The sequence below is a fragment of the Zea mays genome, chromosome 9, assembly GCF_902167145.1.
Source record: "Zea mays cultivar B73 chromosome 9, Zm-B73-REFERENCE-NAM-5.0, whole genome shotgun sequence".
Lineage (NCBI taxonomy): Eukaryota > Viridiplantae > Streptophyta > Magnoliopsida > Poales > Poaceae > Zea > Zea mays.
Window position 1 is genome coordinate 94,098,390 of NC_050104.1, and position 71,620 is coordinate 94,170,009.

The following is a 71,620-nucleotide window of genomic DNA, read 5'->3' on the forward strand; positions in this document are numbered from 1 at the left end:
ACCGAGAAATGATTTTTAGTATAGAAATAGGTATAGAAAACTTAGGAAATTCATATCTTCTACGTTTTAGTTTTGATTTTAGTAGTTCTCGAACCTGCGATCTCGTCTCAACGCATAGAATATTATTGTGTGGTTTGTTCCTATCTTTGATGTAATGTTATTTTTACCTATTCTTTGTCTATCTATATGTTGTTATGAATAGAAGCAAGGTAACGAGGGACCTGAAGCCCAAACTTGGAGAAGTACCTAGAATTGCAGGTAAAGACAAGTTGTGTCCTTGATCATTTTCTTTGACCTAATAATTTTGTTGTTTCTAATAATCACCATGACATGCTTAGTTTAAGTTGATGAGACCTAATAAGTTACCTAGTGTTGTTTACTCTACACCTTGCATATAAATGAATTATTGGGTAGTTTTGCTAGGCTCTACCTAGTTTTGGGATTAATATTATCTCTAAATTATGATCATGTTTTATCATTATTGTTGGATTAATTATTGTTCATGATAAGATTATTTTTGTTAATATGGAACATGGAGAACCACCCGAGCAAACAGTGCTACCACAAGGGTGTAGGGTTTAGGACACCGGCTAGAGCAGGGTGAACAGACGTTTTTAACTAAAATCAAAGACACGAGAGAAATTTAATCAATGCGACAAGAAATATAAATTCTCTAGCTATGATAGGTAAACATATGATGAACAATTATGGCAATACTAGAAATGATCGACCATACACAAATTACTAACTACTTGCAAAGCAATAAGTAAAGAGTGAAGAGAATGACATTCCGTTTTATCCACGTTGAGGTAGACTTCAAGCTCTCCTTGCTCCTCTATCAAGACGCGGCTTGATCTTTGAGCCAAATGAACAAAAAATCACTCAATACCTCAATTCCACTAGCGTCGCCTTTGTCACTCCAGCGAGGTAGGCGTGAACCCCTCACAATCAACACCACGACTCCTCCACAACCTTCACGGAGAGCTCGACGGAGACAACACCCGAGTCATCTAGGAGACAGCAACCTCTAAGAGTAACAAACCAACGACGCTTCCTCGGTGTACCACCTAGTGCCTCAAAGATCACCAATGGATGCAAATGCACTAGGAGCTCTTAATCACTCACTAGAATGCAATCTCAAGCAGAGAGTGTGAGAGAATGAGTTAGAGGATCACAAATGAGGTCAATGTACGTTTGGAATGGCTAAGAGAACCCTCACACACGAGCTCCACTTCTATTTATAGCCTACCTCTCAATTCTAGCTGTTATGTGCTTGAAGCCTACATTCTGCGCACACGTGGACGCTACGCGCTAAGGCCGAACGACCCATCGTACAAGTAACGACTATAATTCCCGTTTGAAGCCTATCAGTGTTGTCAGAAAAAGTCAAGCCAGACGGTCCGGGACCTGACAACTTAAAACACCAGAGCACCGACCAAGTTGATTTACATGCGCGTACTGTCCACCCTTAGGGAGTTAGTACTGTCCGGGCTAAAGCCACAAACGGTCTGTAGTTCGAATGCCCAAAAACACACAGTCCCTACCCAAATCCAATTTGGCACCTGCGGACGGTCTGCTGACCCTAGCCAAACGGTCCGCACAAGGAAACAGAGACATGTGCAACTTCGGATCCCTCTGGATGGATCAGAGACGGTTCGGCCTCGTGGCCCGGACAGTCCACCGACCCCAAGACTTAGTCACTTTCCAAACATGCTTTAGATAAGATTTTAACTCTCGAAATCTGAAGCGCTGTCAGTTCTCATGCAATGTAACTACTAGATGCTCTATGAGGCACTAAGTTTATACAGACCAAAGTCATTGACCCCTTTTTATAGTATGGCTATCTAGCGTACTAATCTGGTCAATTTCTTCTTTAAACTCCTAATGGTCGGCAAAAACAAAACCTATGTTATACCTTTTCCTTCACATGATCCACAACCAATACTTATAAGTCTCCAAGACTTTTCTATTCTCCATGGTCCAACCTACATTCTTATTTCTCCAAGAATTGTTAGTCCACAAATGGTTGTCGTTAATTACCAAAACATCACTAAGGGCCCTAGATGATTCACAAAGGGTGGAATGGGACGCCATTGGCCAACTAATTAGAAAAGCTAGGGAGAGATTACCTTACCCGAAAGAGGCAAGCGAGGAGTGAATCGTTGTATTGTATAGGAAGGTTCTCGGGTCGAATTGTGTGTGATATCTTTTCTGACAAGGGATTCCTATGCTTCCTTTTGCCTGAAACCGTAGTGGGTTTTCTCAAACTAGTGGAACTTTGAAAATGCCTCGTAGTGCTACCTTGCATCGTCTCCTTGGTAGAGATGAATGGGAGTCATGATCCCTTGGCAAATGGGTAACATGGCTTGTGAGTAAAGATGCACAACATCTGCAATGTAAAACTGGTATACCAGTCATGCTCACGGACATGAGCGGCTCGAACCCTCACATGAGTAATTTATGGAATTAAATTTTAACCTGTCATGCATTGCATTGTGGGGTTTATTCATGATTGTGATCAATTATTTAATTGGGTTGGTATTCACTTATACTTAGTAATTGAGCATAAAATTTTGACCAGCTTATTAAAAACAATGCTCAGTCTTAAGCATTTTCCTTGGTAAGCCTTACACTACACAGGAGCCCCACCGTAAGTGAGCTCATACACATTATTCCCCACACTTGTTGACCAATGACTGTATGGAAGCTCACCATTGCTATAATCACACCACATCAAGAACAGGTACCACTAGAGGAACATGAAGGATGTTGTGATGAGTTCGGAGAGGTCTATGTCGTCGTCTCTCAGTCAACTATAGTTGCGGATGATCGTTGTCGTCATATGATGTATTTATTTAGTTATTTTGTACATAACCTCTATTATATAATAAAGATGTGACATTGATTTTTGTACCATGAGTCATCATATGTGTGAGACTTGATCCTAACACACATTTGAGATGCATTTGAATTTATTCTTAAATCCGGGTGTGACATCGTAACATTAGATACCGCTGTTGTTGAAGTCAAATCCGGGTGTGACATTATTTTGTGAACTTGTAATGGATTTACTTGTAGTTGAAAAACCAATACTGGCCATTCTAATGAACTCTGATAATCAAATGATAATTATCAAATTTTAAAGGACAACATAAAATCTTCAAGGCATGTGAAAAGGTGTCCATGTATCATTTTGCACGAGATGATTATTAAGAATTGGTGTGGAGGAGCATAAGATGTGGACAACTACGAGGTAGTGAAGTCCTCCATTACAAGACCAACCATCACTCCGGAAGTGCCCACGAGCTTTGCAGACATCCTTCAACATGAAGCCACCATCTATGCTAGTTATATCAATGATCAGCTCCAAAATAATTTAATGGGGCATATATGAGATCTCCACAATGACAATTAAATTTTATTTATAAATTATGTAATTCTTATTTGCTTAACTATGCAATCAGATATATTTTTATTTTAATAAAACAATGTACTTTATCATAACTAAAAGTCTATAAAACAAGTTGATGTGGTGTTGAGTTTATTATAGATTGAGAATAAAGGCAGGGTCGGATTTGGTAGAGGGCCACTAAGGTGGCAGCCTTAGGCTGTGTCCAACAAGGGATGCTATAACGTCATGTATGGTAAATATAGCGCTCGCAGCTAAACCCTACGTGCCCAGCAAGGAACTCTAAACGATACTCTAAAATTTAGAGGATGTCGCACGCATGCTAGATGTGGAGACTTCTGAGATTCTGCTATCCAGGTGAGGGATCAGGCTCTTGCCGTGGTGAAGTTTCCGCATGCTCGGTTCCCCCTTCCTTGACGACTTCAATCCTGGTCGGCGAGGCGACCTCGCGGCACGAGTCGTTGTTGGAGGCCCCAAAGCTAGGCTCCAAGAGGCCGTGGGTGGGCATGTCCGATGGCGAACGACTATCAGCAGCTGGAAGCAAGGAGGTGAGCGGTGTGGAGAGCCAGATCCAGGAGTTTGGTGGCAGCGGCACCGTCCTCTACGTTGAATCGCCGTCGCAAAAAGGCTAAGACAGCCAACGACGCCGAAGAAGGTTGGTGCGGAGAAACACAAGCCCAGCTCGTCGCCCCCATCGTCATCGTCGTCCATTCGCTCCACTGCTCCAAATTTGAAGAGAACAAGGTAAAACCCTAAACCCTAAAACCTTAGTTTCTAGTTGTGGATCCTTAGGGTTATCAGGATTTCATACTTCATTTGTTGCAAATCATCTAGATCTAGACTGCTGATTAGGGTTTTCATTCCAATGTAGTCGTCAAATGAGGTTACACCTTCGTTACCAAGAGTTGTTGAAATTAAAAAGCACTAATCTTTGTGTACATGAACATGTTTCGGTTTGGTGAATCACTGATTGCAAAGACAATTCAACAACTCTCTGTTGGAAAGTACACCTTCTGTAGTTGCTACAATATCGTAGGCCATAGGTTTGTGTTTGTTCATGGTAAGAACTATACACGTAAACATAATCTGATTCATTGTTGCCTTGGTTTTGGTTACAGTTATTGATGATTGTGTTAAATTATGAAGGTTAGGGGTTTTGAGAGCTTTTCGTTAGTCCTCTTTTTATGTTGATGACTAGCTGGTTCGGACCCTGTTAGGTGTTTAGATTTTACCAACTAGGAGTTGGTAACTAACTCAACAATCTGTTTTATGTAAACCATGGATTCAGAGAACGAAAATCTCCGAAAAGCACTCGCACATTTAATCAGAGTTGTGGAGCAGCGTTGTGCCAACATCGTCGATGTCGTCCATGGTTGTCATACCCGGATTTAAGGGATAAAGTCGGGTGCGTCTCATATGTGCACAAAAGAAGAACAACACATACAATGACCAAGTGTATAGACATAAATGTCATAAATATCATTATTACATGGCGGAAGAGTCTTACATAAATAAATGATAGCAATAAAATGGACTAAAAATTATTCCTTGGCACCATAAAGCTGACTGGGAGACGCCACCTAGATAAGCTTATACTCTTCGCCGTAGACCTCCTCTTGCGCCACATGTTCTTCTCCTGTAGGGGGGGGTTTATATATCGCAAGGGTGAGCTCACAAAAGATCATAGCTCAACAAGTTGTGGGGAATAATGTGCATGAACTCACCGAAGGTGGGAGTTCATGTGAAGTGTAAGGCTGATCAACGAATAATGGTTAAAGCTGAGCATTGCTTTTAATAAGTTGGTCAGAATTTATTAGCAGTTACTAAATGTAAGTATATACCAAATTAGAGTAATAATAGATCATAATTAATAATAAACCACAATGCGATGCAAATGACCAAAAATTTAATTCTATACCATGTGAGGGTCTGAGCCGCTCATGACCGTGAGCACAGCTGATATACCAGTTTTACACTCTGCAGAGGTTGCACATCTTTACCCACAAGTCATTTTACCCATATGCCAAGGGGTCATGAATCGCATACACCTCTACCAAGGAAGCGAGGCAGGGTAACACTGCGAGGCCTTTACAAAGTTCCACTAACTTTAGAAAACCCGCTATAGTTTCTAGAGAGCGCAGCATAGGAATCCCCCATCTGAAAAGCCATCACAGCAAAATCAACCCGAGAGGCCGAGAACCTCCCTATACCGACCACTCCCCTGCTGCCCTTGCCCCTTTTGGCTAAGGTAGTCCTCCAATATCTTTCCTAATTAGTCAGCCAAGGGCGTCCCATACCACCCTTGTGGTAGCACTATTTTCCCAGGTAGTCGCTCTATGTTCTAATTAACATAATGATCTTGTCATGAACGGTAAATAACAAATCGATAATAAAAGCATGATCATGAATAATGTGTATATTAGCACCCAAAACCACATAAAGCAATAACAGGTACTACCAAAAAGTTCAGTGGTAAACAAGGTATAAAGATAGCCAAACTGGGGTGACCTATTGGGTCCCATAAAAATTAACCTATGCAGATCATAATGATTAATAGAAATATTATTGGGTAAATAGATGTGATCAAGGGCACAACTTGCCTTCAACGAGCTCCTCCTCAGTCACTTGCCCGTCTACTCGCAACAATACAAGCAAACATGGTACAAGGAAAATTAACATCATACCAAACATGAGAATATATTGCATAATAATATTATATGCATCATAACAAGATCGTAAGTTCGGGAATCACTAAATTCGGAGTTATGGTTAAAGAGTTATGATTTTCTGAAGTTATTAAGTGCCTAGTATACAATAAGTTAAGTGGATAATTTTAATACATGTTTCATGACAAAACAGAGTTACCAAGTGATAAACAATATTAATACAAAATTAATGCGACTGGAATGGATAAAAAAAGAGTTAAAATGGATTTTCTATGAATTAAACAAGTTCTAGAATTATTTTTATACTAGAAAAGCATTTTCTATATGAATTTACCTATTTTCTTAGATTTCTGGACTGCGCGCATCAATTCTGAGAAATGCAGGGTTCATTTTTTTAAATCCTGGGTCCATTTGTAATTTCTTTCTAACTGGGTTGGACGAGGGGTTGATAAGCTAAATCTTAATTCGGCGCTTTGGATTTTAATACCCAATATCATCCCTCGCCCGCACGATCTGGATCGGACGGCACCCGCGGCATCCTCCTGAAGAGGTATCCCGCATCTAATCGTGTCCGTTACACTCTCGATCAACGATCACCGCGTTCTCTCCCCATACCAACTGCGCACGGGCGGTGGCGCCCGCAGACACGGCGGTGGCCATGGCCGTGGATGGCCAACTCGACACCTCAGGCCGCAAACTCTAATCTAAGATGTGCTACGAGATAAGTAGACGAAGGTGATCTTCATGGGTTCAGTACTCACCAAACACAAAGTCACGCACGGGCTGTTCACGGTGGGGCGCGAGCGCGATGGAAATCCCAACTCCGGCGAAGGATTCCCATGGACTTAGCTAGGTCCCTTTCGATTACTCTCTCCCACGGCTTCTATGCAATCAGCCTGAGACTCGGGTGGCCACGATGGGGGCCGAACCCCACTGCAGATGGCTATCCGTGACGGCGGTGATTTGTCTCCTCGTGGGATGCGGCGACGCAATGGGTGGTGTGGAGTAGCGGCGGCGGAAAAAGGGCACGAGTGGACGAGGCCGAAGGATGCGCTATTTGTAGGCGAGACGGGTATGGGGGCAGCTCGCAAGCTCCAGCGAGGATCTCGGTGTGGTCGGTACTCGCCTGGGACCGAACTGCTGAGAAGACCAACTGCACCCAGGGGCCCACCTGGCAGCGAGATTGGAACACGCTTAATGGGATAGCGGCTAGTCAGTGGGTCCACTGAGTTAGCGACAGCGACCAAGGCGCGCACGACGGCACATGGTGCCCGTCCCCACATGACAGTGGTCTGTTTCTTGCGCGACACCACGAAGGCTGACAAGCGGTCCCACCTGTCGGCGCGCTTCACGGAATGGGCTAGGGTGCGAAGGGAACTGGGCCGACCAAGCCGGAATCGGCCCACTGCGCCATTTTCTTTTTCTTTTCTTTTTCCTTTTTCATTTCTTTTTTTAAAATTTTTAAATCTCCAATTTGAATTCAAATTTTTGTTGTGAATTTCACTTAAAGTAAATGTACAAGTCAAATTCCCAGCATGAAGAGATATCCTTATTTATATATATTCTTTTTCATATTGTATATTCTTTTCCTTTTCCTCTCTTCTCTTTCTATGTCATTCTCAATTTCCAGATTTCAAATTAGGTGAAACCCTAATCTCCTATTAATATATATGTCGGGGACCATAATTAGGGGTACCCTCAAGGCTCCTAATTCTCAGCTGGTAACCCCCATCAGCATAAAGCTGCAAAGGCCTGATGGGTGCGATTAAGTCAGGGATCAGTCCATTCGGGGGACTCGATCACGCCACGCCCGAGCCTAGCCTCGGACAAGGGCAGCCGACCCCGGAGGATTTCCGTCTCGCCCGAGGCCCCCCTTCAGCGGCGAACATATTTCCGGCTCGCCCGAGGCCCTGTCTTCACCAAGAAGCAACCCTGACCAAATCGCCGCACCGACCGACCAAACCGCAGGAGCATTTAATGCAAAGGTGGCCTGGCACCTTTATCTTGACGCGCGCCCCCCAGCCGGCAGAGCCGAAGTGACCGTCGTCACTTCGCCGCTCCACTGACCAGCCTGACAGAAGGACAGCGCCGCCTGCGCCACTCCGACTGCGGTGCCACTTGACAGAGTGAGACTGACAGGCAGTCAGGCCCGGCCGAAGGCACCATAGGAAGCTCCGCTCCGCCCGACCCAGGGCTCGGACTCGGGCTAAGTCCCGGAAGACGGCGAACTCCGCTCCGCCCGACCTAGGGCTCGGACTCGGGCTAAGTCCCGGAAGACGGCGAACTCCGCTCCGCCCGACCCAGGGCTCGGACTCGGGCTAAGTCCCGGAAGACGGTGAACTCCGCTCCGCCCGACCCAGGGCTCGAACTCAGGCTAAGTCCCGGAAGACGGCGAACTCCGCTCCGTCCGACCCAGGGCTCGGACTCGGGCTAAGTCCCGGAAGACGGCGAACTCCGCTCCGCCCAACCCTAGGGCTTGGACTTGGGCTCAGCCCCAGAAGATGGCGAACTCCGCTCCGCCCAACCCCAGGGCTCGGACTCCGCCCTGGCCTCAGCCGGCGGCCTCCGCCTCGCCCGACCTAGGGGCTCGGACTCGACCTCGGCTTCGGAGGAGCTTCCACATCGCCCAACCTAGGGCGCAGACCAGCCACATCAACAGGAGGTGCCATCATCACCCTACCCCGAGCTGACTCGGGCCGCAGGGAACAAGACCGGCGTCCCATCTGGCTCGCTCCGCCAGATAGGCAATGATGGCGCCTCGCATACTCTGTGACGACGGCGGCTCTCAGCCCCCTTACGGAAGCAAGAGGACGTCAGCAAGGACTCAACCGCTCCGACAGCTGTCCCTCCGCCAGGCTCCATCGCTCCTCCGACGGCCACGACATCACACCAGCTGGGCGCCAAAATCTCTCCGGCTGCCACAACGGCATGTACTTAGGGCGCTAGCTCTCCTCCGCTAGACACGTAGCACTCTGCTACACCCCCCATTGTACACCTAGATCCTCTCCTTACGCCTATAAAAGGAAGGACAAGGGCCCTCTTAGAGAGGGTTGGCCGCGCGGGGACGAGGACGAGACAGGCGCTCGCTTGAAGCCGCTCGCTCCCTCTCCCGCGTGGACGCTTGTAACCCCCTACTGCAAGCGCACCCGACCTGGGCGCGGGACGAACACGAAGGCCGCGGGATTCCCACCTCTCTCACGCCGGTCTCCAGCCGCCTCGCTTTCCCCCCTTCGCGCTCGCCCTCGCACTCGACCCATCTGGGCTAGGGCACGCGGCGACATTCACTCGTCGGCTCAGGGACCCCCCCGGTCTCAGAACGCCGACAGTTGGCGCGCCAGGTAGGGGCCTGCTGCGTGTTGACGAATAGCTTCCCGTCAAGCTCCAGATGGGCAGACTCCAGCAACCTCTCCAACCCAGGACGGTGCTCCGTTTCGGGAGTCTTGAGTTCATGTCCCTCGACGGCAGCTACGACATGATACTCCTTCCACCGCCGCGCGACAACGACAATGGCGACCGACAGCCCGCCCGCCGGCGGCGGAATCGACGACGTCTTCCCCGCGTGGTGGAAGAACAACCTTTGAGCTCATCCCGCCCTCCTCCCCGCCGACGGAGGGGAAGGCAGGGCAACCAAGGCCAAGCAGGAGGCAGCGCCTCGTCGGCTGTCGAGCGAGTCGACAGCACCGGCACCCCAACGGGGGGCGCACTAGGTATCGACTTCGCGCTTGAGACGAAGACGAGCGCCGTCTCCCCGCGACACGCCAATCCCGGGCAAGCGGACGACGCCAGCACGCTCGCGAAAAGCTTGCTGGACGTCACCCTCGTACCTGAGACGACGGTGCAGTCAGTCCCCGACATGACTTCATCGCCGCTCGTCGACCAAGAGGTACCGACCGATTCCCATCCCACGTCATTTGGATTCAGCCTCAACCCGCCTAGCGACTTCGCTTTGGTGGGCGCCCTCGTAGAGGCAAGTCCAAACCCTCTGGGGTTTCGTATGCGGTCACCTTGGGACCGGCTGACGGACGTCTCGACCTACGGGCCCTCTGGGTCCGAGGAAGACGACGAGCCCAGCATCTGTTGGGATTTCTCTGGACTTGGCAACCCCAGTGCCATGCGGGACTTCATGACCGCATGTGACTACTGCCTCTCCGACTGTTCTGATCAATTATTTAATCGGCGACGAGGACTGCGGCCCAAGCCGCGAATGTTTCCATGTCGATCTAGGGGGTCCCTCCGAAGGCAACCATCTCGGCATGCCGGAGGACGGTGATCTCCCTTGGCCGGTGCCTCGCGTTGACATCCCACGGGAGCTAGCTGTGGTCCCCGTTCAGGCGGGGGGCCATGACCCACAGCTCGAGCAAATCCGCGGGGTGCAGGCCAGGCTCGACGTGGGAGCAGGAGCGCTTGAGCCGATCCGTCGGGACGTCGGGCAGGCATGGGCGGGCCAACCCCCGGCCGGAGAAATACGTCATCTACCCCAGGGCTTCCAGCACCGCGTCGCCGACGACGTCAGGGTCAGGCCACCACCCGCATCTAGTGGGGTCGGCCAGAACCTGGCTGCAGCAGCAATGCTCCTCCGCGCGATGCCGGAGCCATCAACCACCGAGGGGCGGCGAATCCAGGGAGAGCTCAAGAATCTCCTGGAAGGCGCCGCGGTCCGACGGGCCGAGAGCTCTGCCTCCCGAAGGCAGGGGTACCCCTCGGAACCTCATGCCGCGATTTTCCGATTCGTGCGGGAAGCCTCGGTCTACACCGGGCGCACGCGCAACACAGCGCCTGCGGCCCCGGGTCGCCTTGGCAACGAGCACCATCACCGCGACCGTCGGGCCCACCTCAACGAGAGGGTGCGCCGAGGCTACCACCCCAGGTGTGGGGGACGCTACGACAGCGGGGAGGATCAGAGTCCCTCGCCCGATCCACCCGGTCCGTAGGCCTTCAGCCGGGCCATACGACGGGCGCCGTTCTCGACCCGGTTCCGACCCCCGACTACTATCACAAAGTACTCGGGGGAGACGAGACCGGAACTGTGGCTCGCGGACTACCGTCTGGCCTGCCAACTGGGTGGAACGGACGATGACAACCTCATCATCCGCAACCTCCCACTGTTCCTCTCTGACACCGCTCGCGCCTGGCTGTAGCACCTGCCTCCGGGGCAGATCTCCAACTGGGACGATCTGGTCCAAGCTTTCGCCGGCAATTTCCAGGGCACGTACGTGCGCCCCAGGAATTCCTGGGACCTCCGAAGCTACCGACAGCAGCCGGGAAAGTCTCTCTGAGACTACATCCGACGATTCTCGAAGCAGCGCACCGAGCTGCCCAACATCACCGACTCGGATGTCATCGGCGCGTTCCTCGCCGGCACCACCTGCCGCGATCTGGTGAGCAAGCTGGGTCGCAAGACCCCCACCAGGGCGAGCGAGCTGATGGACATCGCCACCAAGTTCGCCTCTGGCCAGGAGGCGGTCGAGGCTATCTTTCGAAAGGACAAGCAGCCCCAGGGCCGCCCATCGGAAGATGCTCCCGAGGAGTCAACTCAGCGCGCGCCAGGAAGAAGGGCAAGAAGAAGTCGCAAGCGAAACGCGACGCTGCCGACACGGACCTTGTCGCCGCCGCCGAGTACAAGAACCCTCGGAAACCCCCCGGAGGTGCCAACCTCTTCGACGAGATGCTCAAGGAGTCGTGCCCCTATCACCAGGGGCCCGTCAAGCACACCCTTGAGGAGTGCGTCATGCTTCGGCGCCACTTCCACAGGGCCGGGCCACCCGCGGAGGGTGGCAGGGCCCGCGACGACGATAAGAAGGAAGATCACCAAGCAGGAGAGTTCCCCGAGGTCCGCGACTGCTTCATGATCTACGGTGGGCAAGCGGTGAATGCCTCGGCTCGGCACCGCAAGCAAGAGAGCCGGGAGGTCTGCTCGGTGAAGGCGGCGGCGCCAGTCTATCTAGACTGGTCCGACAAGCTCATCACCTTCGACCGAGCCGATCACCCCGACCATGTGCTGAGCCTGGGGAAACACCCGCTCGTCGTCGACCTCGTCATCGGCGACGTCAGGCTCACCAAGGTCCTCATGGACGGAGGCAGCAACCTCAACATCATCTACGCCGAGACCCTCGGGCTCCTGCGTGTCGATCTGTCCTCCGTCCGAGCAGGCGCTGCGCCCTTCCATGGGATCATTCCCGGGAAGCGCGTCCAGCCCCTCGGACAACTCGACCTTCCCGTCTGCTTCGGAACACCCTCCAACTTCCGAAGGGAGACCCTGACGTTCGAGGTGGTCGGGTTCCGAGGAACCTACCACGCGGTACTGGGAAGACCATGCTACGCGAAGTTCATGGCCGTCCCCAACTACACCTACCTGAAGCTCAAGATGCCGGGCCCCAACGGGATCATCACCGTCGGCCCCACGTACAAACACGCGTTCGAATGCGACGTGGAGTGCGTGGAGTACGCCGAGGCCCTCGCCGAGTCCGAGGCCCTCATCGCTGACCTGGAGAGCCTCTCGAAGGAGGTGCCAGACGTGAAGCGTCATGTCGGCAACTTTGAGCCAGCGGAGACGGTTAAGTCCGTCCCCCTCGACCCCAGCGGCGACGCCTCCAAGCAGATCCGGATCGTCTCCGGGCTCGATCCCAAATAGGAAGCAGTGCTCGTCGACTTTCTCCGCGCGAATGCCGACGTCTTCGCGTGGAGTCCCTCGGACATGCCCGGCATACCGAGGGATGTCGCCGAGCACTCGCTGGACATCCGAGCCGGAGCCCGACCCGTCAAGCAGCCTCTGCGCCGATTCGACGAGGAGAAGCGCAGAGCCATAGGCGAGGAGATCCACAAGCTAATGGCGGCAGGGTTCATCAAAGAGGTATTCCATCCCGAATGGCTTGCCAACCCTGTGCTTGTGAGAAAGAAACGGGGGAAATGGCGGATGTGTGTAGACTACACTGGTCTCAACAAAGCATGTCCGAAGGTTCCCTACCCTCTGCCTCGCATCGATCAAATCGTGGATTCCACTGCTGGGTGCGAAACCCTGTCTTTCCTCGATGCCTACTTAGGGTATCATCAAATCAGGATGAAAGAGTTCGACCAGCTCGCGACTTCTTTCATCACACCCTTCGGCATGTACTGCTATGTCACCATGCCGTTCGGCTTGAGGAATGCGGGCGCGACGTACCAGCGGTGCATGAACCATGTGTTCGGCGAACACATTGGCTGCACGGTCGAGGCCTATGTCGATGACATCGTAGTCAAGACGAGGAAAGCCTTCGACCTCCTTTCCGACCTTGAAGTGACATTTCGATGTCTCAAGGCGAAAGGCGTCAAGCTCAATCCCGAGAAGTGTGTCTTCGGGGTGCCCCGAGGCATGCTCTTGGGGTTCATCGTCTCCGAGCGGGGCATCGAAGCCAACCTAGAGAAGATCGCAGCCATCACCAGCATGGGGCCCATCAAGGACTTGAAAGGCGTACAGAGGGTCATGGGATGTCTCGCGGCTCTGAGCCGCTTCATCTCACGCCTCGGCGAAAGAGGTCTACCTCTGTACCGCCTCTTGAGGAAGGCCGAGTGCTTCACTTGGACCCCTGAGGCCGAGGAAGCCCTCGGGAACCTGAAGGCGCTCCTCACAAAGGCGCCTATCTTGGTGCCCCCAGCTGCCGGAGAAGCCCTCTTGGTCTACGTCGCCGCGACCACTCAGGTGGTTAGCGCCGCGATTGTGGTCGAGAGGAAAGAAGAGGGGCATGCATTGCCCGTTCAGAGGCCAGTTTACTTCATCAGCGAGGTACTTTCCGAAACCAAGATCCGCTACCCACAAGTTCAGAAGTTGCTGTATGCGGTGATCCTGACACGGCGGAAGTTGTGACACTACTTCGAGTCTCATCCGGTAACTATGGTGTCATCCTTCCCCCTGGGGGAGATCATCCAGTGCCGAGAGGCCTCGGGTAGGATTGCAAAGTGGGCGCTGGAAATCATGGGCGAGACAATCTCGTTCGCCCCTCGGAAGGCCATCAAGTCCCAGGTCTTGGCGGACTTCATGGCCGAATGGGTCGACACCCAGCTACCGACGGCTCCGATCCAACCGGAGCTCTGGACCATGTTTTTCGACGGGTCGTTGATGAAGACGGGAGCCGACGCAGGCCTACTCTTCATCTCGCCCCTCGGGAAGCACATACGCTATGTGCTACGCCTCCATTTCCCGGCATCCAACAATGTGGCTGAGTACGAAGCTCTGGTCAATGGATTGCGGATCGCCATCGAGCTAGGGGTCCGACGCCTCGACGCTCGCGGTGACTCGCAGCTCGTCATCGACCAAGTCATGAAGAACTCCCACTGCCGCGACCCGAAGATGGAGGCCTACTGCGATGAGGTTCGGCGCCTGGAAGACAAGTTCTACGGGCTCGAGCTCAACCACATCGCTCGGCGCTACAACGAGACTACGGACGAGCTGGCTAAAATAGCCTCGGGGCGAACAACGGTTCCCCCGGACGTCTTCTCCCGAGATCTGCATCAACCCTCCGTCAAGATCGACGACACGCCCGAGCCTGAGGCACCCTCGGCACAGCCCGAGGCACCCTCGGTTCAGCCCGAGGTAGCCTCGGCCCCCGAGGGCGAGACGCTGCACGTCGAGGGGGAGCAAAGCGAGGTCACGCCTGATCAAAACTGGCAGACCCCGTACCTGCAATATCTCCACCGAGGAGAGCTACCCCTCGACCGAGCCAAGGCTCGGCGGGTGGCGTGGCGCGCCAAGTCGTTCGTTTTGCTAGGTGATGAGAAGGAGCTCTACCACCGCAGCCCCTCTGGCATCCTCCAGCGGTGCATCTCCATCGCCGAAGGTCAGGAACTCTTGTGAGAGATACACTCGGGGGGCTTGCGGCCATCACGCAGCGCCTCGAGCCCTTGTCGGGAATGCTTTCCGACAAGGCTTCTACTGGCCTACGGCGGTGGCCGACGCTACCAGAATTGTCCGCACCTGCGAAGGGTGTCAATTCTACGCGAGGCAGACCCACCTGCCCGCTCAGGCTCTACAGACGATACCCAACACCTGGCCTTTTGCTGTGTGGGGTCTAGATCTCGTCGGCCCCTTGCAGAAGGCACCCGGGGGCTACACGCACCTGCTGGTCGCCATCGACAAATTCTCCAAGTGGATCGAGGTCCGACCCCTGAACAGCATCAGGTCCGAGCAGGCGGTGGCGTTCTTCACCAACATCATCCATCGCTTCGGGGTCCCGAACTCCATCATCACCGACAACGGCCCCCAGTTCACCGGCAGAAAGTTCCTGGACTTCTGCGAGGATCACCACATCCGGGTGGACTGGGCCGCCGTGGCTCATCCCATGACGAATGGGCAGGTAGAGCGTGCCAACGGCATGATTCTACAAGGGCTCAAGCCTCGGATCTACAACGACCTCAACAAGTTCGGCAAGCGGTGGATGAAGGAACTCCCCTCGGTGGTCTGGAGTCTGAGGACAACGCCGAGCCGAGCCACGTGCTTCACGCCGTTCTTTCTAGTCTATGGGGCCGAAGCCATCTTGCCCACAGACTTAGAATATGGTTCCCCGAGGACGAGGGCCTACACCGACCAAAGCAACCAAGCTAGCCGAGAAGACTCGCTGGACCAGCTGGAGGAGGCTCGGGACAAGGCCTTACTACACTCGGCGCGGTACCAGCAGTCCCTACGACGGTACCACGCCCGAGGGGTCCGGCCCCGAGACCTCCAGGTGGGCGACCTGGTACTTCAGCTGCGACAAGACACCCGAGGGCGGCACAAGCTCACGCCCCCCTGGGAGGGGCCGTTCGTCATCGCCAAAGTTCTGAAGCCCGGAACGTACAAGCTGGCCAACAGTCAAGGCGAGGTCTACGACAACGCTTGGAACATCCAACAGCTACGTTGCTTCTACCCTTAAGATGTTTTCAGGTTGATCATATACCTCGCACCCACGCAAAGTTTAGTCATCAAGGAAGGGTCGGCCTCGCCTCGGCAAAGCCCGACCCTCCCTCGGGGGCTAAAAGGGGGGGAACCCCCTCTGCGTCGAAATTTTCCTCGAAAAAAAGATCTTTTCTGCCAGAATGTCTTTCGTGCTTTTTGACTACTTCGAAAGTGGATCCTGAAAACGACGGAGTACACGTAAGCAGCCAAGGCTGACCGAGCCGAGGGACTCCTACGCCTCCGGGATACGCATACCTCACTCATCACCTTCTGCGATAAGTAACTCACGTTCGGATAAGTGATTCCGCGGACCGAACAAGTCTTCATGTTCGGAAGCTCTTCTGCCGAAGCGATCCTTCGAGCCTTCTCGACTGCGTCGGTGACAGAGCCCCATGGACGGGTAAGAGTGCGCGTAAGCGGCAAGGCCGACCGAGCCGAGGGACTCCTACGCCTCCGGGATACGGATACCTCACTCATCACCTTCCGCGAGAAGCAACTCTCGCTCGCACAAACATTTCTGTTACCGACAAAAAAGTCCAGATACTCGAAACAAGAGGAAAAGAGACGCATCTTTACAACACGGCGAGGGTGTGTTTTGGCCTTGGCGGCCGCAGGAAACACACGCTACAAGACAATCCGATCCTGCAGGCTCGGGTCTTGACGCTGGAAGGGAGCAGCAGCACCCTCGGCATCGACAACACTTTCGGCGAGGTCCGACCTAGCCTCGGACGGCGACACGGTCCGAAGATCTCCACTCCAAAGGACGACGTCATCGCCACGCCCGAGCCATCACTGCCAGGGTCTTCTCCGAGAATCCGGCCCGAGCAGGCGGCTCGGCTGGTCACCCCGGGGCCTCGGCCAGTTGTCCTCCAAGGACGTCAGCCCGACCCGAGGCCTCGGCTGGTCAATTCCGGCGTCGGTCCTGCTAACGGACGACCCGGCCAGGCTCCGGCCAACCAGGTTTTCTTTTCGAGCCAACTCTGCCGCTGTTCATGCTGACACCGCTACCCCTAGCCTCGGCTCATCGGAGAGCGGCCGAGGGGTTCCTTTAACTAAGCTAGAGAAGCCTCGGACAACAAGGCTGACCGAGCCGAGGGACTCCTACGCCTCCAGGATACGGATACCTCACTCGTCACCTTTACACGGGGCGACACACGCTTGGTGAAGCGGTTCAGACAACCAACAGGCGAGTCTTAGTGCTCGAAAATGAGGAAAAAACACGGCTCCGTGCCAAAATTACATACATGTTCAGGCCTCGACAGCCACAATGAACAAAAACACTGGCATTCAAAGTGCCAATACAAACGGAACTCCGGTTCCACCTCCGCAGGTACGAACAACCCCACTCGATGGGGGGGCCTGCGGAGCAACAGAAGACCGACGAACGGCACGCCGTCGCCCGCTCCGGCAGCGGCGACGACGACGACGACGACTTCTGCTCCGGGGGGCCGAACAGCGGTAGCGATGACCTCAGGGCGGATGCCGCTGCCAGGAGGCCCCCGCCCGTGCCCAAACTCGTGAGGCAAGGACGGGCAGAAGGCCGTAGAGTTGGAGGTCGGTCCGTGGGCGGCCCTGGCTATCTCATCGGCGGAAGAACCTCTTCCAGCTGCCGTGGCGGAAGCCGGCGCCGAGAGCGGCTCTGAAGCCACTCGGGTCCGAGAGCCAGGCACGCTGCAGCTGCCGGTGCAACGGACGACAACCGCCCTTCCCCCCGATCACTGAGGGAAGGAGCGGGCCACCGCCCACGCGGGGGCCGACCCCAACTCGGCACACTCCCCTCCCCAGCCCTGGTGATGAAAATCCTTGAGACTGAGGGAGGGGCAGAGGCTGCAGCCCGGCTCGCTTTCCCCCACCATCAACCTGGAGGTCACCGTCTTGGGTGACCGCCGGCGGGGGGGTGCAGCCGGGCTGCATGATGAAAATCCTTGAAGCCGAACGATGGCTGAAAGGTACCAACTCCCACGGAGTTGCGTTCCTCCAACGATGAGGCGGAAAGACGGCGGGTAACCCCCATCCGGGGGCTTGGAAGGTGGAAAGACACGATGCATAAGGGAGCGCGAAGACATGGTCGCCTTCCAAAGGGGGTCACCCTCCTTTTAAAGGCGACTCTCCCTACTTGCGCCCCCAACCGTCGCGGGCTGAGTCTTCTCCAACACACTCCAAGGTCCTCCCCTGCGGCGCGGGGGCTGGGTCCCACACGTCATGCAAACCGGCTCAGAGCAGAAGAAGCCAAACCACCGTGCGCGGTGCGCACAACCGCCCAGCGGTTACAGGCGACCCTCCACTTTTGCCCAGACCAGCGGGCGAAAGGGTGGGCAGCCATGCAGGCGGCATGCAACCGCGCCAAGTGGGCGCATTTCTCCGACTCCCAACACGCCCGGCACGAGGGCCCAGGCCCACGTGTCATGCAACCGGCGCGCCGAATGCTTCGTGCATGCAACTGCACCGCCACTTGCGCCACTACCACGCCTCCTCGACTGCGGAACCAATACCGCGACTTGAGGCGACCCAGCGCGCGACCCAGCAGCGCCAGCCTGGCGCGACGGTCAATGCGACCAAAAATGGGCCGGCAGTAATGGCGGTGGCAGGCGGGCAGGAGCAGCGGCCCCGTCGTCAGCCAAGCTCACGTCCCATCCGGGGGCAGCAAGAGAACCCTCTCTCACGGCGTGAAGACAACGCACCCGTGCTCCGTTTCTCGAACGGCTCGCGCACGCGCAACGGCCGCCCCGCCAACCACTCGCCCCGTCGCATTAACTCCGCGGTGGGACAGGCGGCGCCTCTGGCAGGAGAAGCGGGCGACGCTTCGCCTTCGCCATAATGACCGCGTCAAAAAAGGTACGCCGCGTCATTCGATTTCGTATCCTTTTCCTTTTTTCCTCTTTCTCTCTCTTGCAACAGGGACTGGGAAAGGGGGATACCCCGAAAAGGATCCTTCCCCGTGAAGGAACCAGGCTCCGAGCCTCCCTACTGATCAGAGGTTCGAAGGCTGGCCCCTCGGAAGGGTTCGACAGCCGCCTCAGATCACGTGGGCCCTACACTCACTACTGGTCAGAGGTTCGAAGGCTGGCCCCTCGGAAGGGTTCAACGACCGCCTCAGGCTACTCGGGCTCCGCGCCCACTACTGATCAGGGGTTCGAAGGCTGGCCCCCGAAGGGTTCACAGCCGCCTCAGACACAGAGCGAGGGATGACCATGGGTACGTTCGATACATAACCAAGGCTCGGGCTGCGCTCCCGAGGTACCCTAGGACATTTCCGAGACCAGCAGGAACGATCTTGTAACGGAATCTCATCAGAGGGAGGCATCGAGCCCTCGGACCCCGTCGCCAGGGGACCGGGTCCGGCAGATCACCCGCAGGTACTTTTGGGCGTGCCTCTGGGCCCCTAGCCGACCCCTAACGAACGGGGCATGGACATCCACTCGGATTACCCGCTTGCAGCTCACCGGAGACACCATGTTCGGCGCCCATCGAGGGCAACATGGCGCTTTCCCCCCTCCTCCTTGCGGAAAGGCGACACAGGGGCGTATGTAAAAAAGCCGAGTCTGTCCCTGATCGCCTCTCGCCCTGTGTAGAGGCTCGGGGGCTGCTCTCGCAAACCCGGCTCCGGCCGAACCGTTGACAGCGTCAACATACCAGCCCAAGAACTTGGGACCCGACCGTACACCCGGGCTACGGCCAGCTCGCATGAGGGAACGACCAGATCAGCCGAAGCATTACGCGAGGCATTAAGACCTCGAAGGAGTGAAACCACTCCTCCGAGGCCTCGGGGGCTACACCCGGCAGGTGCGCTCGCGCGCACCCACCGGAACAAAACGCAACCGAGAAAGGCTGGTCCCCTTGCAAAAAAGTGCGACGAAAGCCTCCAAGCGAGTGCTAACACTCCCTTCGAGGCTCGGGGGCTACTGTCGGGGACCATAATTAGGGGTACCCTCAAGGCTCCTAATTCTCAGCTGGTAACCCCCATCAGCATAAAGCTGCAAAGGCCTGATGGGTGCGATTAAGTCAGGGATCAGTCCATTCGAGGGACTCGATCACGCCTCGCCCGAGCCTAGCCTCGGACAAGGGCAGCCGACCCCGGAGGATTTCCGTCTCGCCCGAGGCCCCCCTTCAGCGGCGAACATATTTCCGGCTCGCCCGAGGCCCTGTCTTCACCAAGAAGCAACCCTGACCAAATCGCCGCACCGACCGACCAAACCGCAGGAGCATTTAATGCAAAGGTGGCCTGACACCTTTATCCTGACGCGCGCCCCCAGCCGGCAGAGCCAAAGTGACCGCCGTCACTTCGCCGCTCCACTGACCAGCCTGACAGAAGGACAGCGCCGCCTGCGCCACTCCGACTGCGGTGCCACTTGACAGAGTGAGACTGACAGGCAGTCAGGCCCGGCCGAAGGCACCATAGGAAGCTCCGCTCCACCCGACCCAGGGCTCGGACTCGGGCTAAGTCCCGGAAGACGACGAACTCCGCTCCGCCCGACCCAGGGCTCGGACTCGGGCTAAGTCCCGGAAGACGGCGAACTCCGCTCCGCCCGACCCAGGGCTCGGACTCGGGCTAAGTCCCGGAAGACGGCGAACTCCGCTCCGCCCGACCTAGGGCTCGGACTCGGGCTAAGTCCCGGAAGATGGCGAACTCCGCCCTGCCCGACCCCAGGGCTCGGACTTGGGCTCAGCCCCAGAAGACGGCGAACTCCGCTCCGCCCGACCCCAGGGCTCGGACTCCGCCTTGGCCTCAGCCGGCGGCCTCCGCCTCGCCCGACCCAGGGGCTCGGACTCGACCTCGGCTTCGGAGGAGCTTCCACATCGCCCAACCTAGGGCGCAGACCAGCCACGTCAATAGGAGGTGCCATCATCACCCTACCCCGAGCTGACTCGGGCCACAGGGAACAAGACCGGCGTCCCATCTGGCTCGCTCCGCCAGATAGGCAATGATGGCGCCTCGCATACTCTGTGACGACGGCGGCTCTCAGCCCCCTTACGGAAGCAAGAGGACGTCAGCAAGGACTCAACCGCTCCGACAGCTGTCCCTCCGCCAGGCTCCATCGCTCCTCCGACGGCCACGACATCACACCAGCTGGGCGCCAAAATCTCTCCGGCTGCCACAACGGCATGTACTTAGGGCGCTAGCTCTCCTCCGCTAGACACGTAGCACTCTGCTACACCCCCCATTGTACACCTGGATCCTCTCCTTACGCCTATAAAAGGAAGGACCAGGGCCCTCTTAGAGAGGGTTGGCCGCGCGGGGACGAGGACGAGACAGGCGCTCGCTTGAAGCCGCTCGCTTCCTCTCCCGCGTGGACGCTTGTAACCCCCTACTGCAAGCGCACCCGACCTGGGCGCGGGACGAACACGAAGGCCGCGGGATTCCCACCTCTCTCACGCTGGTCTCCGGCCGCCTCGCTTTCCCCCCTTCACGCTCGCCCTCGCGCTCGACCCATCTGGGCTGGGGCACGCGGCGACATTCACTCGTCGGCTCAGGGACCCCCCGGTCTCAGAACGCCGACAATATCTTTATTAACATTATTATTAGTAAATGCACAAACAAATAAACTCCAACATGACACATAGATTATTTATGTATCTTTAACTAATTTATTCCTTCCCAATATGATTATCCCTATGTTCTCATGAGCAAGGAGTCACACATATAAGAAGGTTAACTCTTCCCCTTTTATTATCCACCAATTGGGTATTACAACAGTGCCTTCCAACCAGTGAACTCACCCGTCTTGACTGAAATGAACCGTGCTTTAGTTGAGATCGAGGACCTTGCGAAGAACCTTGATCACCTAGCACTGCAAACAGACTAGGAGGTGGAGCACATGGACCGTCTATACAATGTCGAATCATCAGATGCAGATGATGAGCTTCTGATTGACTATAATTTAGAGATGAATAATGATAAATCGGTTACGACGACGAACATGACTACTCTACCGACGACACATATCCCTACTAGATTAGCGTGGACCTAAATAAAGTGTTAGCAGTCTAGAACCAAGGATGTTTTAGGTTTATGGAAGTGGTAGTACTCTTTTGTATGTGAAGAAAAGACCTAGGCTGTGTGACACTAGGTGTTCCTATCATTCATGTGGTGTTCATGTTGTCATCGTATCTTTTATGTTGAGAACTTTGCAACATATCTAGTATTGAGTACTTGTGACATGTTATGTCTGTCTTCAAAACTAATCTAGCATGGTTCTATTTGTTTCAAATGTTTGGCTGACAATACAACAGTTATGCCTTTTCATGACTAATTTGATGTGCCTGCCTTATATGTACAACATGGGTACCCACTGGAACCAAGTAATGTCACAATATGACAGTTTCCTATTCTAGGAAGATGTCACTCAGTTTGAAAACATAGGTTTTGGTCCTCATCAGTCTGATATACCCACAAAGGGGTCAACACCTGCACCTCCAGTGAAGAAGGGTGGTCAATGCACAAAGCTAGCAAACTTCATGTTTGAGGAGGACATGAGGGTTTGTCATGCTTGGCTTGCTATGAGTTGTGACCCCATAGTTAACACAGGTCAGAAGCGTCAAGGTTTTTATAATCAAATTACCGAGGCATACAACTCTAGAAGAGGAACAATGCCAAAAAGGTCTATCAAATCTCTAATGAGCAGGTGGGATAGTATCAAAACACAGTGCTCTATCTCTGATGGTTACATGACAGATGTGCTTCGACAAAACCTAGTGGCCTTACTGATGCAGACAAGGTATGTGTCTATAATTATCTTGGACCCCCTGTGTTCTTCAATCGAGCTAGCTAATAATGTTTTGTAGACTTCTCTTGCAGCAACTAGGTTTGCTGCTGAAAAGAAGCCCTTCCATTTCTTACATTATTGGGCAATCTTGAAGGATCAACCAAATTGGATGGACCAGCACATGGGTCACCAAAATCCACCACCCAACCCAATCGGTACCCAATCAAATACTGTAGACGTAGATGCAGAAGAATCTGCTCCATCAAGCTTTACTTCGAAGAAGCCACTAGGTCATGATTTGTCCAAGGAAAAGGCAAAGAAGCAAAGGTCTATGGACACATCGTCGACTAATTCATAGTACATGACTCGATTGGGTGAACTTTATTTGGAATGGTTGTCTGTGTACAAATTAGTAGCTTCAACTGAGGAGAGGAAGAAGCTAAACCTGGAGAAACTTAGGATGGATTGGCAGAAATTGAAGGAGGACAAGGAAGAGGAGGTAATGATACTGACCATGGATCTTAGTAAATGTAACCCCCTACTTTGACAATACTACAAGGCTAAGGAATAGGAGATATTGGCAAGGGTTACTGGAAACTCGTCGTCAAGCAAGTGAGGAGTAAACGAAGTTTATTTTTCTTCCTGGTTGAGTATGTCATGCTATTTATGTTGGAGAATAACTACATGTTGGTGAACCATATTTTTGTTCTTGTTGTTCCAAGTTGTTTGCAAACTTGACATTTTTCGGTACATCATGCTTGAACATTGTAATGTTGGTCAACGATATTGGACTTGTTATGTTATTGCATACTTTCACCATTACACAACGACATATTATAATGCTTGGACACACATGACACATTACACATTGAAACTTGCCACAGACTGACATGACAGAACTGGTGACAAACCTAAACACATTTGATAAACACGAGACCTGCCACTATGCCATTTGCTAAATTGTCGTCATTTTATTGTTGTTGCAAACGGAAACTTGAAACTAAGCAACTCCGGAACCAAGCCGCGCCCAGTGGTGGTGGATGAGATCAACCTGCAACTGAGTATATTTGATGGGGTCTTGCAGTTCCTCGTACCGTTTGTTGATGTACTCATTGCGCTCGGCCATGGAACCATGAGTAGTGTCCGCCAATACTCCTATGTTGTCGAAGCTTGTGTTCAAAGCTGAAGGACCTTCGTCCTCTACTATCTTGTTGTGCAAGATGATGCAAGTTTTCATTATGTCTCCAATGTGTTCTGGAGACCAACCATATGCAGGACCACAGACTACAACCCATCGCTTCTAGAGCACACCAAAAGTTCGTTTAATGTCTTTTCTAGCGAACTCTTGAATGGTGGCAAAGTGTTGGGTCCTAACATCATACGAATGACGAATTTTCTAACGGACTCTTGAACGTTGAAGAACGGTGATGTTGTTACAGCTACCGGGCATGCCAAATCCAGAGGTCATACGAGGCAACTGCTTCGAGGATCATGGTGGGGTGTTTACTGCGACCGGTAAACATTCCCTTCCATGCAATTGGGCAGTTACGCCACTCCCAATGCATGCAATGACACTACCAAGCATACCAGGGAAGCCTCGTGACTCTCCAACTTGGAGGAGGCGTGTGATATTAGCAGGAGTAGGTGCTCTGAGATAGTAACCCCCAAATGCGGTTTGGATGGCAGTGCGAAAGTGTTTCAAGGCCTCATGTGCGGTGGATTCACCAATGCGTACGTACTCGTCAACATCATTGGCAGGAAAACCGTATGCAAGGTTACGAATAGATGCAACAACTTTCTGCAGAGCAGAGAGACCTAGCTCACCGGCACAGTTTGGTTGTTGAACGAAGTAAGGATCGACTTGTTGCATAGCATCAACGAGACGTTCAAACACATGGCGACACATGCGAAACCTAAAATGGAAACGACAATGGCTACAAGTCTCGAGCACATTTAGACGTAAATGTGTGTACGAATAATAAGAGATACCTCCTCCGGAATTGAGCATCTGTGTACACGAGTTGGGTGCAGAAGTAGTCCGCACGGATTCTTGCATCGCCACTCATATGGTCACGGTGGATCCGAACACGATCGGGAATGGAACCACCATAACGACGCTCGTTGCGTGCACGACGCCTCCTAAGATGCAGGACTCTTTTTCTTCCTCTTCCATTTCTTGCGCCATCCTAAGAAGAACATTGGATTCTAAGTACGGGTTCATTGTTGTAGAGCTGGGCAACTTGAGTTTGAGTGAAGTGTTCAGGGGTGGGTGCTTATTTATAGGACGAATAGGCTTCTAGGAGAAGGTAACATGGTGGCGTCCTGAACAAACCAGCGGATGGCTTCTGCAAGAAGTGTCGTGGCTTACGGTGCAAGCTAGTATATCTGGAAACAGAATTTTCATCGTGCTAAAAATTATGTGTCGTTTTACGGACAACAATTACACAACAGACACTTCAAGTCGTAATTAATATTTATAATTTCAAAAACAATTCCAAAATTATTATTATGTTACTCACGTTTTAGTTTGGAAAATATAGATTGTAAATTAATTAAATATACTATGTTGCGCATGATTTTTTTATTAGCGTGTAATGAAAACAAAACAAATAAAAACTAAATAAATGGAGAAAAGGAAGTCTATTATCACTGTAACTTTAGAGGGCCGAATTTAGTGGACGTTGCTGTAGACTGAAAAAATATAGAGGACTGAATCTTTTAGAGTGTACTGTAAAGGACAGAGAATATTTATTTAGAGAGTGAAATTTATGGGACGTTGCAGAAGACAGACTTAGACCCGTAAATCTGATAGGTCCCTCCCTTGCCTTCTCTATATGGGTACCTTGATTTTAGTCTAGTAAATGACCTCTAAGAGCTAATTTGGAAATACCATTTTTCAAGAGATTTCTATTTTTCTAAGGGAAAGTAATTTATTTTCTTTTAAGAAAATAGAAATTTTATGGGAAAATAGAGTTCCTAAACTAGCTTAAAAGGACAAAAAAATTGAAACATGCCAATGCCCCACCGTTCGGTTCTAAAGAAAGCAAAAGCCCAATAGACGACTATACAAAGAGATTCTAAAAGCTCTCCATGGTTTCATCGTCCTGTTTGTGTATTCCATCGCTTGTTACGTGTAGTCGCAGCCGACCGTCTACTGGAGTTTGCAGACTAAGGAGGTGTTTGGGAGTGAAGTTTTTTCAAAGTTTTGGAAGAATACTTTATTTTTCTTAAAAACTGTAGTATTATATACCAAAAGGTGTTTGGCAAGCCAGCTAAAATCTCTGTTTTCAAAACTAAAGTATTACAAATACTGCAGCTCTTTTGAAGTATTCTAAACTTAGGTTTATACCTCAGTTTTCTCTATAAAACGCAGCGCGCACATCTCTCCCGCGTGCAAAAAAATACTTTACTTCCAAACACCTCTATGTATTCAATATTGTGGTATTCTAAAACTGTAATATTTTAAACTGTGGTATTGTCATGACTAAAGTATACTGTAGTATTTCAAAAACCGTGGTTTTTAAAAAACTTTGTTCCCAAACAGGGCCTAAAAGTCCAATTCAATTACAATTGCAGTGCGGGAGCGCGAATACACATTGCTGTCCAAATCCAGTCCTAGTGAGCATATTATTCTTTCAATTTAATTGCTACATGAGCAGTGATCTCATATAGTTAGGTATGACAATAGACACATTTTAACTGCATGCTCGTGGGCAGGGACAATTCTAGGGAAGAGCAGAGGGGGCAATATCCCCCATAATCCTCTCTAAGTTCTATAGATGCTACTAATTTTCTTAGTTAATCATCATGTAAACAATGTAAAATATGTACTAATAGCTCCCGCAATTTGATTTGTCCCCTCTCAATCTTAAATCCTGGCTTCGCCCATCCTTGTATCCTGGCTTCGCCCATCCTTGTGAGTAAAAACCCTATAGGTGCATATTTGGGTCTGAGTTTTGTACCCGCGGGTATGTGTGTGGGTTTGATTCTCAATCCGACGAGTTTTTTCTCGTGGGTATGAAAAAGTTGTACCTATACCTGCGAACTCGTGTACCCGTATTGGATATATATGTGTGTATTTGTGTGCGCGCAGGTATACCTGCGGGGTTGTGGCACCCGCGTGTACGAATAGGATACTGTACCCGTCGCGGATAGCGGGTGCAATTTGCGAGAGCAGATTTAGTATTAACCGCGTGGGTACGTGGTTGTAAACCCTATATCCGTGGGTTTTAAATCCGTTGTCATCCCTATATATTCCCGCTCTGTCAAGTATGTTACTTTCTGCAGGACATTCATTTAGGTATTTCTTTCTTCTAACTTTTAAAATACGAATAATGTAATATATAAAGTAAATAAAATTATATTTATATAGAAAAAGGTTTTGATCTTTAGTTTATCCTAGGTCTCTAAAATATATTCTTGTTCTCGAACATTTGTTGTGTGTAAGTTTATTTTTTGAGCTAAACCACGGTAAATAAAAATGAACTGAGAGGAATACTATAGATAGTATGGCTGATAGCCAAATAATATAGCGGAAGGTTCGGGGCGGATCGGGGGAGACCGGGAGAGGCGGCGTTTGTATGGATCGACGTAACGCTGATGTTGATATGTCTCTGTGAGCGGTATCAGATCCTTAAATCGAGCTGCATTTAGTTAACGGATGCCTTTCTACCATCCCTCGTGCCGGTTGCTGTCATGCGTCAGTGGATGCCTGCCTGGATGGCTTAAACAGGGCAAAGCTGAGCAGCGGAAACCCAGAGCGAATCCAGGCAGTATCACCATGGTATTTAGCAATTAAAAACTTATATTAAGATAAGTGTCAGGAGTCAGTAGCTCTGGCCTACACCCCCGTCCGAATAGACATTCGTCAGAGTGGCCATCTCCAACCTTCTCCAGTTCTCCCCATGACGCCTCGTACATAGGAGGAGAGAGGCAGAGGGTCTAGTCTCTCCTAATTCTTTAATTACTTCTTTTCTTTGCGTAAGCTTCGTGACTCAATAATAACATATATTATGTTGTACAAATAGTCCACGAATAAAAAAAATGTTAAGTAACTTAATTATAGTGTTTAACACCTCCCCCCACACACACAACATGCACTGCACACGGCCTTTCGGTCTCACGAGTCCAATCTTCACACTGGTAGGTGCACGAAACGCAAACCCTCGCTGGACCGTGACGTCGCAACCGATCGCGGTGCGCGTCTGGCATCGCATGAGTGAGATCGGCCACGTTTCCGGCATCTCGTGCTGTTGGCACACCTCACCTTGCTATCACCTCAGCATCTTCCAGCTCTACCGATTTTGGACCACCCCCGAGATTTCGTCCCGTTTCCTCAGCTACCACTTCCTGTGAAAATGTCAGCATTCCGAACGCCGACGTTGGTGCACATGAAGCGAGATCAGAAACCAGCGTCCAGGGTGATCTGGACTGAATTCTGCCAAAGACGCAATAATACAAGGAAGCCCACATGACCACACAACACGAGCTCCTGCGTCCTGCCCCAGCAGCGGCAGCATGTGACGTGGATCGCCTTCGAGCATGCAATTGGCGAAACGCACGACGGCAAAGGGGCAGTATAAAATTCCAGCATTATAAAAAAAGAGCACAAACATCAGGGGAGGATCTTGTGCCCGGAGGAACCACGAGAATAGATAAATTCAACTATATTCAGTTGCACGGATTAGCACATGCAAAGCCGCAAACTTGACAGAGGAATGAAAGCAATCATCAACTTATGACACGCTCTTGAAGACCGTTCAAGGTCCAGCCAGACAGCAATCACACAGACAAGCTCTACTAATAACATATTAACAATTGAAAACCAAAATAAGCAACCACACGCTAACACTTCATCTTCAGCGATAGAAAAAAAAGGGGATCGAATCTGAAGTTGGTCCGGCTGTTCTAGATATCTTGGGCTACGGCAACATCCACTGCCATTTCAATATCGCCCTGCAGGCGAAGCAAATCGAACAATTGGTCAGTATAGTATGATCGAAATAATATCATTGTTGCTGTCCTAAAAGTGTTCAAATGATGAAAGCTGCTAGCTATGTTTACCATGTTCTCTTTATCTTCATGGGTGATCTCCTTCACAACATCAGCTGCAAAATACAAATAACAGTTAGCAAATGGAGCGGCACAAGCTTGTGCCATGCTTTACATTGCACAAGGGGTAGTTTACCAGATTCCTGATTTGGAAGGGCTGACGGAGCCTCGCTAACTTCCTGCTGACCCTTGGCCCCTTTCTTGGTTTCCTTACCGGTGTTCTTGGCAACTGCTTCCTTTGCGGTGGTGTTTTTGACTGGATTCCTGTTACAGGAGCCTCTGATCCTTGCACCAGGATTTACTTTCTGAATGCTCTCTTTCTTTACAGCTTCCTTGCTTTCAGTAGCATCAGAGTTCAGTGACCTTGGCTTCAGGTTACCATTCGGTGACGCATTTGTGGCAGTACGAGCAGCCTTGTCAGACTTTTTTGGTTGCTGTGAGGGCTCTGCAGAGATCTTCAGCTTCTCAAAATCATCCAAAATATCATAAACCTGGAGAATGTCCTTAACTGGGTCCTCCAATTCTGTCGCCAGGCCATGCCGTGCTACGTAGGACTTGAGTTCTTCCCTCATCCGGTCCAAAGGCTGTATAAAAACACCCAACAATCTAATCTAATCACATCTATGTAACAAGCTTATTTGATAAAAAATTAACAAAACGAATAAACAAGAGATGCCCACCTCACATTCTGATTCAAGAGCAAGCTTAAAGAAGCCCAGAGAAACCGAGTGCTTGGAAGCAGCCTCTGCCAGCCTGATCTGTGTCATCCAGTACGAGATTGAAGAAAGCGTGCTGAACTTGCGCCTTGAGATGGACATGGACACTTCTGATGTCGGGGTATCAAACCTCCCCTGGCTTTCCGACCTCTTTGACCGAACCCCAGACACCGGAGTCACAGTTCCAGAAGGTGTTGGCCTTGGGCTAGCTCCTGGCTTGGTTTGTATTGAGTGCCTCCGTGGGGGTTTGGCAGAATTATCCTTCACAGAAAGGTCTAAACACATGCTCTTGCTGACATCTGAAGATGGTTTTGCCCTATATATAAGGAATCAGATGAAGAATGTTCTCTTAGAGCAAAAAAACTAGTAGCTCATATAAACGTTGCGATGGAAGTTGAGAGGTGCCCAGCTTAAATTATAGACAATTGTAGGTAAACTGACATAACACCAAACAATCAAATGCTTAGTTTTGAAGAGATAGCCTGCACATCTCTACTGTCTTGAAGGCTGACGGATGATCTTCCCATAGACTGCTTGAAGTTTTGATAGCTCACTAGCTCGGCATCGTGATGGGTAATGCACTAGTGCTGCTGAACAAATCAATGTGCAACTACCTAGACCTACTACACCTAAAGCTGTACACGCCTCTACTGTATATGAAGGAGACCCACAAAGAAACATCACAGAGTTACCTGTCTAAATTAGCTCCTATATATTTACAATGAGTTCAGAGACTTGAGCTCAGGAATAGGCAAAACTAAGATATGGCAAGTGGGAGTGTGGGACTGCAGGATTTTATCCAGCAAATCTCAGTTAGGCAGCTGAGACTAAGGGAACATTTGGTTTCTCTGACTAAAGATTAGTCTATGCCATATCAGATGTTTGAATATTAATTATAAGTATTAAATATAGACTTGATAAATTTATATCTCAGTGTTTAGTCTTTATTAATGTAACCAGACTATATTTAATACTCGTAATTGTCTTTCAAACATCCAACGTGACACGGACTAAACTTTAGTTGAGTGAAACCATAAACCCCCAGAATAGATCTACCCCTTGTTAACTACAACAACAAGGCCTGCTTTACTGCTTATAGATTGCCAGGGTTAATTTTTCTTCATAATATTCCTGAAATGGAATTGCACCTACTACCTTTGACATGCCAACAGATGCACCATCATTACTACTATATATAGTTTCATGTTGGCTATCATGGTCCCCATTTGGTCTCGAGAAAAAACACTATCCTCAGCTACTTTCTGAAGTAGGTAGGTCCAGCAAAAACCAACTGCAGAGCTATCATCCACTGTTCAAGAACAAATTACTAACGGATTGTTAAAATTGAATAGCGTCATTTGAACAGTTGCATCTCAGTAACCGTTAGCAATTTAGCACCCCACAAAGTGGGCCTATCAATAGGCATGCCCTACTCCTGCACGACAGAACTGCTAGGAACTATATTATCAGATTTGAACAAAACACAACAATCGCGGATCCACGAGTGAAATAAGATTGCACCCATCGTAAGATGTGGAAAGGAAAGAAAAAAACAAAAGATGGCAGCAACGTGAAAACGCACCGTCGCGGAGCAGAGATGGTGGGAGGAGCATCAGCCGCCGGGGAAACGACCGCCGCCTTCCCCTTGCTCGCCGACCGCAGCGGGTACCGCAGCTTCGACGCCCTCGCCGCAGACCCTTCACAGATGATAAATAAAATCAACGACCGTAGCATGCACGCATCCGCCTGAAAACACACCGGAACAAGGTACAGAAATAGGAATCTCCGTACCGCCGCCAGCCGATTGTTCGCCGGAAGTGACCATCGAGCTCAAACCCCGCCGCCCGCTCGCGCTGAACTACCACGGAGATTGGAGGAAACCAGCGACCGGAGGTGAAACTTTCGACAGAGGTTTGGGGTCTCCGACTCCCCGTATTTGGCGAAAGAGGAGCGTATAAATAACGGCGGCGCAGCCACTCACAGAGTCACAGATGGTGTGCATACCCGCGTGCCCCCGCGGGATAACTCTTACGCCGGCGTGCGGGGCCTGTTGGGGTTTGTGGGTCCACCTGTCAGTGAGTGAGGGTGGTTTGAGTTGCGTGGCTTGCCGTATGAGCGGGACGAGGAGCGGAGCGGGGAGTGGGGCGTTACCAACCCATCCGCAGCGCCGTTTGAATCGCGAGGCGCGGGGCGGGAAAAGAGGTGGAGGGCCGGCCGTTGGCGAGGACGTCGCGTCGGCAGCGGGATTTGGAAATTCGAATCGGAGTAAATGGCGTCTGTTAATATAATGACCGGTTCATGGTGGCCTGGTGGGCCGTAAGAAATTTGGTGAAGCAAAAAGAGCAGGACACGAGGTTTTAAGGGCTGTGGGCCCGTTTTCATTAGCTGCTGGTGGTGGCAGGCAGAGCGACTGACGTTTGTGGATGGTGGACCAGCCCAAGTTCGATAAGGGCGTCCCCAACAAAGATAAGTCAGTCAGGTATTTAGGGGGTGTTTGGTTTGTAGGGACTAATGTTTAGTCCCTACATTTTATTCCATTTTAGTTCCAAAATTACCAAATATAGAAAGTAAAACTTTATTTTAGTTTCTATATTTAGCAATTTATAGACTAAAAAGGAATAAAATGAAGGGACTAAACATTAGTCCCTAAAACCAAACACCACCTTAGTAGTTCGTGTAAGCATAAGTCCTGTGTGAAAACAAGTCAAAAAAAAAATCTAAGCTAGTGTTTACTTCGTCGCTCGTTAACCTCGCGAGACGAGGCACAAATCATCGCTCGTCTCCCATCTCATTCGTCCACACGCGCAACGAGACACAAAAAATTAACTAATAAATACTCTCTTTGTCTAAAAATAGTGTTTGTTTTATCTCTTGATTTTTATATATGTATTCAACTAAATTATGATGAATTTAGATATATATAGAACACATGCATTAAATATTGTATGAATCTACTCCTTTAGTTCATAAATATTTGACACTGTTGACTTTTTTAAAAAAAATTTTGACTACTCGTCTTATTTAAAAAAATAATGAGTTATCATTTATTTTGTTGTGATTTGTTTTATCTTTTAAAGTAGTCTATGCTTGATTAAAATTTTTACATTTTTGAATAAATATTTTTGAATGAGTGGTCAAAGTTTTCGAAAAAAGTCAATGTTGTCGTATATTTGTGAATGTAGGTAGTATTAATTATTTAAAACGAATTTTAATTTAGGACCGAGGAAGTAGATAGCATAGTATAGCATTATCTATTAGTATCAACTATAAGAATGATATGGAGGCTTCCTAACTACCATCTAGCTAGGACCATTGCAGACGCCCTAATAACTGGCTTGGTCCATGAGTGGTTGTGTGCAACCTGTAGGAATGTTTGTGATGGTCTGATCGGCCATGATTCTACCCACAATTTGTGTAAAAGTTCAGAGAAGTTTGCATGCAATCACGCGTGTGCCGGCCAGCACAATACCACACTACCAGGGTGTGGTGGCATAGAAATGCTACGAGGCATTTACAAAGTTTTACTAGCATAAGAAAACCCGCTATGGTTTCAGGACAAAGAAAGCATAAGCCTTTTTTCACAGTGTATAACCCCATCGCAGTAATTACAGCCAGCACTATGCTCTGTAACGACACCTAGCCGTTTATCTCTTTTGGGAAAAGATTATATCATACTAGCTTTCCTAATTAATTGGCCAAGATCAGAGCCCTATAGTTCTTGTGGTTGCACTGTTGTCTTGAATGGTCGCTTCATGTTCTAATTAAACAATATAATTTTATCTTGTATCATAATAAAGCCAACGGTAATAAATAATAATGGAACATGAGCATGATTTATAAGTAGTATTAACCAAAATACCAGGTAGAACAATAGCAAGACTACCCCATAATTCATTTATATGCAAGATGTGGGGTAAACAAAACTAGGTAACCTATTAGATCCCATCAAGTTAACCTAAGCATGTCACAGTGATTATCAGAAATAGGAACGTTATTAGGTTAAGAAGGTGATCAAGGATACAACTTGCCTTTTACTTGCAACTCTAGGTACTTCTCTGATTGATCTTCAGGTTCCTCGTAACCTCGCTTCTAGTCGTAGCAATATATATAAACAAAAAATAGGTAAAAATAACATTACACCAAACATGAAAAAAAATTGTGTAATAATATTCTACGCGTCGCTATGAGATCGTAGGTTTGAGATGCACTAAAATCAGAATTAAAACAGACAAGATATGAAATTTCTATTTTTTTATATTTATTTTTCGACTAGAAATCGTTTCCAGATTTATTATATGAATTACAAAAGTCCCTGGACGACGACTACAATTCCCTAGAAAAGCATGGGCTATTCTATTAAAAATAGGACTTATATGTAAGGTTCTATATGCATGAGTGGACTGCGGGTTGTTTCTTAAAAACTGCAGGGGTTCTATCAAAAATGGCGCGACTACTTTTGGGCCACCTGATCACAAATCTATGGCTAGAAATAGATCCCGAACTTGTATGGCGTGACTATTTTTGGGCCTGTTTGGTTCAGCTTTTTACTGACCAACTTTTTCGAGAATTTAGCTGTGGGGAGAATCTGGCTGTGTAGAGAATCTGAGTATCATTAGGATTACGTGCGGAGGAAGATAAAGTTATTCATGGGGTTCAGGATCTATAAAATAACGGATTACTACTATTGCAACAACTCAACCGATTATATGTTTATGTTGATTTTGAATGATATAAAGCCTCGAAGCACCCCTTCAATGAATTGCTAAGGCCATCTCCAGCGGAGCATAGCATACACGTATAGATGTGCAAAATACTATTTTGTAATGGAGATAAATTAGAGTTTGAAATAGATGATGAGATAGATAGAGTAAATTAGAAAGTGGTATAAAGAGGCTGCTCCAGATAGCCTAAGGTGCTGAATGACGGGCACGGCCAGCATGCATGACAGACGAACGTACATGCTCCTGGATGCTAGCTACCTCCACGGACGACGGTTCTTTCTACGCCAGCTTAACGAGCTTCTTGCCAACGTTCTGGCCGCGGAACAGCGCGGCGAACGCCGACGGGACGCTCTCCAGCCCGTCGGAGACGTCCTCGAGCACCTGGACCTTGCCGTCCCGGACCCAGCCGCCGATGACGGCGTTGAACTCCGCGAACTTGGACAAGAAGTCGTAGGCGAAGAAGCCCCGGATGGTGATACGCTTGTAGATCACCTCCAGCAGGTCCGGCACCGCGCGCCGGGCGCCGCCCGTGTACTCGGAGATGACGCCGCTGAGCGCCACCCGGCCGTAGGGGTTCATGTTGGCCAGCGCCGCCTCCAGCATCTCCCCGCCCACGTTCTCGAAGTAGATGTCGATGCCGTCGGGGAAGTACCTGCCAGCCAAAATAATGCATGTTTCGTTTCTGTCAGCCCTGCATCTGCATGCGCAGCAGATGGTTCAGGTGAGGTGAGTGACCGGCGGCGCGGCACCGACCTCTTCAGCGCCGATTTCAGGTCAGGTTCCTCTTTGTAGTTGAAAGCATCGTCGAATCCCAGCTTGCCTTTGAGCAGATCAACCTGTGGATTCATTAACCAGCTGATTCAGTTTCGGCGCACCGGACCATTAAGACCTGAACAATTCTAGCGTATGAGTTGATAAGATTGAACGATGGCTCGCTCCTGCTTTTCGAAAACCTGGGCCACTGGGCCATTCCCATTTGCGAGACCATTTGGCTAACACGTGTACCTCAGGGCACCACAAAACCACTGTGGCGTGCTGGAGACCTGGAGTTGTTGGAGTGGAGGGCGGCATACCTTGGCTGCGGTCCCGGCGCACCCGACGACGTAGCAGCCGGCGAGCTTGGCGAACTGGCCGACGAGGCTGCCGACGGAGCCCGACGCCGCCGACACGAACACCTTCTCCCCCTTCACCGGCTTGCACACCTCGAAGAAGCCACCGTATGCGGTCATGCCGCTGGTGCCCAGCACATTGATGTGGTGGGACAGGGGGAAGCCCGCGGCGTCGTCGGCGACCTTGGACATGACCACGGCCGGGGACGGCTTGAACAGCGTGTAGTCTTCCCACCCGAGCACGCCGGCCACCTTGTCGCCCGCCTTGTACTCCTCACACGCCGACGCCACTACCTCGCCGGCCGCGTACGTAGTGATCCTCTTCACGGACGGAGACGGAGATAATAGAGTAGAAGCAGCCTTTTTTCACGTCAGGCATGCGCACGGTACACGCATGGAGTGATGGAGAACAAAGCGGGAGGGAGACTGGAGATTCGCCGCCTTTAAGCTGGTTGCTTACCTGGCCGGGCAGGATGCCTTCGACGGCGAGGTGCGTCACGCTGCTCCGCTTCATGCGGTTGAGCTGGTACGGGTCGATGGACAGGTACAGGTTCCTGACGAGCACCTCGCCGGAGTCCGGCGCCCACCTCGCCATCTCCTCCTTCACCTCAAAATCGGCCTCCGTCGGGGCGCCCTCGATGTGGTGCCGGGTGGCGACGTACCTGTTCACCACCTCCATTGATGGCAGCCAGGAAACAATGACACAAGACCAACCCGCCAAGGCTGCTGCCTGCCGGTGACGGTCTGTAAGACCGAAACCAAGAACAAGTGAACAATTGTGTCACGCGGATGCGGATGCTGGGAGGGACGACACTAGCGGATGCGTCCTAAAATACACGGACGTCACCCGTTGCCGTTGTATCCTACGAGCTTGAGCAGCTGAACAAGACGGTGCGAGGTTAGATACCGTGGGATGGCTTCCGGCGTAGATGCTGGCATGCTGCTCTCAGTTTTGTCACCACGTCTTTGGTATTGTATGTACTGACTAGCGACAGAGTCTCTATCGACCACCATGTCACACGTGTTGAGAACCAAAATGAGGACCGGACGATTCGGCCCCTTGGCCGGATGGCCCACACTGGTGGTGCGGACGGTTCGCGCGTGTGCAGAGCAGATTAGGGTTCCGAGTTTTGTGCTACGGTTGTTAGCTAAATTCGCGAAATTAGCTCGAAAGATTAGTTTGTAAAGGGTCCAGCCCCCCTCTATAAATACAGAGGTATACGACCGATTTGTAATAATCAATCGAATCAATAACATTTTTATCTCGCATTTATTTCCTGTACAATTAGAAGTAGTTCTAGTCTAGTTCTAGTTTAGCCTCTCAATCCCCAAATTCTCCGCTTCTTTTCGACTCTACGTCGATTAGATGAGTCTAGGTCGGTCTGCCCGAGCCTAGACATCACCTAGGATCTCTCCTCCCCGACGGGGTCCCTCCCGGGAGCGAGATCCAGGTGCCGTCGGCGACCTTTGTCGCCCCCCTGCGCACGCGTGGACCTTCCGGCCCCATGGCGCGGACCGTCCGGCCCCAGGGCGCGGACCGTCCGGCCGTCAGGCAGGAAACCCTAGCCCTGCGCCAGGTCGCAGACCGTCCGCACCTGTACAGAGAGCACCGCCACTGTTCATGTTGAGTGATTGGCGCCCGAAAAAGGCACCAACATACTTTTCCAGGCGCCGTCGGCGACCTTCGCCGCCCCCTGCGCACGCGCGGACCGTCCGACCGTCAGGCAAGAAACTCTAGCCCTACGCCAGGTCGCAGACCGTCCGGCCCCTGGCCGCGGACCGTCCGCCCCTGTGCAGAGAGCACCACCACGGTTCGTGTTGAGTGATTGGCGCCCGTAAAAGGCACCAACATACTTTTAGCGACTCCGCTGGGGACGATTTCATACAGACCTATCAAGATCGGCCCTCAAAGACCGGTTCAAAGGATAACTCTGAAGTTTCCACCAGTAATATCATCAAGCCGACATGGGAAACCTTGCCGACTGAAGAATAGCTCCTATTCGAGGAGCGTCAGGAGCAGCTGATCCAGGAAGCAAAGGCGAAATTCCTGGCCGACTTCAAGATGGACAGGAACAACAAAGTCGTTCGGCAACGGGCGACAGATCTAGCTTCACTCCGACCTACTACGAATACCCCCAATGTGAGTAGCACCAATGAACTACAATCTCTTAAAGCTTACATAGACGAACAACAAGAGCAGATGCAACGTATCGTAGGGGATATACAAAATGATCATAAAAGGCTAGTGTGTGTGCTTGATAAGTCTACTATTGTGAATCTTCCTTCGCACGAGGTTGAACTAAGGGAATACACACGTAATTCATCGGCTACAGGTTATCACGACCAGTCACAACCCCTTTATGGGATGCCGATAGACATGTACCTTGGGCAATAACAGCCTTCCATGCACATCGACGATAAATTTGCCGATCTGCGAGTGTCCGAACCGTCCGCACGTGAGCGCGGATCGTCCGGGCCAGCGGCGGCTGATCCCATTTTTAGAAGTACATTACCGAGGCCTGCACCCAAGCCGCCACATACCGTGCAAACCCTGGATAACCCATTCGGACCGTCCGCATATGACGCCAGACAGTCCGAATATAATGTCGAATGGTCCGCGCACGGAGCCAGACGGTCTGCGTATTTAACCGAACGGTCTGGCACAGAGTTTTTTTTGAGAAGGATGGATATCCAACTCCGTATCCGTCCCAGCTAGACTCCCCATCTCACCATACGATACACCAGCACCATAATATAATCTACCAAACCCATGAGAGTGAGCACTTTCCGGCCCCAGAAGGCCAGAAAGGAATGTCCAGTCCTATGAGCCTCATAGGGCATGTATTAACGCGCCGCAAAACCCAAACCAATGGGGAGGAAAACAACATACCAACATCCAAACAAACTCACCCATATTGGTCCAAAGAGCTGGTGGTCTCTCACCGACTGCCATCGATATATTAAGAGAGGAAATAGCTGGGGCGTTCTAAGATAAGCTCGAAGTTAGTATAGTCCCCATGGGGCATTCATATCGGAGACCTTATAATAGCCAGTTTGACCGTCTCCCATACCCACAGGGGACCAGAATACCCGAATTCACAAAGTTTTCGAGTGACCAAGGAAAGAGCACGCTTGAGCACATAGAACAGTTCTTAGCACAATTAGGAGAATTGGCCAACACCGAGGCATTCCGTGTACGTTTATTTTCATTATCTTTAACAGGGACTGCATTCACATGGTATACCACGCTCCCTCCTAATTCCATTTTGTCATGGGGAGACTTAGAACAAAAGTTTCATGAACATTTCTTCTCTGGCGATTACGAGCTAGATTTAGTTGACTTAGTGGCCCTACGATAAGAAAAGGATGAATCAGTTAGTGATTACATCTGAAGATTCCAGGATACGAGAAACCAATGCTTTCAAATTCATTTAACGGATAAACAACTGGCGGGAATATCCTTTGATGGATTGTGCTATTATTTAAAAGAGAAATTAGAAGGCATCTAGTTCTTTACGTTAGCACAATTACATCAGAGAGCTTTAGCTTGTGAAAGCCGAAGCAAAGAACTAGTCAAAACGGTTCATCATAGTGTCCATATAGTAGAACACAATCAAAATAGTTCGGACGATGAACCAAAGGAAGTTTACACTGCCGAAATAGTTTGGCCCGAGTAGGGCAAATCTTCGGCTTGCTCCTCCTTGCAGTCAATTCAAAAGAAATGACAGGAGGAGGTTAAGTTTACATTTAATGTCGGCAAATGTGATAAGATATTCGATGAATTACTAAAAATGGTAACATTAAGATCGATTATACCGTTCCACCCGCCGACGAACTAAAGCGTCGCACATATTGCAAGTGGCACAACTCATTTTCCCATGCCACTAATGATTGTAATGTGTTTCGACGACAAATCCAATCGGCCATTAATGAGGGACGATTGAAATTTCAGGAGGACACGGAGCCCTTCCCAATGAATGTGATTGACTTCAATGGAAAAAAGATCCTAATTTGGCCCAGCACAGCCGATAAGGGCAAAGACAAAGAAGTCATCATCAGCAACGCACGGGAGGCCGATAGAAACAAAAAAATATATTGCAGGAAAGTGGTGGCCGAGAAGACTCCTGATGGAGGGGAGACACTGAAGGTGACTGAGAGCACCTAGAGGGGGGGGTGAATAGGTGATCCTGTAAAAATCAAACACTTGTAGCCACAAAACTTGGTTAAGTATTAGCTCAATAGAATCAAGTGGCTAAGGTCCAAGCTCTTGTGAAACACAATGGTCACGAAGAAAACAAGCACAAGAGACACGGTGATTTATCCCGTGGTTCGGTCAAGTATAACACTTGCCTACTCCATGTTGTGGCGTCCCACTGGACGAGGGTCGCACTCAACCCCTTTCAAGTGATCCAATGATCAACTTGAATACCACGATGTTTTCCTTTCTTTTACTATCTCCCGTTCGCGAGGCATCTCCACAGCTTGGAGCCTCTCGCCCTTACAATTGATGATCACAAAGAAGCACGAAAGTAAAGGAGGGGAGAGCAACACACACAAGACTTAAAGCACGAGCACAATCACGCACACAAGCCACAACTTGAGCTCACAACACAATGCGAGGAGTTCTCTACTCAAATAGAGCTCAAGTCACTATCACAAAGAATCAAATACGCGAGAATGGAGTCTTGGTGCTTAGAGATGATCAAAGAATGCTTGGTATCCTCCTCCATGCGCCTAGGGGTCCCTTTTATAGCCCCAAGGCAGCTAGGAGCCGTTGGAGGCATTCTTGGAAGGCAATTCTTGCCTTCTGTCGGGTGGCGCACCGGACAGTCCGGTGCACCACCGGACAGGCACTGTTCATGGTCCGGTGCAGATCGCCTTCCTAAAATGGCACAACCGACTTTTGCAGAGTTGTAGCCGTTGACGCACCGGACAGTCCGGTGCCTCCTACCGACCGTTGAAGCGGGCCACGTGTTGCCCGCGGATTTTGGCGGCCGACCGTTGCGCTGTCGGCCATTGGCTCACCGGACAGTCCGATGCATCACCGGACAGTCCGGTGAATTTTAGCCGTACGCCGTTGAACGTTTCCCGAGAGCGACGACTTCGCCGCGGACGACTCACCGGACAGTCCGGTGCACCACCGGACAGTCCGGTGATTTATAACCGTACGCCGCCATCGAGTCCCGAGAGCGGACTGTTCACCAAGACTAGTCCTGGCGCACCGGACTCCGGTGCACCACCGGACAGTCCGGTGCACCCAGACCGAGCAGTAGCTGGCTATACACAACCAACTCTTTTCCATAACAATTTCTCCTGTTTCTAGCACTTAGACACAATACATTAGTCTTCAAATTAATCAATGTACTAAGTCTAGAAACATACCTTGTACCTTGATTTGCACTTCTTGAGTCTTTGGCACAAATTAACACTTAAAGCATTTGTGTTGGGCACTTAATCACCAAAATACTTTAGAAATGGCCCGAGGGCACATTTCCCTTTCAATCTCCCCCTTTTTGGTGATTTATGCCAACACATCAAAAAGCAACAAATAGAAGTGCAACATCAATGCAAATGAGAACAAGAATTGTTTTTTATTCAAATTTGGCATATTTGGATCATTCTTTGCCACCACTTGGTTTGTTTTTGCAAATCAAATTCAATTTCCTATCTCTAAGTCAAACACACTTGTTGAGGCATAAAGAGAGGTATTCAAGAGAAATTGATCAAAGATCCAAAAACTCCCCCTTTTCCCATAATCAAACATTCTCCCCATAAGGGACCAACTTTTGACAATAAGAGACAATAAGAGTATTTTGACAAATCAAAAGTTCTAACTCTACTATTTACAAAATTCTCAAGTGTAGCTGTTCCATTTGCTTGCTTTGGCCTTAATTTCTCCCCCTTTGGCATCAAGCACCAAAACGGGATCATTTTTGGCCCTTTAACCTCATTGCCTCACCAAAATTGTCAATTAAGAGCAAAAAGGCAATAAGAGCATAGAGATGAACTTGAAGTTAATTACCCTCTCATCGGAGTGCAGTGGAAGTCTTTCATGGACCAAGTTCACCTTTCCCTTTCAATCCACCTTTGAGACTAAATTAAGTAAACTCAAGCATACGGTTTGTCTTAAAGGGTCAAGTTGTACATTTCTCCCCTAAATATGTGCATCATTCACATATGGACTTGTGAGGTCCGGAGATCTCTTGCACAACTTGATCACCATAAGTAAGCAATAATATGCATGAAGGAACATGATCAAATACATAACACACATGTATGCTATAGATCAATCCAAGTTACGCGAATCTAAGACATTTAGCTCACTACACAGCCTGCAAAAGGTCTTCTCATCTAAAGGCTTGGTAAAGATATCGGCTAGCTGGTTCTCGGTGCTAACATAAAACACTTCGATATCTCCCTTTTGCTGGTGGTCTCTCAAAAAGTGATGTCGGATGTCTATGTGCTTAGTGCGGCTGTGTTCAACAGGATTATCCGCCATGCGGATTGCACTCTCATTGTCACATAGGAGTGGGACTTTGCTCAGATTGTAGCCAAAGTCCCGGAGGGTTTGCCTCATCCAAAGTAGTTGCGCGCAACACTGTCCTGTGGCAACATACTCAGCCTCAGCGGTGGATAGGGCAACGGAAGTTTGTTTCTTAGAACTCCAAGACACCAGGGACCTTCCTAGGAATTGGCACGTCCCTGATGTACTCTTCCTATCAACCTTGCACCCGGCATAATCGGAGTCTGAATATCCAATTAAGTCAAAGGTAGACCCTTTTGGATACCAGATCCCGAAGCAAGGCGTAGCAACTAAATATCTAAGAATTCGCTTAACGGCCACAAGGTGACACTCCCTTGGGTCGGATTGAAATCTAGCACACATGCATACGCTAAGCATAATATCTGGTCTACTAGCACATATAAAGTAAAGACCCTATCATAGATCGGTATGCCTTTTGATCAACGGACTTACCTCCTTTGTTGAGGTCGACATGTCCGTCGGTTCCCATTGGAGTCTTTGCGGGCTTGGCGTCCTTCATCCTGAACCGCTTGAGCAAGTCTTGCGTGTACTTCGTTTGAGAGATGAAGGTGCCATCCTTGAGTTGCTTCACTTGGAACCCAAGGAAGTAGTTCAACTCGCCCATCATAGACATCTCGAATTTCTGTGTCATCACCCTGCTAAACTCTTCACAAGACTTTTGGTTAGTAGAACCAAATATTATGTCATCGACATAAATTTGGCACACAAATAGGTCACCATCATAAGTCTTAGTGAAAAGAGTTGGATCGGCTTTCCCGACCTTGAAAGCATTAGCAATTAGAAAATCTCTAAGGCATTCATACCATGCTCTTGGGGCTTGCTTAAGTCCATAGAGCGCCTTAGATAGCTTACACACGTGGTTGGGGTACCGTTCATCCTCAAAGCCAGGGGGTTGCTCCACGTATACCTCCTCCTTGATTAACCCGTTGAGGAAAGCGCTCTTCACATCCATTTGGAACAACTTGAAAGAGTGGTGAGCGGCATAGGCACTAGTGTCCAAACTTCATTTCGCTTGAAGTTGTTGAGCTCTTCTTGCATGGCCAACACCCAACCCGGATCTAGCAAGGCCTCTTCTACCCTGAAAGGCTCAATAGAAGAGACAAACGATTAATGCTCACAAAAATTAGCTAGTCGTGAGCGAGTAGTTACTCCCTTGCTTATATCACCTAAAATCTGGTCGACGGGATGATTCCTTTGAATAATCGCTCGGACTTGAGTTAGAGGGGCCCGTGGTGCTTCTTCCTCCATAACTTGATCTTCGTGTGCTCCCCCTTGATCACATGCCTCCTCTTGAAGAACCTGTTCATCATCTTGAGTTGGGGGGCACCATTGTTGAGGAAGAAGGTTGATCCTGCACTTGGTGTTCCTGTGGTCGCACATCTCCAATCGCCATGGTGCGAATTGCGTCCGTTGGAACATCATCTTCATCTACATTATCAAGATCCACTTGCTCTCTTGGAGAGCCATTAGTCTCATCAAATACAACGTCGCTAGAGACTTCAACCAAACCCGATGATTTGTTGAAGACTCTATACGCCTTTGTATTTGAGTCATAACCTAGTAAAAACCCTTCTACAGCTTTGGGAGCAAATTTGGAATTTCTACCTTTCTTCACCAAAATGTAACATTTGCTCCCAAATACACGAAAGTATGAGACGTTGGGTTTGTTACCGGTTAGAAGTTCATACGAGGTCTTCTTGAGGAGGCGATGAAGGTAGACCCGGTTTATGGCGTGGCAAGCTGTGTTCATAGCTTCCGACCAAAACCGCTCGGGCATCTTGAATTCTCCAAGCATCGTCCTTGCCATGTCTATAAGCGTCCTGTTCTTCCTCTCTACCACACCGTTTTGTTGTGGTGTGTAGGGAGCGGAGAACTCGTGCTTGATTCCTTCCTCCTCAAGGTACTCCTCCACTTGAAGATTCTTGAACTCGGACCCGTTGTTGCTCCTTATCTTTTTCACCTTGAGCTCAAATTCATTTTGAGCTCTCCTTAAAAAGCACTTTAGGGTCCCTTGGGTTTCTGTTTTATCCTGCAAAAAGAATACCCAAGTGAAGCGGGAAAAATCATCAACAATAACAAGACCATACTTACTTCCCCCGATGCTAAGGTAGGCGACGGGTCCGAAGAGGTCCATATGAAGTAGCTCTAGAGGTCTTGTCGTGGTCATCACGTTCTTGCTGTGATGAGTACTTCCCACCTGTTTACCTGCTTGACAAGCTGCACAAGGTCTATCTTTTTCGAAAGATACATTGGTTAGACCTAACACATGTTCTCCCTTTAGAAGTTTTTGAAGGTTCTTCATCCCAACATGTGCTAGACGGTGATGCCACAGCCAGCCCATGCTTGTCTTAGCAATTAAGCATGCATCTAGATCGGCCTCCTCCTTTGAAAAATCAACTAAATAGAGTTTGCCGTCTAGTACACCCTTAAAAGTTAGTGAACCATCACTCCTTCTAAAGACAAACACATCTATATTGGTAAACAGACAATTATATCCCATATTACATAGCTGACTAACAGACAATAAGTTGTATCCTAGTGATTCAACTAAGAACACATTAGATATGGAATGCTCGGATGAAATAGCTATCTTTCCTAGACCTTTAACCTTGCCTTGGTTCCCATCTCCAAAGATGATCGAATCTTGGGAATCTTTGCTCTTGACGTAGGAGGAGAACATCTTCTTCTCCCCCGTCATGTGGTTTGTGCATCCATTGTCGATAATCCAGCTTGAGCCCCCGGATGCATAAACCTGCAAGGCAAATTAGGCTTGGGTCTTAGGTACCCAACTTTTGTTGGGTCCTACAAGGTTAGTTACAATATCCTTTGGGACCCAAATGCAAGTCTTGTCTCCCTTGCATTTGGCCCCCAACTTCCTAGCAACCACTTTCTTATTTTTACATGAAAGTACAAAATTAGTGTTGCAGGCATGAAAAACAGTAGCAGATTCATTAGGTATTTTCTTAGGCACATGATGAATAACATTTCCCTTCCTAGGCCTATTTCTACCATGCACAAAAGTAGAACTTGAAGCAATCATAACATGTGAATCATAAGCACCATATCTCCTGTTATAATGAGTATTCCTAGAAACTTTTCTATCATAAATGAACGCATGATTCTTTTGAATGCAACTAGCCATAGGGGCCTTCCCTTTCTCCTTGTTGAGAATGGGAGCCCTTTGGCTTGTTAAGTTCTTGGCTTCCTTCTTAAAGCCAAGCCCATCCTTAATTGAGGGGTGTCTACCAATAGTGTAGGCATCCCTTGTAAATTTTAGTTTATCAAAGTCACTTTTGCAAGTCTTAAGTTGGGCATTAAGACTTGCCACTTCATCATTTAATTTTGCAATAGAAGTAAGGTGCTCAACACATGCATCAATATCGAAATCCTTACACCTATTACAAATCACAACATGCTCTACACAAGGACTAGATTTATTAACTACTTCTAGCTTAGCATTTAAATCATCATTCAAGGTCCTCAAGCTAGAAATAGATTCATTGCAAATAGATAACTCAGAAGCTAGTAATTCATTCCTTTTAATCTCTAAGGCAAGAGTATTTTGAACACTAATAAATTTGTCATGTTCCTCATATAAAATGTCCTCTTGCCTCTCTAGCAGTCTATCTTTCTCATTTAAGGCATCAATCAATTCATTAATTTTATCTACTTTTGATCTATCTAAACCCTTAAATAATTCAGCATAATCTACTTCATCATCACTAGATTCATCATCGCTTGAAGTAGTATACTTAGGAGTTTCATGAACGCTTACCTTTTTCTCCTTTGCCATGAGGCAGGTGTGGCGTTCGTTGGGGAAGAGAAAGGACTTGTTGAAGGCTGAGGCAGCGAGTCCTTCGTCGTCGGAATCAGAAGATGAGCAGTCCGAGTCCCATTCCTTTCCGATGTGTGCCTCGCCCTTTGCTTTCCTATAGCTCTTTTGCTTCTCTTTCTTCCCGCCCTTTCCTTGTTCCTAGTCACTAGAGTTATCAGGACAATTTGCTATAAAATGACCAGTCTTACCGCACTTGAAGCAGGAGCGCTTTCCCTTTGCCTTGTTCTTGTTTGAGTACTCCTTGCGTCCTTTCAATGCGGTCTTGAAGCGCTTTATGATTAGGGCCATCTCATCCTCATTTAGCCCGGCCACCACAACTTGTGCCACCTTGCTAGGCAGCGCCTCCCTGCTGCTTGTTGCTTTGAGAGCAACGGCTTGAGGCTCATAGATGGGCATTGGGCCATTCAATGCCTCATCAACGTATCTTGCTTCCTTGATCATCATACGCCCGCTTACAAACTTTCCGAGTATTTCCTCGGGCGTCATCTTTGTGTACCTAGGATTCTCACGAATTGAGTTCACAAGATGAGGATCAAGAACAGTGAAGGACCTGAGCATAAGTCAGACGACGTCGTGGTCCGTCCATCTCGTGCTTCCATAGCTCCTAATCTTGTTGACCAGGGTCTTGAGCCTGTTGTATGTTTGCGTTAGCTCCTCTCCCCTAATCATTGCGAACCTTCCCAGTTCGCCTTCCACCAACTCCATCTTGGTGATCATGGTGGCGTCATTCCCCTCATGAGAAATCTTGAGGGTATCTCAAATTTGCTTGGCGTTATCCAAGCCACTCACCTTGTTGTACTCATCCCTGCACAAGGATGCTAACAAAACAGTGGTAGCTTGTGCATTTTTATGGATTTGCTCATTAATGAAAGCGGAGTTGTCAGTACTATCAAAAGGCATTCTGTTTTCAACAATCTCCCAAATACTTGGATGGAGAAAGAACAGGTGACTACGCATTTTGTGACTCCAAAATGAGTAGTCTTCTCCATCAAAGTGCGGAGGTTTCCCAAGTGGAATTGAAAGTAAATGAGCATTGGAGTTAAACGGAATACGAGAATAATCAAATGAAAATTTTGAGTTAACCGGTTTCTTTTTCTTGTCGTCGTCATCTCTTGGGGAAGAAGAAGACTCGTCGCTATCGTAGTAGATGATCTTCTTTATGCGCATCTTCTTCTTCCCGTCTCTTTTCTTATGACTCGAGCTAGAGTCCGAGGGCTTATCATCTCTTGGCTCATTGACGATGGACTCCTTTGTCTTACCGTTGACCACCATCCCCTTTCTCTTAGGATCCATCTCTTCGGGCGATTAGCCCCTTGTGTGAAGAGAACGGCTCTGATACCAATTGACAGCACCTAGAGGGGGGTGAATAGGTGATCCTGTAAAAATCAAACACTTGTAGCCACAAAACTTGGTTAGGTATTAGCTCAATAGAATCAAGTGGCTAAGGTCCAAGCTCTTGTGAAACACAATGGTCACGAAGAAAACAAGCACAAGAGACACGGTGATTTATCCTGTGGTTCGACCAAGTATAACACTTGCCTACTCCACATTGTGGCGTCCCACTGGACGAGGGTCGCACTCAACCCCTTTCAAGTGATCCAATGATCAACTTGAATACCACGGTGTTTTCCTTTCTTTTACTATCTCTCGTTCGCGAGGAATCTCCACAGCTTGGAGCCTCTCGCCCTTACAATTGATTATCACAAAGAAGCACGAAAGTAAGGGAGGGGAGAGAAACACACACAAGACTTAAAGCACGAGCACAATCACGCACACAAGCCACAACTTGAGCTCACAACACAATGTGAGGAGTTCTCTACTCAAATAGAGCTCAAGTCACTATCACAAAGAATCAAATACGCGAGAATGGGGTCTTGGTGCTTAGAGATGATCAAAGAATGCTTGGTATCCTCCTCCATGCGCCTAGGGGTCCCTTTTATAGCCCCAAGGCAGCTAGGAGCCGTTGGAGGCATTATTGGAAGGCAATTCTTGCCTTCTGTCGGGTGGCGCACCGGACAGTCCGGTGCACCACCGGATAGGCACTGTTCATGGTCCGGTGCAGATCGCCTTCCTAAAATGGCACAGCTCACCGTTGCAGAGTTGTAGCCGTTGGCGCACCGGACACTGTCCGGTGCACACCGGACAGTCCGGTGCCTCCTGCCGACCGTTGAAGCGGGCCACGCGTCGCCCGCGGATTTTGGCGGTCGACCGTTGCGCTGGCGGCCGTTGGCTCACCGGACAGTCCGATGCACCACCAGACAGTCCGGTGAATTTTAGCCGTACGCCGTTGAACGTTTCCCGAGAGCGACGACTTCACCGCGGACGACTCACCAGACAGTCCGGTGCACCACCGGACAGTCCAGTGATTTATAACCGTACGCCGCCGTCGAGTCCCGAGAGCGGACTGTTCACCGAGACTGGTCCTAGCGCACCGGACACTGTCCGGTGCACCACCGGACAGTCCGGTGCACCCAGACCAAGCAGCAGTTGGCTGTACACAGCCAACTCTTTTCCATAACAATTTCTTCTGTTTCTAGCACTTAGACACAATACATTAGTCTTTAAATCAATGTACTAAGTCTAGAAACATACCTTGTACCTTGATTTGCACTTCTTGAGTCTTTGGCACAAATTAACAATTAAAGCATTTGTGTTGGGCACTTAATCACCAAAATACTTTAGAAATGGCCCGAGGGCACATTTCCCTTTCAGTGACCATCACAACCTCTGGCACTGGAGGGCAAGCGCAGACAATGGGACATGCGTGAGAACCCATACTACGCATCGCGGACAGTCCGGTGCCCAGGCACGGACGGTCCGTAACATCACCGGACGGTCCGGAGCGTTCCAGCGAACGGTCCGGCAACGCCGAGGAGCGACGGCGACCACGTACCTTCAAACCACGACGACCAGTAATAGGTACGTGGAAAACTAACACGCTCAAGGCCACTGGTCAGTTGGTCAAATCCAGCCCGACCTTTGATCAATTATTGTCTAAATATGTGAAAAAGAAGGTCGGCCCCAGTGATCAGCCACCAAAGCGGTCTCTCTTACCCACCCAGGAGCGACAACAGGTTAGGCCGATTGGACCACCTCACCAATCGGAAAGGACGGGAGGTCATAATGTCCAACTAAGACCTAACGTACATGCATGGACACCTCCACTCCCATACACACCTATGTCATATCATTATACATACATACCACCACCACCATATATCCTGAATCAGATGTGGGGTATGCCACCATATCCTTTTGGGACACCACAATACTCCGCTTGGGGGGCACCCCAGTCATCTGTCTTTGCCAGGTTGACGCCTCCAGTACAAGACCGATTGAGAGCCCCTCAATCTAGTCCACGAGCACAGGCCCAGCAAGATTGCCGAACCACTCGTCCCCAAAGGCTGACTAATCCGGCAGGGGGGTATATAGCTACGGCCTCCAACAGTACGATAAAAGGGGACGTCATTGAACTAGGAACAACAGATGTCATCGTACAACAAAAAAACAAAGGGCTGATGATTTTTGGTAAATCGGCCAACACAAACAAAAAAGAAGATACGTCTGTCAACAAAACGGTCGATCCAAAATACTCTATGCCCCGATGGTGCCCATCGGGATTGACGCGATCGCAAAAGCGAAAATTACAGCGCCTAAGAGCAAAGGAGAACCAGGAAAAGGAGGCGGAAAAAATATTCAATGACACGCATCCGCAGTATCCGCCACCACAAAAGAGATGGAGACCAAAGGCCGTTGAGTAAAATCAAACGGCCACAAAGACAGAAAATAAAACAACAACTGTGTAGCTCTTTGCAGGTATGGCAGATAGTCCGACTGTAAAGACCAGACCAACCGTACAGGGCGCGGACCGTACAAACCCTGAGGCCGGACCCCACACTACACCAGGACACCTCTAACGATGTACCGACACCCATGGAGGAAGACGACCTACAAGGAGAAGACCTGGTTGACTACGGAGCTACACTTGAACACTCAGAAAATCAGGAAAGCAAAATGACGAATTGGTCAAGACCAGTACAACACTCGGCGATATTGGGACTGACAGTCCGATCAAAGCTAAACGGGTCACGTCCATTGAGTTAACCATCGGGACCAAGACCCTTGCGTACTATCCTAGTAGGTGGCAAGATGTCTAAGAAAACTGATGTGATCACATCGGGTTAGTTGCTTTTGGTTCGCTCAGCTCCACCAAAAGGTAGGGGGCATATGTTGAGAACCAAAATGAGGACCAGACGGTCCGGCCCCTAGGGCCGGACGGTCCGCGCGTGCGCAGAGCATATTAGGGTTCCGAGTTTTGTGCTACGGTTGTTAGCTAAATTCCCGAAATTAACTCAGGAGGTTAGTTTGTAAAGGGTCCAGCCCCCTCCTCTATAAATACAGAGGTATACGGCCGATTTGTAATCATCATTCGAATCAATAACACTTTTATCTCGTATTTATTTCCTGTGCAATTAGAAGTAGTTCTAGTCTAGTTCTAGTTTAGCCTCTCAATCCCCAAATTCTCCGCTTCTCTTCGACTCTACGTCGATTAGAGGAGTCTAGGTCGGTCTGCCCGAGCCTAGACATCACCTAGGATCTCTCCTCCCCGACGGGGTCCCTCCCGGGAGCGAGATCCAGGCGCCGCCAGCGACCTTCGCCGCCCCCTGCGCACACGCGGACCGTCCGGCCCCAGGGCGTGGACCGTCCAGCCGTCAGGCAGGAAACCCTAGCCCTGCGCCAGGTCGCAGACCGTCCGTCCCCTGGCCGCGGACCGTCCGCCCCTGTGCAGAGAGCATCGGCACGGTTCGTGTTGAGTGATTGGCGCCTGAAAAAGGCACCAACATCATTCCGTTGCTCTTGATCTAGAGTACATAGTTTTTAATATCAATTATGATAGTCGTATTTCTTTCACAGATTTTTCTTTGATATAATATAAAACACATTATTATATTAAAATAAGGATATATCCGATTAAATAATTAATCAAATAAACTTACCTAGCTTATTCCGACGACCTATTCCGATGGTAGTCATCCGTCTGTTGTAAAAGATCGAAAATAAGACTATTTTTATAGCAGTCGTCGTACATAGCTTATTTCTAATGGCTGTCATGGGCCGGTTTGTTCGCTGCGGGTTTCTACGGCTTCAATCGGATGCGGCTGCAGCTTCTACAACATTTTGTCTCTATCACTATCAAACTTCTCTTCTTTATCGAGTGTCCCAGACACTCGATAATGACCATTTTACACTCTGCAAAGCCTTTGCTAAGTGTTACACTCGGCAAACATTTTATCAGCAAAAGGGTTCTTTGCCAAGTACTTTTTTCGGGCTTTGCCGAGTGTCGAAAAACACCCAGCAAAGAAAAACTTTAGACAAATTAAGAATTTAAAAACTCAAAAAAAAAAAACTGTCGGGGACCATAATTAGGGGTACCCTCAAGACGCCTAATTCTCAGCTGGTAACCCCCATCAGCATAAAGCTGCAGAGGCCTGATGGGTGCGATTAAGTCAGGGATCAGTCCATACGAGTGACTCGATCACGCCTCGTCCGAGCCTAGCCTCGGACAAGGGCAGCCGACCCCGAGTGGTTTCCGTCTCGCCCGAGGCCCCCCTTTTAACGGCGGACACATCTCCGGCTCGCCCGAGGCCTTGCCTTCGCTAAGAAGCAACCCTGACTAGATCGCCGCACCGACCGACCGAGTCGCAGGGGCATTTAACGCAAAGGTGGCCTGACACCTTTATCCTGACGCGCGCCCCCCGGCAGAGCCGAAGTGACCGCCGTCACTTCGCCGCGCCACTGACCGGTCTGACAGAAGGACAGCGCCGCCTGCGCCACTCCGACTGCAGTGCCACTTGACAGAGTGAGGCTGACAGGCAGTCAGGCCCTGCCAAAGGCGCCATAGGAAACTCCGCTCCGCCCGACCCCAGGGCTCGGACTCGGGCTAAGACCCGGAAGACGGCGAACTCCGCTCCGCCCGACCCCAGGGCTCGGACTCGGGCTAGGACCCGGAAGACGGCGAACTCCGCTCTGCCCGACCCCAGGGCTCGGACTCGGGCTAAGACCCGGAAGACGGCGAACTCCGCTCCGCCCGACCCCAGGGCTCGGACTCGGGCTAAGACCCGGAAGACGGCGAACTCCGCTCCGCCCGACCCCAGGGCTCGGACTCGGGCTAAGACCCGGAAGACGGCGAACTCCGCTCCGCCCGACCCCAGGGCTCGGACTCGGGCTAAGACCCGGAAGACGACGAACTCCGCTCCGCCCGACCCCAGGGCTCGGACTCGGGCTAAGACCCGGAAGACGACGAACTCCGCTTCGCCCGACCCCAGGGCTCGGACTCCGCCCTGGCCTCTGCCGAACGACCTCCGCCTCGCCCGACCCAGGGGCTCGGGCTCGGCCTCGGCAACGGAAGACAGATTCGACCCCAGCTTCGGAGGAGCCCCCACGTCGCCCGGCCTCGGGCGCGGGCCCGCCACGTCAACAGGGAGCGCCATCATCACTCCACCCCGAGCCGACTTGGGCCGCGGAGAACAAGACCGGTGTCCCATCTGGCTAGCTCCGCCAGATAGGCAATGATGGCGCCCCGCGTGCCCTGTGACGACGGCGGCTCTCAGCTCCCTTACGGAAGCAGGGGGACGTCAGCAAAGACTCGACCGCTCCGACAGCTGTCCCTCCGCCAAGCTCCGTTGCTCCTCCGACAGCCACGACATCACGCCAGCAGGGTGCCAAGATCTCTCCGGCTGCCACATTGGCATGTACTTAGGGCGCTAGCTCTCCCTCCGCTAGACACGTAGCACTCTGCTACACCCCCATTGTACACCTGGATCCTCTCCTTACGACTATAAAAGGAAGGACCAGGGCCTTCTTAGAGAAGGTTGGCCGCGCGGGACGAGGACGGGACAGGCGCTCTCTTGGGGCCGCTCGCTTCCCTCACCCACGTGGACGCTTGTAACCCCCCTACTGCAAGCGCACCCGACCTGGGCGCGGGACGAACACGAATGCCGCGGGATTTCCACCTCTCTTCACGCCCTTCTCCGGCCACCTCGTTCTCCCCCCTTCGCGCTCGCCCACGCGCTCGACCCATCTGGGCTGGGGCACGCAGCACACTCACTCGTCGGCTCAGGGACCCCCCGGTCTCGAAACGCCGACAGTTGGCGCGCCAGGTAGGGGCCTGCTGCGTGCTGACGAACAGCTTCCCGTCAAGCTCCAGATGGGCAGTCTCTAGCAATCTCTCCGGCCCGGGACGGTGCTCCGTTTCGGGAGTCTGGAGTTCATGTCCTTCGACGGCAGCTACGACATGATACTCCTTCCACCGCCGCGCGACAACGACAATGGCGGCTGACAACCCGCCCGCTGGCGGCGGAATCGACGACATCTTCCCCGCGTGGTGGAAGAACAACATTCGAGCTCGCCCCGTCCTCTCCCCCGCCAATGGAGGAGGAGGCGGGGCAACCAAGGCCAAGCGGGAGGCCGCGCTTCGTCGGCCGTCGAGCGAATCGACGTTCCCAGCGCCCCGACGGAAGGCACGCCGGGCGTCGACCTCGCGTTCGAGACGAAGGCAAGCGCCGTCCCCCCGCGACGCACTGACCCCGAGCAAGAAGACGACGCCAGCGCGCTCGCGGAGGGCTTGCAGGACGTCGCCCTTGTACCTGAGACGACGGTGCAACCAGTCCCCGATGTGACTACGTTGCTCCTCGTCGACCAAAAGGTACGGACTAATTCCCATCCTACGTCATTTCGACTCGGCCTCAACCCGCCTAGCGACCTCGCTTTGGCGGGCACTCTCGTTGAGGCGAGTGCAACCCCACTGGGGTTTCGTGTGCGGTCGCCCTGGGACCGATTGACGGACGTCTCGACCTACGGGCCCTCTGGGTCCGAGGAAGATGACGCTCCCAGCATCTGTTGGGATTTCTCCGGATTTGGCAACCCCGGTGCCATGCGGGACTTCATGACCGCATGTGACTACTGCCTCTCCGACTGTTCCGACGGTAGCCGCAGCCTTGACGACGAGGACTGCGGCCCAAGCCGCGAATGTTTCCACGTCGAGCTGGGGGATCCCTCCGAAGGCAACCATCTTGGCATGCCGGAGGACGGTGATCTTCCTAGGCCGGTGCCTCGTGCTGACATCCCGCGGGAGCTAGCTGTGGTCCCCATTCCGGCGGGGGGTCACGACCCACAGCTCGAGCAAGTCCGCGGGGCGCAGGACAGGCTCGACGAGGGAGCAGGAGCGCTTGAGCCGGTCCGCCGGGACGTCGGGCAGGTATGGGCGGGCCAACCCCTGGCCGGAGAAATACGTCACCTGCCCCAAGGTTTCCAACACCACGTCGCCAACGCCGTCAGGGTCAGGCCGCCGCCCGCATCCAGCGGGGTCGGTCAGAACCTGGCAGCCGCAGCGATGCTCCTCCGCACGATGCCGAAGCCATCAACCACCGAGGGTCGGCGAATCCAGGGAGAGCTCAAGAATCTCCTGGAAGGCGCTGCGGCCCGACGGGCCGAGAGCTCTGCCTCCCGAAGGCAGGGGTACCCCTCGGAACCTCATGCCGCGACTTCCCGATTCATGCGGGAAGCCTCGGTCTACACCGGGCGCACGCGCAACACCGCGCCTGCGGCCCCGGGCCACCTCGGCAACGAGCACCACCGTCGCGACCGTCGGGCCCATCTCGACGAAAGGGTGCGTCGAGGCTACCACCCCAGGCGTGGGGGGCGCTACGACAGCGGGGAGGATCGGAGTCCCTCGCCCGAACCACCCGGTCCGCAGGCCTTCAGTCGGGCCATCCGACGGGCGCCGTTCCCGACCCGGTTCCGACCCCCGACTACTATCACAAAGTACTCGGGGGAAACGAGGCCGGAACTGTGGCTCGCGGACTACCGCCTGGCCTGCCAACTGGGTGGAACGGACGACGACAACCTCATCATCCGCAACCTCCCCCTGTTCCTCTCCGACACTGCTCGCGCCTGGTTGGAGCACCTGCCTCTGGGGCAGATCTCCAACTGGGATGATTTGGTCCAAGCCTTCGCCGGCAATTTCCAGGGCACGTACGTGCGCCCCGGGAATTCCTGGGACCTCCGGAGCTGCCGGCAACAGCCGGGAGAGTCTCTCCGGGACTACATCCGGCGATTCTCGAAGCAGCGCACCGAGCTGCCCAACATCACCGACTCGGATGTCATCGGCGCGTTCCTTGCCGGCACCACCTGCCGCGACCTGGTGAGTAAGTTGGGTCGCAAGACCCCCACCAGGGCGAGCGAGCTGATGGACATCGCCACCAAGTTCGCCTCTGGCCAGGAGGCGGTCGAGGCTATCTTCCGAAAGGACAAGCAGCCCCAGGGCCGCCCATCAGAAGAGGCTCCCGAGGCGTCTACTCCACGCGGCGCCAAGAAGAAAGGCAAGAAGAAGTCGCAATCGAAACGCGACGCCGCCGACGCGGACCTTGTCGCCGCCGCCGAGTACAAGAACCCTCGGAAGCCCCCCGGAGGTGCTAACCTCTTCGACAAGATGCTCAAGGAGCCGTGCCCCTATCATCAGGGGCCCGTCAAGCACACCCTCGAGGAGTGCGTCATGCTTTGGTGCCACTTCCACAGGGCCGGGCCACCCGCGGAGGGTGGCAGGGCCCGCGACGACGACAAGAACGAAGATCACCAAGCAGGAGAGTTCCCCGAGGTCCGCGACTGCTTTATGATCTACGGTGGGCATGTGGCGAATGCCTCGGCTCGGCATCACAAGCAAGAGCGCCGGGAGGTCTGCTCGGTGAAGGTGGCGGCGCCAGTCTACCTAGACTGGTCCGACAAGCCCATCACCTTCGACCAAGCTGACCACCCCAACCACGTGCCGAGCCCGGGGAAATACCCGCTCGTCGTCGACCCCGTCATCGGCGACGTCAGGCTCACCAAGGTCCTAATGGACGGGGGCAGCTGCCTCAACATCATCTACGCCGAGACCCTCAGGCTCCTGCGCGTCGATCTGTCGTCCGTCCGGGCAGGCGCTGCGCCCTTCCATGGGATCATACCTGGGAAGCGCGTCCAGCCCCTCGGACGACTCGACCTTCCCGTCTGCTTCGGAACGCCCTCCAACTTCCAAAGGGAGACCTTGACGTTCGAGGTGGTCGGGTTCCGAGGAACCTACCACGCGGTACTGGGGAGGCCATGCTACGCGAAGTTCATGGCCGTCCCCAACTACACCTACCTGAAGCTCAAGATGCCGGGCCCCAACGGGGTCATCACCGTTGGCCCCACGTACAAACACGCGTTCGAATGCGACGTGGAGTGCGTGGAGTACGCCGAGGCCCTCGCCGAGTCCGAGGCCCTCATCGCCGACCTGGAGAACCTCTCCAAAGAGGTGCCAGACGTGAAGCGCCATGCCGGCAACTTCGAGCCAGCGGAGACGGTTGAGGCCGTCCCACTCGACCCCAGTGGTGACACCTCCAAGCAGATCCGAATTGGTTCCGGGCTCGACCCCAAATAGGAAGCAGTGCTCGTCGACTTTCTCCGCGCAAACGCCAACGTCTTTGCGTGGAGTCCCTCGGACATGCCCGGCATACCGAGGGATGTCGCCGAGCACTCGCTGGATATTCGGGCCGGAGCCCGACCCGTCAGGCAGCCTCTGCGCCGATTCGACGAGGAGAAGCGCAGAGTGATAGGCGAGGAGATCCACAAGCTAATGGCGGCAGGGTTCATCAAAGAGGTATTCCATCCCGAATGGCTTGCCAACCCTGTGCTTGTGAGGAAGAAAGGGGGGAAATGGCGGATGTGTGTAGACTACACTGGTCTCAACAAAGCATGTCCGAAGGTTCCCTACCCTCTACCTCGCATCGATCAAATCGTGGATTCCACCGCTGGGTGCGAAACCCTGTCCTTCCTCGATGCCTACTCAGGGTATCACCAAATCCGGATGAAAGAGTCCGACCAGCTCGCGACTTCTTTCATCACGCCCTTCGGCATGTACTGCTATGTCACCATGCCGTTCGGTTTGAGGAATGCGGGCGCGACGTACCAGCGGTGCATGAACCATGTGTTCGGCGAACACATCGGTCGCACAGTCGAGGCCTACGTCGATGATATCGTGGTCAAGACAAGGAAGGCTTCCGACCTCCTCTCCGACCTTGAAGTGACATTCCGATGTCTCAAGGCGAAAGGAGTCAAGCTCAATCCTGAGAAGTGTGTCTTCGGGGTGCCCCGGGGCATGCTCCTGGGGTTCATCGTCTCCGAGCAAGGCATCGAAGCCAACCCGGAGAAGATCGCAGCCATCACCAGCATGGGGCCCATCAAGGACTTAAAAGGCGTACAGAGGGTCATGGGATGTCTCGCGGCCCTGAGCCGCTTCATCTCACGCCTCGGCGAAAGAGGTCTGCCTCTGTACCGCCTCTTAAGGAAGACCGAGTGTTTCACTTGGACCCCTGAGGCCGAGGAAGCTCTCGGGAACCTGAAGGCGCTCCTTACAAAGGCGCCTATCTTGGTGCCCCCAGCTGATGGAGAAGCCCTCTTGGTCTACGTCGCCGCGACCACTCAGGTGGTTAGCACCGCGATTGTGGTCGAGAGACAAGAAGAAGGGCATGCATTGCCTGTTCAGAGGCCAGTCTACTTCGTCAGCGAGGTACTGTCCGAGACCAAGATCCGCTACCCACAAGTTCAGAAACTGCTGTATGCAGTGATCCTGACGAGGCGGAAGTTGCGACATTACTTCGAGTCTCATCCGGTAACTGTGGTGTCATCCTTCCCCCTGGGGGAGATCATCCAGTGCCGAGAGGCCTCGGGAAGGATCGCGAAGTGGGCGGTGGAAATCATGGGCGAAACGATCTCGTTCGCTCCTCGGAAGGCCATCAAGTCCCAGGTGTTGGCGGACTTCGTAGCTGAATGGGTCGACACCCAGCTGCCAACGGCTCCAATCCAACCGGAGCTCTGGACCATGTTTTTCGACGGGTCGCTGATGAAGACAGGAGCCGGCGCGGGCCTGCTCTTCATCTCGCCCCTCGGGAAGCACCTACGCTACGTGCTACGCCTCCATTTCCCGGCGTCCAACAATGTGGCTGAGTACGAGGCTCTGGTCAACGGGTTGCAGATCGCCATCGAGCTAGGGGTCAGACGCCTCGACGCCCGCGGTGACTCGCAGCTCGTCATCGACCAAGTCATGAAGAACTCCCACTGCCGCGACCCGAAGATGGAGGCCTACTGCGATGAGGTTCGGCGCCTGGAAGACAAGTTCTACGGGCTCGAGCTCAACCACATCGCTCGGCGCTACAACGAGACCGCGGACGAGCTGGCTAAAATAGCCTCGGGGCGAACAACGGTTCCCCCGGACGTCTTCTCTCGGGATCTGCATCAACCCTCCGTCAAGATCGACGACACGCCCGAGCCCGAGGCACCCTCGGCACAGCCCGAGGCACCCTCGGCTCAGCCCGAGGCGTCCTCGGTTCAGCCCGAGGTACCCTCGGCCCCCGAGGGCGAGGCACTGGACGTCGAGGAGGAGCAGAGTGGGGCCACGCCTGATCGAAATTGGTAGACCCCGTACCTGCAATATCTCCGCCGAGGAGAGCTACCCCTCGACCAAGCCGAGGCTCGTCGGGTAGCGCGACGCGCCAAGTCGTTCGTCTTGCTGGGCGATGAGGAGGAGCTCTACCACCGCAGCCCCTCGGGCATCCTCCAGCGATGCATCTCCATCGCCGAAGGTCAGGAACTCCTGCAAGAAATACACTCGGGGGCTTGCGGCCATCATGCAGCGCCTCGAGCCCTTGTCGGGAATGCTTTCCGGCAAGGCTTCTACTGGCCAACGGCGATGGCTGACGCCACTAGAATTGTCCGCACCTGCGAAGGGTGCCAATTCTATGCGAAGCAGACCCACCTGCCCGCTCAGGCTCTACAGACGATACCCATCACCTGGCCCTTTGCTGTATGGGGTCTGGACCTCGTCGGTCCCTTGCAGAAGGCGCCCGGGGGCTACACGCACCTGCTGGTCGCCATCGACAAATTCTCCAAGTGGATCGAGGTCCGACCCCTGAACAGCATCAGGTCCGAGCAGGCGGTGGCGTTCTTCACCAACATCATCCATCGCTTCGGGGTTCCAAACTCCATCATCACCGACAACGGTACCCAGTTCACCGGCAAAAAATTCTTGGATTTTTGCGAGGATCATCACATCCGGGTGGACTGGGCCGCCGTGGCTCATCCCATGTCGAATGGGCAAGTAGAGCGTGCCAACGGCATGATTCTACAAGGGCTCAAGCCCCGGATTTACAACGACCTCAACAAGTTCGGCAAGCGATGGATGAAGGAACTCCCCTCTGTGATCTGGAGCCTGAGGACAATGCCAAGCCGAGCCACGGGTTTCACGCCGTTCTTCCTGGTCTACGGGGCTGAGGCCATCTTGCCCACTGACCTGGAATACGGCTCCCCGAGGACGAGGGCCTACAACGATCAAAGCAACCAAGCTAGCCGACAAGACTCGCTGGACCAGCTGGAAGAGGCTCGGGACAAGGCCTTACTACACTCGGCGCGGTACCAGCAGTCCCTGCGACGCTACCACGCCCGAGGGGTCCGGCCCCGAGACCTCCAGGTGGGCGACCTGGTGCTTCGGCTGCGGCAAGACGCCCGAGGGAGGCACAAGCTCACGCCCCCCCCTGGGAGGGGCCATTCGTCATCGCCAAAGTTCTGAAGCCCGGAACATACAAGCTGGCCAACAATCAAGGCGAGATCTACGGCAACGCTTGGAACATCAAACAGCTACGTCGCTTCTACCCTTAAGATGTTTTCAAGTTGTTCATATACCTCGCGCCCACGCAAAAGTTTAGTCATCAAGGAAGGGTCGGCCTCGCCTCGGCAAAGCCCGACCCTCCCTCGGGGGCTAAAAGGGGGGAGACCCCCTCTGCGTCGAAATTTTCCTCGAAAAAAGATCTCTTTTTGGCGGAATTTCTTTCGTGCTTTTTGACTACTTCGAAAAGCGGATCCTGGAAACGACGGAGTACACGTAAACAGCCAAGGTTGACCGAGCCGAGGGACTCCTACGCCTCCAGGATACGGATACCTCACTCATCACCTTCTGCGATAAGTAACTCGCGTTCGGATAAAGTGATTCCGCGGACCGAACAAGTCTTTACGTTCGGAAGCTCTTCTGCCGAAGCGGATCCTTCGAGCCTTCTCGACTGAGTCGGAGACAGGGCCTCATGGACGGGTGAAAGTACGCGTAAGCGGCAAGGCCGACCGAGCCGAGGGACTCCCACGCCTCCGGGATACGGATACCTCACTCATCACCTTCCGCGAGAAGCAACTCTCGCTCGCACAAGCATCCCTGTTACCGACAAAAAGTCCAGATGCTCGAAATAAGAGGAAAGGAGACGCAGCTTTACAGCGCAGCGAGGATGTGTTTTCTGGCCTCGGCGGCCGCAGAAGGCACACACTACAAGACAATCTGATCCTGCAGGCTCGGGTCTTCACGCTGGAAGGGGGCTAGCACCCTCGGCATCGACGACACCTTCAGCGAGATCCGACCCAGCCTCGGACGGCGACGCGGTCCAGGGACTTCTCCGGGAATCCGGCCCGAGCAGGCGGCTCGGCCGGTTGCCTCAGGGGCCTCGGCCGACCATCTTCCAAGGGCGCCAGCCCGACCCGAGGCCTCGGCTGGTCAACTTCGGCATCGGTCCCGCTGGCGGACAACCCGGCTCGGCTCCGGCCAACCAGGTTCCCATTTTCGAGCCAACTCCGCCTCTGTTCGTACTGATATCGCTACCCCTGGCCTCGGCTCATCGAAGAGCGGCCAAGGGGTCTCCTTAACTAAGCTAGAGGAGCCTCAGACAACAAGGCCGATCGAGCCGAGGGACTCCTACGCCTCCGGGATACGGATAACTCACTCGTCACCTTGACACGGGGCGACTCATGCTTGGTGAAGCGGTTCAGATAATCAACAGGCGAGACTTAGTGCTCGAAAATGAGGAAAAAACACGGCTCCGTGCCGAAATTACATACATGTTCAGGCCTCGACAGCCACGATGAACAAAAAACACTGGCATTCAAAGTGCCCTTACAAACGGAACTCCGGTTCCGCCCCCGCGGGTATGAGCGACCTCGAGCCTGCGGGGTAACGAACATCGGGAGGCTCGCCAGCGACCTCTGCAGCAGCAACCGCGCCAAGTGGACACGCTTCTCCGACTCCCAGCGCACCAGCACGGAGGCCCAGGCCCACGCGTCGCGCAACCGGCGCGCCGGATGCTGCATGCAGGCAACTGCACCGCCACTTGCGCCACCGTCGCGCCTCTTCGGTTGCGGAGCCAATGCTGCGACTCGAGGCAACCCAGCGGCGCCAGCCTGGCGCGACGGTCAATGCGGCCGAAAGTGGGCCGGCAGTAATGGCGGTGGCAGGCGGGCGGGAGCAGCGGTCACGTCGTCAGCCAGGCTCACGTCCCATCCAGGGGCAGCGAGAGAGCCTCCTCTCACGGCGTGAAGACGGCGCGCCCGTGATCCGTCCCTCGAACGGCTCGCGCACGCGCAACGGCCGCCCCGCCAACCACTCGCCCCGTCGCATTAACTCCGCGGCAGGACAGGCGGCGCCCCTGGCAGGAGAAGCGGGCGACACTTCGCATTCGCCGTAATAACCGCGCCCAAAGAGGTACGCCACGTCGTTCGATTTCGTATCCTTTTCCTTTTTTCCTCTTTCTCTATCTCTTGCAATAGGGACCGGGAAAGGGGGATACCCCGAAAAGGATCCTTCCCTGTGAAGGAACCGGGCTCCGAGCCCCCCCTTACTGATCAGAGGTTCGAAGGTTGGCCCTCCGCGGGGTTCAACAGTCGCCTCAGATCACGTGGGCCCTACACCCACTACTGGTCAGAGGTTCGAAGGCCAGCCCCCCGAAGGGCTCCACGGCCGCCTCAGGCTACTCGGGCTCCGCGCCCATTACTGATCAGGGGTTCGAAGGCTGGCCCCCGAAGGGTTCACAGTCGCCTCAGACACCGAGCGAGGGATGACCAGGGGTACGTTCGATACATAACCAAGGCTCAGGCTGCGCTCCCGAGGTACCATAGGACATTTCCGAGACCAGCGGGAGCGATCTTGTAACGGAATCCCATCGGAGGGAGGCATCGAGCCCTTGGACCCCGTCGCCAGGGGACCGGGTCCGGCAGATCACCCGCAGGTACTTTTGGGCGTGCCTCTAGGCCCCTAGCCGACCCCCAACGAACGGGGCACGGACGTGCACTCGGATTACCCGCTTGCAGCTCACCGGAGACACCATGTTCGGTGCCCATCGAGGGTAACATGGCGCACTCCCCCCCTCCTCCTTGCGGAAAGGCGACGTAGGGGCGTATGTAAAAAAGCCGAGTCTGTCCCTGATCGCCCTCTCGCCCTGTGCGGAGGCTCGGGGGCTGCTCTCGCAAACCCGGCTCCGGCCGAACCGTTGACAGCGTCAACATACCAGCCCGAGAGCTTGGGCCCCGACCGTGCACCCGGGCTACGGCCAGTTCACATGAGGGAACAACCAGACCAGCCGAAGCATTACGCAAGGCATTAAGACCTCGAAGGAGTGAAACCACTCCTCCGAGGCCTCGGGGGCTACACCCGGCGGGTGCGCTCGCGCGCACCCACCGGAACAAAATGCAACCGAGAAAGGCTGGTCCCCTTGCAAAAAAGTGCGACGAAAGCCTCCAAGCGAGTGCTAACACTCCCTTCGAGGCTCGGGGGCTACTGTCGGGGACCATAATTAGGGGTACCCTCAAGACGCCTAATTCTCAGCTGGTAACCCCCATCAGCATAAAGCTGCAGAGGCCTGATGGGTGCGATTAAGTCAGGGATCAGTCCATACGAGTGACTCGATCACGCCTCGTCCGAGCCTAGCCTCGGACAAGGGCAGCCGACCCCGAGGGGTTTCCGTCTCGCCCGAGGCCCCCCTTTTAACGGCGGACACATCTCCGGCTCGCCCGAGGCCTTGCCTTCGCTAAGAAGCAACCCTGACTAGATCGCCGCACCGACCGACCGAGTCGCAGGGGCATTTAACGCAAAGGTGGCCTAACACCTTTATCCTGACGCGCGCCCCCCGGCAGAGCCGAAGTGACCGCCGTCACTTCGCCGCGCCACTAACCGGTCTGACAGAAGGACAGCGCCGCCTGCGCCACTCCGCCTGCAGTGCCACTTGATAGAGTGAGGCTGACAGGCAGTTAGGCCCTGCCAAAGGCGCCATAGGAAACTCCGCTCCGCCCGACCCCAGGGCTCGGACTCGGGCTAAGACCCGGAAGACGGTGAACTCCGCTCCGCCCGACCCCAGGGCTCGGACTCGGGCTAGGACCCGGAAGACGGCGAACTCCGCTCCGCCCGACCCCAGGGCTCGGACTCGGGCTAAGACCCGGAAGACGGCGAACTCCGCTCCGCCTGACCCCAGGGCTCGGACTCGGGCTAAGACTCGGAAGACGGCGAACTCCGCTCCGCCCGACCCCAGGGCTCGGACTCGGGCTAAGACCCGGAAGACGGCGAACTCCGCTCCGCCCGACCCCAGGGCTCGGACTCGGGCTAAGACCCGGAAGACGACGAACTCCGCTCCGCCCGACCCCAGGGCTCGGACTCGGGCTAAGACCCGGAAGACGACGAACTCCGCTTCGCCCGACCCCAGGGCTCGGACTCCGCCCTGGCCTCTACCGAACGACCTCCGCCTCGCCCGACCCAGGGGCTCGGGCTTGGCCTCGGCAACGGAAGACAGATTCGACCCCAGCTTCGGAGGAGCCCCCACGTCGCCCGGCCTCGGGCGCGGGCCCGCCACGTCAACAGGGAGCGCCATCATCACTCCACCCCGAGCCGACTCGGGCCACGGAGAACAAGACCGGTGTCCCATCTGGCTAGCTCCGCCAGATAGGCAATGATGGCGCCCCGCGTGCCCTGTGACGACGGCGGCTCTCAGCTCCCTTACGGAAGCAGGGGGACGTCAGCAAAGACTCGACCGCTCCGACAGCTGTCCCTCCGCCAAGCTCCGTTGCTCCTCCGACAGCCACGACATCACGCCAGCAGGGTGCCAAGATCTCTCCGGCTGCCACATTGGCATGTACTTAGGGCGCTAGCTCTCCCTCCGCTAGACACGTAGCACTCTGCTACACCCCCATTGTACACCTGGATCCTCTCCTTACGACTATAAAAGGAAGGACCAGGGCCTTCTTAGAGAAGGTTGGCCGCGCGGGACGAGGACGGGACAGGCGCTCTCTTGGGGCCGCTCACTTCCCTCACCCGCGTGGACGCTTGTAACCCCCCTACTGCAAGCGCACCCGACCTGGGCGCGGGACGAACACGAAGGCCACGAGATTTCCACCTCTCTTCACGCCCTTCTCCGGCCACCTCGCTCTCCCCCCTTCGCGCTCGCCCACGCGCTCGACCCATCTGGGCTGGGGCACGCAGCACACTCACTCGTCGGCTCAGGGACCCCCCGGTCTCGAAACGCCGACAAAAACAGAAAAATATGTTTTAATTAGGGAAACAACTGCTCAACCACCACCATGGCCCTACCCGTCTCTCTATCTTTTTTCACCATTTTTGAATTAAATTTACGTGTTTTGAATTTACGTGTTACTCGCAACCTCTCTCTCGCGTATAATCCAACACCACTACAATACTACATCAATTGTGTCTATATTACGTTTTCATTCCTCATATATTATAAAAAACCGAGAGCAATTTGATTATTTGAGGCACTAAATGAATTCAATTAAAAATATTGTCAACTATAAAGTTGCATATCTTTTCAAAATCTACAACTTCTATTTTTAAGTTTCTACATACGCGTCTGTTTACAAAATTTGAATTTTAAACTTGAAAACTTCACACGAATTTTTCTATGATAAGATGATTTCAAATAAAAAAATTGTCAATTACAAAGTTTCATTACATTTTAAGACCTACAACTTTTATTTCAGTGGTTTTTCCATCCGAGGTAGTTTGAAAAATTCAAATTTTAAAATTCAAACATAGTTTTGCATGACAATATGATTTCAAACCAAAATATTGTCAACTATAAAGTTTCATAACTTTTGAAGACCTACAACTTTCATGTTGGTGGTTTTTCCATTCGAGGTAGTTTTTAAAATTCAAAATTTAAATTTTTTAATGCAGACGTAGTTTTCGTTTACAAGATGACTTCAAATGAAAAAGTTGTCGACTACATAATTCTATAACTTCTCAAGATCTACAAAGTTTATTCTGGTTGTTTGGTCATTTGTTCATCCCACATGATAGTTCTAACATTATTCACAAATCTTATACATCTCTCTCCCACAAGGGGCAAATCAACCTTATGTTCGCAATCTCCCCCTTGATGAGTACATTATCAACACCACCATCATAAGACTTCAAAGAGCAGCAGAAAGAGAAAGAAGAAGAAGAACTCACTCGAATGACCAAAAGACAGACAAAAGCCAAAATAGGTCATTTAGAGCAAGCAAAGCTTCCCCCCCTGAAAAATGGGCAATGACTAAACACGACCAAGGCAGAAAAGGGGCTCAACACCACTAGCCGACAGTCAAAACCAAATCAAAGCACAAAATCAACACAAAAGATGAAATCGAAGCTAGCTCTTCTTGAAAGAGGCAAGTAGCTCATTACAACTAGCAAATGCTCAAAAAATCTCCCACTATCAAATTTCTCCCCTTGATAGGAGCACAAGAAAAAAAATCCAGAATCCTAAAAAATCTAGAATTTCTCCCTCAACATTCTAGACAATCTAGAATTTGTTCCTCTTGTTGACAATTGGACCCATCTTGCCACAAACAAGGGTAGAATCAGAAACTTCCCCTTGACAAGAGAAGTCCCCTGAGAAAATGCAGAAATGCAAAAGAGAGAGTAGAGAATGGAGAAAAATGCAGGAGCTTCAAGAGTATACCAATCAGATTGTAAAAATGCTCTAAGTGGTGTTGTGTTATGTGTGCAGCAATAAATGCATGTGCTAGCAATCGCCCAAAATGATCATATGCACAAGATATGTGAAGTGAAGCATTTTGATTCAGTTTTAAGCAGTTCAAAAGAGAGGTTCACCACTAAAGACAACACTAGGCATATAATAAGTAGGAAATCAACTAAGTGCTAGTTAAGGAAAACAATGTGAACTACCCCAAACAACTGTCACTCATCATGCTAGAAACATATCTAAAATTGATACCAATTGAAAATTTCAAGGTTTATTGGATTTTGCAGTGGATTAGAAATTCCAAGGAAAGGCATATGAGTGCGAGAGGATGTAAGAATTGTTATTGTCTAACTTTTCAACTGGGTGTAGCCGATACAGAAAAGCAATAAGAAGCTAAAGACACGATTTTGATCATCCACTACCCTACTCAAGTTCATCCAAAAGTGCAAATGGAAATAGTCTCGATACAGTGATGTGGTGACAAATGCAAACCCATCTCAATCTTTCTGATTGGTTCACTTATCATGATTTTAATTTAAGCACAAATAATGATTCAGTCCGGTCAATGACTTAAGGTATGATACATATCCCCCTAGCATACTAGGGACAACACAAATGATTTCACACATCCTACACATGTTAGGTGCCAATTGCAATGATGAACATTTTTTGGATTCAACAAGTAATAGTCAAGTTCACAATTACGAAAATAGGCTTAGCTCAATAATATTGTATCAATCCGAGCAAAAAGAGCTTAATCATTCCATAACATCATCATGTACACAAGGAACATACTACTAAGCACATAATCACATTCTAGCAATTATACAAGTGAAGAATGCTACATGAGATGCAGATATAATACAATGATCAAGAACTAAAATCTACATGAGAAGCAGAAGAAATGAAGAAAAACCAAAAAGGGAGCCCTTGGACAAAAAGGGAAGCAAACACCCAATTCCCCTCGCAAATGCATAAATGTGGATTAATCAAGGGGTTTGGTCAAAATGTCAGCAAGATGTTGATTGGTACCAACGTGGTGCAAATCAATGTCGCCTTTCTCACAATGATCACAAAGAAAGTGAAAGCGAACATCAATGTGCTTGCTCTTTGAATGCAACATAGGATTCTTGGCAACACTTATGGCACTCGTGCTATCGCAAAACAGAGGCACATGATTAAAATCCAAGCCAAATCCCGTAAAGTAGCCATCATCCATAATATCTGCAAGCAACAGCTAGCGGTAGCAACATACTCAGACTCTGTAGTACACTGAGCGACACTAGACTGTTTGCGCGAAGACCAGGAAACCAACGAAGTTCCCAAACACTAACAAATCCCAGAGGTAGACTTGCGCTCCAAGCGACATCCTGCAAAATCAGGATCTGAATAAGAAGAGTACCTCATAATCTGTTTCACAGCCTATTTGTGAGAAGTGCATGGGGAAGCTTGGAAGTGAGGCACAAACACACTGCAAAGTGTATATCTAGCCTCGTCGCAGTGAAGTATAGGAGGGAGCCAATCATGCTCATGTAATCCATCTGGTCCACGGGCTCGCCATCCTCATCGGCATCAAGCGTTGTTGTGGACATGAGCGATGAAAGAGGCTTGTCCTCGCCAATGTCGAACTTCTTCAGGACATCCATTGTATACTTGCCTTCATGCCCAAAGGACCCATCTTGGGTCTACTTGATTTACAACCCAATAAAGTAGTTCAGCTTGTCCATCATGCTCATCTCAAATTCCCTGCTCATAGTATCTGAACACTTGGAAACAAGAGCATGAGAAGAGCCACCAAAGATAATACCATCCATGTATATCTGGACCAAAAGGGTATCGCTGCCATGCTTGAGAAGAAAAAGAGTTTTATCCACTTACCCCATTTTAATAACATTGGTAAGTAGAAAAGATTTCAAACACTCATACCAGCCTCTAGGGGCTTGTTTCAAAGCTTTTTGCAATTTAAAACATGGTTTGGAAACTTGGAACTCTCAAAACCAGTGGGCTGCCTCTCATAGGCTCTTCCTCTTAATACCCATTCAAAAAGTCATTTTTGACATCCATTTGAAAAAGCTTAAAACCCTTTGAAGCAGCAAAAGCTAAAAGGATCCTAATGGCCTCTAAACGAGCAACAGGGGCAAAAGTCTCCTCATAATCAATACCCTTTTCTGGCAAAACCATTGGGCAACCAAGCTCGCCTTGTTTCTCACTACCAGCCCATCCTCACTCTGTTTGTTTTCGTAAACTCATTTGGTACCTATGGGATGGTAGTTTGAAGGAGGTGGTACCAAAACACAAACCTGATTTCTCTCAAAGTTTTCAAGCTCCTCATGCATATCATTGACCCAGTTAGGATCAAACAAAGCGGGTCCAACATCTCAGGGCTCAAAAGATGCGAAAAAAGCTAAGTGAACAAAATGGGACATCTGCAGATACCTAGAGCGAGTGACTCGCTCAGAAATCTCACAAATCATCTATTGAGGAGGGTGATCGCGTTGAACATGCCGTGGAGCCATCCTCGAGGAGGTGGCCTCCCCCTCAACAGCATCTTCAACTCCTCTAGTCTCAGCAGGCACTGGCTCTACTAGACCCCAAGTGGTGGAAGAAGAGTGTCGGCGTTTTGGACCCGCGAGGACCCTCAACCGACTAGTGAATTTGATGTTGCGTGTCCCTGCCCAGATGGGTTGATGCAAGATGAAACACGAGAGGGGGATGAGGCTTATATTATCTTGCACCGGGGTGCTCGTAGTAGGGGTTACAAGCTTCGCGGGAGAGGGTTTGGCCTTGGAGTGAGCCGTCTGAGTTAGGCTCCTTTGCGTTCGCCCTCCTCCTCTCCTTTGGGAAGGCCCTGGACATCCCCTTTTATAGATACAAGGAGACGATCCAGCTGTACATATGGGGGTGTAGCTAAGCGCTAACGTGGCAGGCGGAGAAGTGCTTGAGCCCTATAGAAGCGTAGCTGGCGGTGCGGCCCTGGGTCCTGTTGCCGGAGTAATCTAGATGGGACACCGGTCTTGTTCTTTCGTAGCCTAAGGCAGCTAGCTAGGGGTAGGGTAATGATGTATCCCCTGTGGCGTAGTCGGTCCGAGGCCGAGGTCAGGCGAGGCGGTGACTTCTCCTGAGGCCGAGGCCTACGGTCGGGCGAGGCGGAGACCTTCTCCCGAGGCCGAGGCTGAGGCCGAGGCCTAGGGTCGGGCGAGGCCGAGCTCCCTGTTGTGCCCGAGGCTGAACTCGGGGGAGGTCGTGACTTGCTGTCGTTAGTTTTACCCTGGTGGTTGGCACAGTAGTCAGAATAGGGTGAATAGTGTTGTTTCCCTGTCAGAACGATCAGTAAAGGGGCGAAGTGACTGCGGTCATTTCGACCTTGCCAACTGAGGCGCGCGTGCCAGGATAAGGTGTCAGGTGATCCCCGCATTAAATGCACATGCGATACGGTCGGTGGTAAGGCGATTTGGCCGAGGTTGCTATACAACAAAGTTTGCCCGAGCTTGGCCTCGGGCGAGCCGGGGGTGCGCCCACTGCTTGAGGAGGCCCTCGGGCGAGGCGTGAATCCGTCCGGGACTACTGTTCTTGCCCGAGGCCGGGCTCGGGTGAGACGAGATCGCGTCCCTTGGTAGATGAGGCTTTAGCTTTGAGCTGTGCTTACCAGTCTTTACGGTCTGTTTTGAAGATGTTTTCCAGCCATGCTTAGGAGTATTGGGGGTACCCCTAATTACGGTAGCCGACAATAGCCCCCGAGCCTCAAAGGGAGTGTAGGCACTCGCTTGGAGGTTCAGCCGAATTTTTTGCAAGGGGACCAGCCTTTCTCGGTTATATTTTGTTCCGATGGGTGTGCGTGAGCGCACCCGTCGGGTGTAGCCCCCGAGGCCTCAAAGGAGTGGTTTGACTCCTCTGAGGTCTTAATTCTTTTTGTGATTCCTCGGTCGGCCTTGTTGTTCCCTCATGCGGCCTGACCGCAGCCCGGGTGCATGGTCAGGCTCTGAGTTTTTAAGCTGGTTTATCGATGTGGTCAATAATTTGGCTGTAGCCTGGTGCAAAAGCAGCCTCCGAGCCTTTGCACGGAGCGAGAGGACGATCGAGGACCGTCTCGGCTTTTCATTGTACGCCCCTTCGTCGCCTTTCCGCAAGGAGGGGGGAACGCACCATGTTACCCTCGGTGGGCGCTGAACATGGTGTTTCCAGTGAGTTGCTATTGAGTAATCCGAGCGGACACCCGAGCCCTGTTCGATAAGGGTCGGCTAGTGGCCCGGAGGCGCGTTCCAAAAGTACCTGCGGGTGATTTGCTGGACCCGGACCCATTTGATAGGGTCCGAGGGCTCGGTGCCTCCCTTCGGTGGGATTCCATTACAAACCATTCCCGCTGGTCTCGGAAATGTCCTAGGGTACCTCAGGAGCGTAGCCCGAGCCTCGGCCATGTAACGGACGTACATAGGGTCATCCCTGACTCTGCATGCTCTGGGGCGGCTGTTGAACCCTTCCGAGGGGCCAGCCTTCAACCCTCTGATCAGTAAAGGGCTCGGAGTCCGAGTGCTCTGGGGCGGTTGCCGAACCCCGCAGGGTGCAACCTTCGAACCCCTGATCAGTAGGAGGGCTCGGGGCCCGTTTCCTTCGCTGAGAAGGATCCTATCGAAATATCCCCTTTCCCGATCCCTGTGGCAAGAGAGAGAGAGAGGAAAAAGGATATAAATTTAAACAATGTGGCACACCTTTTTCTTGAGGCAGTCATCATGATGGAGGTGAAACGGTGCCCGCCGGCCTGTCAGAGAAGACGTGTGTCCTGCCAGGGAGTTAATGCGACGGGACGGGTGACTCGCGGGGTATCTGTTGCGCGTGCGTGAGTCGTCCGAGGGATGGAAAAAACCGCTTTGCCTTCGAGTTTGAATTTCACGAAGGGTTCGGGCGAAGTTTTGGGTGGACCTCGCCCGGGCCTTTATATACTCGGAAGAGGGGCCAGCAGTTGTTTCTTACCCTGCCATTTGCGCTTGCCTTCTGCCTTTGTTTTCGCAACCTGAGGGAGTAGACAGAGAAGAGAAAACCGCGCACCTCGTCCGCTCTGCTCCCACCGCTCTCGTTCGGCGATGGCTGATAAGGCGACCGTCATTCCGCCGCGCGACCCGTGGCCTTTCTCCACCGTCACTTTGGAGGATTTGCAGGCCCTTGTTACCGAGGGTTTGCTCCGTCCTCTCTCCGACGGGTCGCAGCCTAAGTGGTTGGCCCCCAGGAGCGAGGCCGACCCGACTCCGCCGCCGGGGTACGTGGTCAGTTTCACCCCCTTCCATGAGCGGGGGTTTGGGATGCCGGCGTGCCGCTTCATGCGGGCGCTCCCGCACTACTACGGGGTGGAGCTGCATAACTTCAACCCCAACTCCATCGCGCAGGCGGCTATTTTCGTGGCGGTTTGTGAGGGGTTTCTGAGGATTGACCCCCACTGGGGCCTGTGGACCCATCTCTTCTCCGTGGAGTTCTTCGCCGCGTCGAAGGATGTGAAGAAGGTCCGTATGGCAGTGCGGGCTGGCGGCTGCACCCTCCAGCTGAGGTCGGGGCGGGCACAGCAGTACATCTCTGCCTCCCTTGTGTCTTCGAACAAGGGGTGGTTTTATCTCCGGAACGACGACGGGATGCTTCCGCCGTTTTCTCAATGAGTGGTGACTTCCGCCGGTGACAACTGGTGCTAGGGGGCCACACGCGAAAACCAGGAGAAGCTCCAGCCCATTCTCCATGCTCTGTAGAAGTTACACACCGAGGGCCTTACCGCCGTGGGGGTCGTCGCCGCTATCCACCGCCGGAGGGTGCTCCCATTGGCAGAGCGGCGATTGCGGCTTTCGGAGATGAAGCCGGGGGTTGATTTGGAGGGTTCACGGATGTCCTCGACCTCCCTCTCCGCTGACAACCTCCTCAGACGGGTAGCGGGCACGGTAGGGAGGCTGGACGCTGGCGTCCTTAGCCAACTCCCAATGCGTCCCGACCATGGGTATGTGTCCCTGGTAAGTGTCCGACCCTCCTTCTGTTTTGCGCCATGTTTCTTACGTCTTTGGTTCTTACTGTTGGGATTTTCGTTCGTCCCTAGGGGTTGAGGAATTTTAAACTCTCCTGGCCACCGGTCCCGAAGGA

The 71,620-nt window shown here is 51.9% G+C and overlaps 2 protein-coding genes across 4 annotated transcripts; both read right to left on the reverse strand.

Moving 5' to 3' along the window:
• Positions 1-28,335: 28,335 nt before the first annotated feature.
• On the reverse strand, positions 28,336-31,361 carry LOC100191649 (uncharacterized). The gene is made up of 6 exons (NM_001137078.1): positions 31,242-31,361; positions 31,033-31,147; positions 29,415-29,766; positions 28,871-29,318; positions 28,747-28,790; positions 28,336-28,638 (listed from the first exon to the last, which is right to left on the reverse strand). Exons 1-6 carry the CDS (start codon positions 31,273-31,275, stop codon positions 28,591-28,593), a joined length of 1,041 nt encoding a protein of 346 aa, NP_001130550.1. The 5' UTR covers positions 31,276-31,361; the 3' UTR covers positions 28,336-28,590.
• A 2,820-nt stretch (positions 31,362-34,181) lies between these two features.
• LOC100281168 (NADP-dependent oxidoreductase P2) lies at positions 34,182-36,229 on the reverse strand. Of its 3 annotated transcripts, XM_035962243.1 has the most exons (5): positions 36,188-36,229; positions 35,741-36,024; positions 35,245-35,601; positions 34,925-35,007; positions 34,182-34,823 (listed from the first exon to the last, which is right to left on the reverse strand). In XM_035962243.1, exons 2-5 carry the CDS (start codon positions 35,957-35,959, stop codon positions 34,451-34,453), a joined length of 1,032 nt encoding a protein of 343 aa, XP_035818136.1. In that variant the 5' UTR covers positions 35,960-36,024; positions 36,188-36,229; the 3' UTR covers positions 34,182-34,450.
• Between the last annotated feature and the right edge of the window lie 35,391 nt (positions 36,230-71,620).

What these genes read in the sequence shown, in the direction of transcription:
- LOC100191649 (NM_001137078.1), bottom strand. Translation starts at nt 31,275, where the DNA reads ATGGTCACTTCCGGCGAACAATCGGCTGGCGGCG. An exon ending in CCTTCCAAATCAGGAATCTG is followed by an intron (nt 28,791 to 28,870) that starts GTAAACTACCCC and finishes TGTATTTTGCAG; the next exon opens with CTGATGTTGTGAAGGAGATC. An exon ending in ATGAAGATAAAGAGAACATG is followed by an intron (nt 28,639 to 28,746) that starts GTAAACATAGCT and finishes CTTCGCCTGCAG; the next exon opens with GGCGATATTGAAATGGCAGT.
- LOC100281168 (XM_020543650.1), bottom strand. Translation starts at nt 35,959, where the DNA reads ATGGAGGTGGTGAACAGGTACGTCGCCACCCGGCACCACATCGAGGGC. An exon ending in GCGCCGGGACCGCAGCCAAG is followed by an intron (nt 35,008 to 35,244) that starts GTATGCCGCCCT and finishes ATGAATCCACAG; the next exon opens with GTTGATCTGCTCAAAGGCAA. An exon ending in CTGAAATCGGCGCTGAAGAG is followed by an intron (nt 34,824 to 34,924) that starts GTCGGTGCCGCG and finishes TTTGGCTGGCAG; the next exon opens with GTACTTCCCCGACGGCATCG.